Here is a 72,089-nt window from a genome sequence, read left to right as displayed (position 1 = left end):
TTTTCATGAGGTTGTCTACCAAACTTGGAGAAATTGAACTCATGTGACACACCTTCAAAGCCAACAGTGACAGTTTGCTTCTCACAATAATTATAAGCATTTACGGTATTGAGAAAAGGTCTACCAAATATGATGGGACAAAAGCTATCTTGTGCGGTAGCAATAACGAGGAAATCAGAAGGATACTTCGTTTTACCACACAAGACTTCAACATCCCTAACAATTCCCACAGGGCAGATAGTATCTCCATTGGCAAGTTGAATAGTGACATCAATAGGCTCTATCTCAATAGGTGCAATCTCATCTTTGATTTCATCGTATAAGGATTGAGGTATTGCACTAACACTAGCACCCACGTCACATAAACCATGATAACAATGATCTCGTATCTTAACAGAAACCACATGCATGCCAACAACAGGCCTTTGTTTGTCTCTAGCGTGAGGTTTAGCAATTCTAGCAGCATCTTAGCAGAAGTGAATATTATGTCCCTCAACATAGTCGAACATAAGATCTTTGATAATAGCAATGCTAGGTTCAACTCTAATTTGCTCAGGGGGTGTAGGTGTTCTAATATAGCCTCTATGTATCATAGTTGAAGCTTTAGAATGATCCTTTATCCTAATAGGGAAAGGTGGTTTCTCAATGTAAGCACTGGGAACAACAGGACCATTATACGCAATGACTTTCTCTTCAACTGGATTGGGTTTAACTACATTGACTTCTAAAGGAGGATGATATTTAAACCACTTCTCTTTGGGGAGATCAATATGAGCAGCAAATTATTCACACAATGAAGCTACTATCTCAGAGTCAAGTCTAGACTTAGCGCTAAAGTCACAAAAAGTGTTTGTCTCAACAAAGGATTTAACGCAATCAAACGTGAAATTCATACCTGACACCTTACCTTCTTCGAGCTCCCAATCTTGAGAGTTGCATTTAATTCTCTCCAATAAATTCCATTTGAAGTCAATATCTCTCTTCATAAAAGAACCGGTACAAGAAGTGTCAAGCATGGTGAGATCCTCATGAGAAAGCCGAGCATAGAAGTTCTGAATGATAATTTCTCTTGAGAGCTCATGATTGGGGCATGAATATAGCATTGATTTAAGCCTCCCCCAAGCTTGAGCGATGCCTTCTCTGTCACGAGGCCAAAAATTATAAATATAATTCCGATCACGATGTACTAAATGCATAGGATAAAACTTTTGATTAAATTCCAATTTCAACCGATTGTAGTCCCACGATCCAGTATCATCACATAGCCTATACCATGTCAACGCCTTATCCTTCAGCACAATAAATTTCATAGTGACAATAAATTTCAGCACACTATATGAATGTTTCCTTACCAAGTTCCACTTACCGAAGGCGCTTCACTACCCAGCAACGGCACCAGAAAAGAGTCTTGATGACCCACAAGTATAGGGGATCAATCGTAGTCCTTTCGATAAGTAAGAGTGTCGAACCCAATGAGGAGCAGAAGGATCTGACAAGTAGTTTTCAGCAAGGTAAATTCTGCAAGCACTGAAATTAGTGGTAACAAGTGATTGTGTGGTGAGATGATTCATAGCAAGCCACAAGTAACAAAAGTAGCAACGGTGCAGCAAAGTGGCCCAATCCCTTTTGTAGCAAGGGACAAGCTTATACAAAGTCTTATAGGAGGAAAAACGCTCCCGAGGACACACGGGAATTTCTGTCATGCTAGTTTTCATCATGTTCATATGATTCACGTTCGTTACTTTGATAGTTTGATATGTGGGTGGACCGACGCTTGGGTACTGCCCTTACATGGACAAGCATCCCACTTATGATTAACCCCTCTCGCAAGCAGCCGCAACTACGAAAGAAGAATTAAGACAAAGTCTAACCATAGCATTAAACTAGTGGATCCAAATCAACCCCTTACGAAGCAACACATAAACTAGGGTTTAAGATTCTGTCACTCTAGCAACCCATCATCTACTTACTACTTCCCAATAACTTCCTCTAGGCCCAAATAGTGGTGAAGTGTTATGTAGTCGACGTTCACATAACACCACTAGAGGAAAAACCACATACAACATATCAAATTACCGAACAAATACCAAATTCACATGACTACTATTAGCATGACTTATCCCATGTCCCCAGGAACAAAAGTAACTACTCACAAAGCATAATCATATTCATGAACAGAGAGGTAATGAGTAGCATCAAGGATCTGAACATAAACTCTTCCACCAAATAATCCAACTAGCATCAACTACAAAGAGTAATCAACACTACTAGCAACCTTACAAGTACCAATCAGAGTCGAGAGACGGAGATTGGTTACAAGTGATGAACTAGGGTTTGGAGATGAGATGGTGCTGATGAAGATGTTGATGGTGATGGTGATGAGTCCCCTCCGATGAGAGGAGTCTTGGTGATGACGATGGCGATGATTTCCCCCTCTGGGAGGGAAGTTTCCCCGGCAGGATCGTCCTGCCGGAGCTCTAGATTGGTTTTGCTGAAGTTCCGCCTCATGGAAGCGGCGAATCCACGAAAAAGCTCCTCCCTGATTTTTTTCCAAACGAAACCCTTCATATAGCAGAAGAGGGGGGCCAGTGGGCCAGCAGGCTGCCCACAAGCCCCCTTGGCGCGACCTGGGGAGTGGTCGTGCCGTACAGGCTTGTGGCCACCTGCTGGCGCCCCTCTGGCACTTCTTCGGCCCAATATTTTTTATAAATCCGGAAAAAATCCTCGTTGATTTTTACGGTATTTAGAGTTGCGCAGAATAAGCATCTCAAACTTGCTCCACTTTCAGGCCAGAATTCCAACTGCCGGCATTCTCCCTCTTCATGTAAACCTTGCAAAATAAGAGAGAAAAGGCATAAGAATTGTACCATGAAGTGAAATAACAACCCAAGAAGCGATAAATATCAACATGAAAACATGATGCAAAATGGACGTATCACCTTCCTGATCGGTTCCCCCTCCAAGAAGTCACCAAAAAAGGTCTCCATATGTGTTCACAACAGAACACAGACTAGCGGTTGTGAAAAAAGTGTTTCTAGCGACTTTGATGTTTTTGGAATATTTTGGGATTTACAGAAGTGGAATTAGGCTAGGGGCCTTCGCGAGGGTGTCATTGCCCTGTTGGGCGTGCCCTACACGCCATAGTGCGCCCGACCGGCTTGTCACCTCCTGGTGCGGTGTCTGGACTCCTCCCAAAAGTTTGTGGGATCCATAATCTGCTAGAAAATCACCAAAAAAGTTTCATCATGTTTGGAACCTATTTGGTATTGATTTTTTGTATAAGTCAAAAACACGCAAACAATAGGAACTGGAACTAGGCACTAGGTTAATAGCTTATTCCCAGAAAATGATATAAAATACCATATTTTTCATATAAAGTATCGAAGATTGATAATGTAATAGCAAGTAATAATAAAAAATTATATATATATTGGAGACATATCAACATCCCCAAGCAGTAATTTGTTTATCCACAACGATCCCATCAGGAGCTCCGTTCCGACAATCTGCCATAGGAGGGATGGATCACTGAGGGCTTCTTCATCAACCTCGTTACCCCCGTGATGATGTGTGAGTAGTTCACCTCTGACCTATGGTCTATAGTGAGTACCTAGATGGCAATCTCTCTCTCTCTCTCTTGATCTTCAATACAATGATCATCACATCTTCGCTTTGATCTATCCGATGTACTTGTTTTGTATGGTCTGTTTGTTGGGATCCGATGAATTGTGGGTTTATGTTCAGATTATTCATCAAAAGTACTTGAGTCTTCTCGGAATTATTATTGCTCTTATTTGCATGATCATCATAGCTTCGTAAATCTATCCGATCTATTGAATTTCTTTGGCTAAGTAGTTTCATCTTTCTTCAGTGTTAGACGTGCATTGTAGTGGGTTCAACCTCAAGAATTTCTATATCGCAGTCCAAGAAGGGGACAAGTTGCATCTTTGTGTTGCTACCACTAAGGATAAAATGATGGGGTTTATTCATATTGGTTGACTTTACTTTGTCTACATCATATGATCGTTCCCCAAGCATTACTCTGTTTTACTTAATACTTTAGATGCATGCTGGATAGCGGTCGGTGGGTGGAGTGATAGTAGTACGTGCATGAATGATTCAGCCTATTTTCTTATGGACGTGATGCCTATATAAACATGATCATTGACATGAAAATCTCATAACTATCCGCTATTCTATGAATTTCCCAATAGTAATTTGTTTATCCACCATATGTAGTTTTATGAGAGATGCCACTAGAGAACACTACGCCCCCCGTGTCTATTCACTTATACATTTAGAAAATTTATATTTTCCTTGCTTCCTTCTTTTATCTTTTATTTTCGTTACTATTCTCCAAAAATATCTACACAACTCACTTGCCTGCAAATAATAAGAACAAGGGGATTGACAACCTCTTGCCCGCGCTGGGTGCAAGTTGTTTGCTCTTTTGTGTGCAGCCGCTGAAGACGGTTGAGGATTGATATTGCTATTGGTTTTATTAACCTTGGTTTCTAAATCAAGGGAAATACCTACCCGCATTGTGTTCCGATAACCCGTTCTTCTTCATGGAAAATCCAACGCAAGTCACAAGCATCAGGAAGGATTTCTGGCGCTGTTGGAGGGGAATATCATCACCAACTATCAAGTAACTTCACACAAATTATTATTCACTTGTTCTTTTTATTTTCTGTTGTATCTTGCTTGCTTAAAAAAAATCAAAAATACAAAATATTTATATTTTCTAGGTTGCCTACCTTTTCTATATTTATCTTTGCCGTAGCAAGACAGAAAGTAAAATGCAAAGATTAAGATAAATGGATCCTCATCAACTTGCTAATGTTTTCAAAAGACCCGTTTACGTTGAAACAATTGCTAATGTCAATGCACTAGATTATCTTTATGAGTCTGTGCTTGAAAATCATGAATCTAAAAATTGTGAAATTTAAAAAGTGATTCATGACAATTCCTTGAATGAAAAGCACGATTGCCATGTTCCTATTATAAATTCTATGAATATCAATTGTGCTAATGGTCATGATTGGGGTGATAATCATGATGTTGCTTGTGATCTTGGTAATTCTAAGCTTCATGATGAATCCGTTATTGATCATCATACTTGCAACACTACTAAACGTGGGTTTGGAAGAGTGTCAACTTTATGTAATAATGATCCCACTACCTTGGAATATTATAATACTTGGCTGCATATGGATCATAACACTAATGGAGAAATTGCTAGACACAACTTACGTTGGTGTTGCCCAAATTTGACGCGACACCAACACTAATTTTTTCAAATAGCAATGGTGTTGGATGAATTGGTTCGCCAACTTTGCGTAGTTAGTGCTGGCGTGAACTAAGAGCGAACCCCACCGAAATGTGCCCCCTGCTTAGCTAAACAGTGAGAATATATTGTTGACGTCGATTATGCTGCGAGGCGACAAATATATTATATAGTGCGGCCGTTTGTTACTCGTGAACACCAGCACAAAGTATGTCCTATACACTACAGGGATCAGATACTTTGCCGTCTGCCATGGTATACGACAAAGGGGGACACCCCGGACGACAAAGCCCTTTGCCATCCGTCAGCGGACCGCAAACTGGATGGCAAACAAAAATCCGGTGAAGGGCCTCTTTGCCATCTGCATTGGTCCAGCTGACGGCAAATGATCTTTGCCGTGAGGGGGCAGACGACAAAGAATATGGGACGGCACATCTGCGGGCACATCCGTCAAGTGCTAACGGTAGCCTGCTGGGCCCACAGATAGTTTGCCGTCTTCCCTGCACCACTTTGCCGTCTACCAAGCTGGTGGGCTGACGACAAATGTGCCACCAAAGCCCCTCTTGTTTTCCCCTTTGCCGTCTGCCCCTTGCCCCTTTGTTGTCTCCCCACAAGCATGGCAGACGGCAAAGGGGGCACCCAGTTTGATTCAAAAGGCCAGTTTGGGCCATTTGCCGTCTGCTGTAGCTCCTTTGCCGTCGGTGGGCAAACGACAAATCGTCAAAACTGCCCCTATTTATTTTATTTTTAATAATATCCTGCAAGTTTCATAAAAATCAGGAACACATATATATATTTGACAGTTTCATCCATAGTACATAATATATATTTGACAGTTTCATCCATAATCCATAATACATAATATATTTCACACAAACTGCCCCATACTCATAACCATATTAAAATAAGTTTCATCCATAATACATACATATTATGCAAATTTCATCTGTACCAAACCATATATTACACTAGTTTCATCCATACATACAAAGTTTCGTACCCATTTACTACAATTGTCTCCTCCTTCTCCTTCTTCTTCTCCTTCTCCTTCTCTTCTTCTTCTCTTCTTCTTCTTATTCCTTCTTTTCGTTTCTCCTCTTCTTGGAGCTAAATTAGCTAAGTATGTCTTTTTGGAGCTAAATGGGCTAATTATGTCATTTTAGAGGAAAACATGCTAACTATATACTATTCATGAGCTAACCAAGGTTCTTATGCCATTTTGAGCTTATTATGTCATTTTGGAGCTAAATTAGTCATTTTAATGAGCTAACCAAGGTTCTTATGATGTTTTTACCTAACTAAGCTAAGGAGAAGAAGAAGGAGAAGAAGAAGGAGAAGGAGGGCTCCTTCTCCTTCTTCTCCTCCTTCTCCTTCTCCTTCTTCTTCTCTTCTTCTTCTTCTCTTCTTCTTCTTCTTCTTCTTCTTCGTTCTTTTCATTTTTACTCTTTCTTCTCTTCTTGTCCTCTTCTTCGAGCTAAATTAGCTAAGTATGCCTGTTTGGAGCTAATTATGTCATTTTGGAGGATAATTAGCTAAGTATAGGTCATTTTTTTATTAAATAGACCATTTTGGAGCTAATTAAGCTAATTATGTCATTTTGGAGAATAATTATCTAAGTATGTCTTTGTTGGGGCAAATAAGCTACGTAGAAGAAGAAAGAGAAGAAGGAACAAGAGAAGAAGAAGGAGAAGAAAAAGAAGAAGGAGGAGGAGGAAGAGGAGGGAAGGAGAAGGAGGAGGAGAAGAAGAAGAAAATAAGAAGACAAGAAGAAGGAGAAGAAGAAGGAGAAGAAGGAGAAGAGAAGAAGAAGGACAAGAAGAAGGAGAAGAAGGAGGTCTCCTTCTCCTTATTCTCCTCCTTCTATTTCCTCTTCTCTTCTTCTTCTTCTTCCTTCTTTTCTTTTTTCCTCTTTCTTCTCCTCTTGTCCTCTTCTTCGAGCTAAATTAGCTAAGAATGCTTTTTTGGAGCTAATTATGTCATTTTGGAGGATAATTAGCTAAGTATAGATCATTTTTTTATTAAATAGACCATTTTGGAGCTAACTAAGCTAATTATGTCATTTTGGAGGATAATTAGCTAAGTATGTCTTTGTTGGGGAAAATAAACTAGGTACAAGAAGAAAGAGAAGAAGCAAGAAGAGAAGAAGAAGGAGAAGAAAAAGAAGAAGAAGAAGGAGGAGGAGGAGGAGAAGGAGAAGAAGAAGGAGGAGGAGGAGAAGAAGAAAAGAATAAGAGAAGAAGAAGGAGAAGAAGAAGGAGAAGAAGAGAAGAAGAAGGAGAAGGAGGATAAGAAGGAGAAGGAGAAGAAGGAGGGCTCCTTCTCCTTCTTCTTCTCTTCTTCTTCTCTTCTTCTTCTTTTTCCTTCTTTTCATTTTTCCTATTTCTTCTCCTCTTGTCCTCTTCCTCGAGCTAAATTAGCTAAGTATGCCATTTTGGAGCTAATTATGTCATTTTGGAGGATAAATAGCTAAGTATAGGTAATTTTTTGTTAAATAGACCATTTTGGAGCTAACTAAGCTAATTATGTCATTTTGGAGGATAATTAACTAAGTATGTCTTTGTTGGGTAAAATAAGCTACGTAGAAGAAGAAAGAGAAGAAGCAAGACGAGAAGAAGAAGGAGAAGAAAAAGAAGAAGGAGGAGGAGGAGGAGGGTGAGGAGGAGGAGAAGGAGAAGGAGATGGAGGAGGAGAAGAATAAGAAAAGAAGAAGAGAAGAATAAGGAGAAGAAGAAGGAGAAGAAGTAGGAGAGAAGATGAAGGAGAAGAAGAAGGAGAAGAAGGAGGGCTCCTTCTCCTCCTTCTCCTTCTTCTTCTCTTCTTCTTCTCTTCTTCTTCTTCTTCTTCTTCCTTCTTTTCATTTTTTCTCTTTCTTCTCCTCTTGTCCTCTTCTTCGAGCTAAATTACCTAAGTATGCCTTTCTGGAGCTAATTATGTCATTTTGAAGGATAATTAGCTAAGTATAGGCCATTTGTTATTAAATAGACCATTTTGGAGCTAATTTAGCTAATTATGTCATTTTGGTGGAAGCCTACCTAACTATAGGTAATTTCGGAGCTAACTTGGGTAAAATAGGTTATTTTGGAGCTAACTATGCTTATTAAGCCATTTCGGAGCTAGCTAAGCTAATTATAGGCCATTTAATAGCTAAGTTAGGGGGAATAGGTCATCTTGGAGGTACGTAAGCCTTATTATGTCATTTAGGAGGGAACTTAGCTAAGTATAGGTCATTTTTTTAGTAAATTGACCATTTTGGAGCTAACTAAGCTAATTATGCCATTTAGGTCGAAGCCAAGCTAATTATATGTCGTTTTGGAGCTAACTTGGGTCTAATATATCATTTTGGAGCTAACTATGCTTATTAAGCCATATTGGGTAAGGTAAGTAAAGTCCATTATGCGGTTGTTAAGAAAAACACTAGAAATAACATACCATTATTGTCATCACGGCGGTGAAGCACGGTGGCTCTGGCTTGTTTCACCTGGAGAAGGCTGCCCTCGAGAAGGCTCCACTTTAGAAGGGTCGTGCGATGCGTTTTTGGAGATATTCTGCACCAAACATCGTATGTAATTTGTCATTACCATGATGACACTCTTGAGATCACTGCATTGAAATGAAACTCACCATCCCCGCCATGTTAATGACTGGCATCATCGGAGGGACGTGGCCGGTCCTCTCACACATTGGCTGTACATTTGGTTTCGGCAAGTCAAACTTTTTAGTTATTAATGAAACGGACATTAAAATGCAACATTTGAAATAATATGAAGAAGAAACTTACCACGAAGAGCTCGTACATGGCCCTGTTAGACGCATCATTCCGTGCCCTCTCTGCCTCCACCAACGCATCCATCCTCTCCTCCAGCTCCTTCATGTCCTTATCCTTCTCCGCCAAAAGCACCTGCGTTGCCTCTCTCTCTTTCAGAATAGCAGCCTGCAACACAACTCATTGTTAGCATTGTAATCATATTGGTTCCCACGCACAACATAATGCGGAAAGATAGTTGAGTCCATTAAAGTAACCTTGATGGTGAGCTCGCCTGGCCGTGGACGAGGTGTTATCTCAGGACAGGAGCTTCTTTGGCATGCCTTTATATGTCGGAGAGTTCTACGACAACGTATAAGGCTGTTTCCAATGGCGATCGAGCCATGGGGCCTCCCGTTGCCAGCTATCATCACCAGCTCTGGATCAATAGGCCCCTCTCTCGGGTTAAATTCCTCCCCTTTCCTCGCCTTCCCGTGATCTCTGTACTTCACGAGCTTGTGGTGGGAGGAGATGTTGATGAAGTTTTCTGGATGCTCGAGGTCAGACTCAGATAATGCCTTGACCTTCTTGTATGAGGCAGTATGGGCCACCGCATACAGGTCATACATCTGTGGCACCTCCGTCTTATTGTGATGCACCTAAAAGAGAGAGAGAGGAAAAATGTATTAGTAAAGGGCTCAAGATAGCATTAAGAATGAATTGTATGAGGCAAGAAGCAAACCACATATCCAGTTCCCGCCAAATCGGATTAAGTTGACGCTCCCTTGATTGTGTGACACACCAAACATTTTTCCACGCCTCTCCTTGGCATTGTTGTGGCTGGCCTCCCACGTTTCGGAGCACCACTGATCCACCAAGGCCTCCCAACAATCCATGTTATCCACACACTATCTCGGGGCACCTAAGTTAACAAAGAGAAATTTGAGCGCAATGTGTAAGAATCATATCAAGGAAACTAACTACAAGGCCTTAATAATATGTAATTACCTTCATGTAATTCTCCTTCTCCATCTTAGAATCACGACACTTCACCTTGTCCTTCCTAATACGCTGCAAGGCATAGTAGTCTCAAATAGCCTTCACCCGAGCCTCGTGCCGAAAGTTTTGAAGTAGGCGGTGACATTCGGTTTCGATAACCTTTGTCGCGTCCTCCTCCTATCCCTCCTCACACCTATAGTAGGTCTACAAATGAGGCAACACTAATTAGTACAATAACTAGCTATGGTTGATTTATAATTTTGTAAAGGACAAATTACACAGAACTGTCGGATCACCATGTCGGCCCACGTGTGGCACAAAACACCGTCGATCTCCACCTCCGGCGGGGGCGCGACACCCAAGTAGTGCTCCCAGGTCATTCCTACCTCTCGCTCCCGATCGGGCAACGTAACAAAACCACGGAAGTTTTGAGGGTAAAGCACACCAAGGACGTTGTTGGGCTTGCGGACACCCTTGGCAAAAATCCAACCCCTGTAGTATAACAAATTAAAGCCAAAACATTAGATATTTGAGAAAACGTGAAGGAAAAAGGTTAAATAAGAGTAAATTAACTTACTTGTGCTCATTTGGCTTAATCGACAACCTCTGCTCGCGGGTCGCCGGCAGGAGCGGGAAACCCTAGAACTACCACCCTGGTAGAAAATGTTCCCCTCACCCAGCTTCTCATCGCTATCAGCATAGCCACTTGGCTCAGGCTGACCCAGATCAGGCCAGGTATCCCAGTGCGTCTCTTGCGGCGTACCCTCATCCATGCTTTGCTCCGGAGGCGCCTGGAACGAAGCCGCTCGGACACAAGTCTCTGGGTCGAAGGCTCGTCGACCTGAGGCTCGTGAATCGGAGACCGTGTAGCCTTCACCTCAGACGAATCCACCCTAGCAGTCCTGTGCTCAGGTGAATCATCTTGGGGTGGCGGCGACGAAGGCGTGGCAGCCACCGCCCTACCTCTCCCGCGACCATGTGCACCTTTAGTACCTCTCAGCTTCGCGGCGGGTCGACCTCCTCTCATGGGAGCCACGAGAGTCGAAGAAGTGCCCACTCAATGCAAAGTGGATAACAACGCTCACCGAAGAGGCGAGCCAGGAATGGAAGTACCCATCCCACCACCCGTCAACGAAGAAGGAGCCGCGGAGTGTTTTTGACCCTTTCCCACCATCTTTCAACACGTGTCATGACAAAGAGTAAATGAAATTAGTACAACATAAATACGAACATGATTAATAAAATGTATATAATTTAAGTGTATCATCATCATAAATACCAACATGACTAATAAAAATTGAATACCTAACATGAACTCAAAATTTATATATAGTAATAGTTGAATACCTGACATGAACTAATAAAAATTGTGCTCATCTATGTATGCTTCGGGGTCAATAAATGCATCATGATCATCACTATCATCAATAGATGCATCATCATCATCACTATCAGGAAGAACATCTGGAAGGCCACCATTATGTAATCGGTCAAGAAGTGACGGGTCATCCACAGCAGTAACCTCTTCTTCTGGCTCTTCCTGTTCGGGCTCAGGGGTTAAGACGGATTCACTCTCACTGTCTACTTCAATGTTCTAAGGTGAAGTAGAGCGGTTCTTGAAATGTTTCTTGGACATACGTGTTTCTTGGAAGAATTCTCCTTCATATGTGTCTGGGTTAATGTGAGGTTCGTAATCCTCTTCATTGAGGGTAGGTGGTCTAAAATGTGGCGGCACTTCATAAACGACATCCCAACCTTTCAGATTTGGATCAGTTTGGCAGGCCCACGGTAGATTAAAAACTTGTGTCGCGTGTTGAGCCGTATAGACATCGGGAACATCTAAGTGGGTGTTTTGGTTGATTTCGACTAGTCCTATATGTTCATGAGTCCTTCTAGTCTCCCTTGGCTCAAACCAATAACATTTGAAGACGAGACGGTCGGTGGGTTTTCACCATATATAGAATAGAAGTTCATAAATTGCTTCAACTCTTCCATAATACTCGATATCTCCTTCGATGATAGCAGAGACAGAACAATTTTTAGTCTTTAGGTCGGGCATAGATAGCTCTTTGCCAAAGGTACGAAAGTGATACCCGTTGATGTTGTATTTGTCAAATGAACGGACCTTATTGTCAAAAACATTAGCGACTTGTCTCAACTCGGTGTCCATAGACTCTGCATCAGCCTACAACTTTAATACAAAATAATGGATGCATTAGCCGCAAATTGGACCAAGAAATCAAATGGTCCATTAATGGTAATTATTTACACTTTGTTTGAACCAAGAGATGAAACCGGGATAGTCGCCTCCATGCTTTGCGAGAAGCTCATACTCTTCGACGGAATCCTTTTTGATGACCGCTCCATCCGAGAATTCAGCGACGTATCGATTATATAAAATATCCGGGAGTAAGAGTAGTTCGAAGGAATTAGAAGTTGCGGACCAATAATTTACCGAGAACTTACTCGATGTACGGCCACACTTTTGTTAGGTTGGTGAAGATATACAATGAAATGGTCCGCCATTCTTCGACATCCAACGATTTCCCTTTCAAAGCACCGGATGGTGCAAGCTTCCCTTTGAATAGGCTGACGTTGGATTGACCCTTTTTAGGATCCCCATCATTGTACCGAGGCTTTGGGTTATGCAAATGAGGATTTTTGGCTTCGTAGTGTGCTGTCACGAAGTTTGCTGCCTCCTCAGTAATGAATGCCTCGGCCATCGATGCTTCAATTCTACGTTTATTTTTACATTTAGCTCGAAGCGTCTTAAGAATCCTCTCAGTTGAGTAGCACCATCAATTTTGAACGGCCCCCCCAATCTTGCCTCGGTCGGGAGGTGCAAAATCAAATGCTGCATTGGATTACAGAAGCCCGGTGGAAAGATCTTTTCTAATTGCAGATCAACTCCGCCGCCAACTCTTCCATTTCATCTGGCACGCCAGGCAATAGTTCTTTCGCACAAAGAGAACGGAATAAATAGCTCAGCTCTACCAGTACTGGCCATTCATCCTCAGGGATAAAGCCATGCAACATCAACGACATTACCCGCTCAATCCATATGTGCCAATCATGACTCTTGAGACCAAATATTTTCAATTTCTCAAGACTCGCTCCCCTCTTTAGATTTGCAGCATACCCATCGGGGAACATCAACCACATTTTCACCCACAATAGCATTTCCCTCATAGCTGGCCTTTCAAGATTGAACCATGCCTTTGGCTTCGCTATGCTTTGCTTTCTTTTCCGTTGTCGCAAGTTTTGTAACGGTCTATCACATAGAGCCTCCAGGTCGATTCTAGCCTTAGGATTATCTTTTGACTTTCCCTCTATGCCGAACATGGTGTGCATGACGTCGATGTTGTGTGGGCAAAGGAGGTCTTTGAAGTTAGGCAGATCCCATAAGCATGACTTGTGGGTCCAGGCGTGTTCTGTATTATACCCTTTGAAGTACCCTGGACGCAAAGGATCAGGCTCAAGAGCGTTTAACTGATCAAGGGTCTGTTGTCCTGTCAACGCAGCTGGTGCAGTTTTTTTGACAACTCTAACTTTGATGAAATTCTTCTTGTCTTTTCTGAACTTATGGTCAGGATCCAGGAACTTTCTATGCATGTCGAAGCAAGAAAACTTGCGACCAGCCTGCAGCCAACAGAACTGAAGAGCTGCCTTGCATGTGGTGCACGTGAACCTTCCATGCACACACCAGTCAGCGGATAGCGCAAATGCCGAATAATCATGCGTCGAGTACATGTACCACACATGCATTTTGAAATTTGTTTTGGTAGCGGTGTCGTATGTCTTGAAACCATTATCCCATGCTTCTTGCGACTCATCCTTAAGCGGCTGCATGTACACATTCATATTCTTCCCCGGATAGTTGGGCCGTGGAATTATCAATGTGAGGAAAATGTTCTTTCTTTTCATAATCTCTCTGGGTGGGAGATTGAGTGGAATGACAAATACATGCCAACAACTGAATTGTGCTACCATCATACCATACACATTGAACCCATCCATGCTGATGGCAACTCTAGCATGCCTTGGATCTTCCGATTTATCCTTATGTAATGCATCGAAGTGCTTCCACACAAAACCATCTAAAGTGTGTACCAGCATCTTGTTCCCATCCGCATCTTGTTCGGTTCTTTTACCCAGTTTGTGCCATCTCATCTGTCTGGCCGTCTCTTCAACCATGAAAAGACGTTGAAGTCGTGGTATGATTAGTATATATCGAAGGGATTTTGGTCTGTTTCTTCTCACCCATACCGTTGACTACCACAATATACCTGGAAGAATTGCAAATGGGGTAATAGTTCAAGACTGCATACTCAAGCCTAAATAAGGCACTCCCATTCTCAGAGGCATGTATCTTCTCATAGGGCATCTTAAGTACATGGAGGATTTTCTCTGACTCGTAAAGGTTTGCACGCAGTACATGGCCTTTGGGTAGAAAGCATACAAATATCACCATCATCGCGTCATAGCTTTCTCTGCCTAGGTTGAATTGAGCCTTCAGAGCCATTACTTGCGCGATGGCATCCAACTAACAAAGCTAAGTCTACTCGTGGAGAGGACGTTTTGAAGACTCCAACATTTCATAGAAGGCCTTTGCAGATTCCTCCATCTCATCGTCAGAATCCCGAGCATCATCAAAGTCTTCCACCATGTCTTCGATCCCGGTACCATGCTCGTCGGTGTGACGATGAATCACCTCAACTCTCGCACGTTGGTCAGACTCACCATGAAAAATTCACATCGTATAATTAGGCGTAAAACCCCAGATCTGCATGTGTTTACCCATTTCAAACTCTGTCTACTTTTTCCAGTTGTCGCAATTGGGACAGGGGCACCATGATTTTTTTTGGCCATTTGCAAATGCGGCTCTCACAAACCCTCTGGTTTTTGTTAACCATTCATGGGTCATGCGGCGGAATGGTGCCACTTTCTGAAGTTGCGGCGAAGCCGAAGTTGTTGGACAATGAATGCAATTGGCGATGTACAATGACGCCCCTCTTGCAGGTGGTGTGCTCTTATGTTTGGTTTGTGTTTCCTCATCCTATGGAATTTTTTATGTCTTGTGATGCTTTGACCTAGTTTAGCTAGGCGTGACATGCTTTTTATACATGTTTGTTTTCAGTTTTCCTTCATTAACACAAACTCTACACAAGTAGAAATAGGTCTTTCGGCCGGAGCACAAAAGACCATTAGCTCCGGTTCAAACTAAAACCGATACCAGTGTGAGGCATTGGTCCCGGTTCAGTTTGCCAGGGCATTCATCCCGGTTCGGTTCATGTCATTAGTCCCGGTTCAGAGCAAAAACTGGGTCTAAAGATCCAGCGAATGCCACGTGGCGTGCCGCGGAGCGTTAGTCCCGGGTTGTCGACAGAACCGGGACTAAATGGTAGGCTATTAGTCCTGGTTTTAGACAAAAACCGGGACTAAAGTGCTGCCTATATATACCCTCGCCCCTGCCACCCTCTCCTCTGTTTTTTGGCTGTTGAGGTGTGCATGCCATGCTCTTGCCACCCTTCTAGTTCATGCACATGAGTTGTTCGATGAAATGCCCAAGCCACACTACTTAAGCTTTCTCCTCTCCAAGCTTGACCTCCAAGCTCTGTTTTCCTCAATATTTGTCTAGGTTTGGCTATGCACCAACTACACAAGTGTTCTGAAAAAAGTTAGCTACTTCATCCTTTCATCTCTCAGTGCTAGTTTAGCTCATTACAAATGCTCTAGAAGTAGAGTGGTTTGTGGGTTTTAGTGTAGGAGTGTATGTGGTAGTTATTTTGTTTTAGATGCAAAATTTGAGCTCAAATTAACTTCTTGGAGTCTGCACATGTGTAGGGTGCCATCCCGTGCGTGTCCTCACCGTTGTCGATCGCCTGCGCCGATCTTGTCGCAAGCACCACCGTGGTGAGCGTCTTGTTCTTGTCTTCTTTTCAAAACAATTTTTTTCTTACTTGTATGATTTAGATAGATACTTGTATAAATTACTTACTTTCATTAATTTTTGTTATTATATAGTGTGATGGTTTTGGTATCCTCCTCCGTCGGCCCTCATCCTGTCTATGATTCGGATGTGGTATATATTATCTTTTATAACTATTTTTTTATTTAGTGTTTATGACAATTATGACGACCAACCTGACAAATATTTATTAATCTAGGAGGTATGTGAACCGGAAATTCCAACCCACATAGAAATTCTGGTCAGGAAGTTAAACTTGGTTGAAAAAGAAAACAATTACTTGAAGAAAAAATTGAAAATATTTGAGGATAAGAATATGGAACTGGAGTTGCATGTTGCCGATGTCATCGATGATCGCAAGATGAAGATGGATGCGATGCGGTTGAAGATGGATGCAATGCGCTTGAAGATGGATGAAATGCGCGTCAAGATTAGGAAGATTAGAAAATATGCCATTGATAAAGAGGCTTGGTATCATTATGCTGTTTGGTCAATTGTTACCTTCATTGCGATTTTGATCACATTTTTTGTTGCATTTAAATATTTTACATAGTTGTATGTTGTTTTATGAGAGAACTTTGTGTATTTATTTTTGCAATAATAACATTTGATCACTACTGTGCTTTGCTTTTAATGTGATGATGAACTTGTATTAATTTGGTCATTTCTCTATTCATGATGTTCTGCAATGGATTTTTGATATACTTAATTTCATAATACAGATAAACACCAATGGATGTACGGTGACTAATGCCCGAGTCACACTTAAGTTCACACAAAATGGTATCCTCGACCGAGTTTAGCAACCTTATCCTTTTCATCTGTAATTGATACAAAAATATTGCATGTGTTAATGTACGGTGGTCATTTCACTATTCATGTATGATGCCACATCGATGCACGAAAGCGATGGATGTACGGTGAACGACGCGGTGCCGGATTTATTGCAGGCCTGCATAAATTTATCGATGTGCCCGAGGCAAACAAAGTGGATAATTTTATGCCTTGTCCATGTGTTGGCTGTCGAAACGTGAAGGACTACTCTAGATCGAAAACCATTCATCTCCACTTGCTTCAGAGAGGTTTCATGCCCACATATTATTGTTGGAACATGCACGGAGAAAGAGGGGTTAGGATGGAAGACAATGAAGAATAAGATGATGATGACAACTATCCTATGTTCACTGAAGAATACGGTGATACTACAATGGAAGACAATGAAGAAGAAGAAGGTGAAGAACAACCGGCATCAGATGAGCCTGCTGATGGTCTTGGTTGGGTCATTTCTGATGCAAAGAGAGAATGTGATACATAAAAGGAGAAGCTGAAGTTGGAGGCCATGCTAAAGGATCATAAAAAGTTGTTGTACCCAAATTATGAAGATGGCAGCACAAATCTCGGTACCACACTGGAACTATTGAAATGGAAGGCAGAAACTGGTTTATCTTACAAGGGATTTGAGTAGTTACTGAAAATATTGAAGCCGAAGCTTCGAAAGGATAACGAATTGCTCGAGACTATGTACGAAGCAAAGAAGGCTATCTGCCCTCTTGGATTAGATGTGCAAAAGATACATGCATGCATTAATGACTGCATCCTGTAGCGCGGTGAGAAGTACGAGAATATGGATAAATGCCCGTTATGCATTGCATGTCGGTACAAGATTAGACAGGATGATCCTGGTGATGTCAAGGGCGATGAAGAGCCCCTAGGAAGAAGGTTCCTGCTAAGGTTATGTGGTATGCTCCTATAATACCAAAGTTGAAATGTCTATTCAGAAACAATGAGAATGCCAAGTTGATGCGATGGCACAAAGACGAGCGTAAGAAATACGGGACAAAGTTGAGACACCTCACAGATGGGTCGCAGTGAAGGAAAATCGAGAGGGAGTGGCCGGACTTTGCAGATGACCCAAGGAACTTATGTCTTGGTCTAAGTACATACGACATGAATCATTTTGGGGAGCAGAGCTGCACTCACAGCACCTGGCCCGTGACTCTATGTATCTACAACCTTCCTCCTTGGTTGTGCATGTAGCAGAAGTGCATTATGATGTGAGTGCTCATCCAAGGATCGAAGCAACCCGGCAACGGCATTGATGTCTACCTAAGGCCATTAGTTGATGAACTTTTGTAGTTGTGGGCCAAACCAGGTGTACTTGTGTGGGATCAGCACAAACAGCAGGAATTTGACCTACGAGCATTGTTGTTCGTAACCATCAATGATTGGCCTACTATTAGTAACATTTCAGTATAGTCAAACAAGGGATACAATGCATCCACGGACTATTTAGATAAGACTAAAGGTACATATTTGGAAAAATCTAAGAAGGGTGTCTACCTGGGGTGTCGTCCATTTCTTCCGACCAATCATCCCGTAAGAAAGAAAGGCAAGCATGTCAACGGTGAGGCAGATCACCGGAAGAAGCCTAACCTCCCTACTGGTGATGAGTTATTGGCTATGGTCAAGCATTTGGATCAAATAGTAATCTTTGGAAAGGGCCCTGGCGGTCAATCTGTTTCGAAAGACGACATTACCGGACACGTGCCCATGTGGAAAAAGAAATCTTTATTTTGGGAGCTACCCTATTGGAAACAGCTAGAGGCCCGGTCTTCAATGACGTGATGCATCTGACAAAGAATCTTTGCGTGAACCTTCTAGGCTTCCTGGGCGTGTATGGGAAGACAAACGATACAACAAAAGCACGGGAGGAGGAGCAACGTATGAAAGACCCATACGGCAAGAAGACTGATAAAGGGCGTCAATACTTAAGCAGCTACACTCTTACCAAAGCAGAGAAGGAAATCTTTTTTGAATGCCTCAGCACTATGAGGGTCCCCGCTGGCTTCTGGTCTAATCTAAAGGGAATAATAATATGGCACAGAAAAATTCCAGAACCTGAAGTCTCATGATTGCCACGTGATTATGACTCAGTTGCTTCCGGTTGCATTGAGGGGGCTTCTACCGGAAAATGTTCGATTACCCATTTGGAAGCTATGTGCATTCCTCAATGCAATATCTCAAAAGGTAATCGATCGAGAACATATGGAAAGGCTACATAAGAATGTGGTCCAATGTCTTGTCAGTTTTGAATTGGTGTTCCCCCCGTCCTTCTTCAATATTATGACGCATCTCCTGGTTCACCTATTCGAGGAGATTTCCATTCTCGGTCCTGTATTTCTACACAATATGTTCCCCTTAGAGAGGTTCATGGGAGTCTTAAAGAAATATGTTCATAACCGTGCTAGGCCAGAAGGAAGCATCTCCAAGTGCTATGGAACAGAGGAGGTCATTGGGTTCTGTGTAGACTTTCTTCGTGACCTTAAGCCGATTGGTGTTCCAGAATCGCGGCATGAGGGGAGACTGAGTGGAAAAGGCACACTAGAAAAGAAAGTAGTGATATGTAGGGACGAGCATTCTTTCACTCAAGCACACTACACAGGTTTTCTACGTGAAAGACATGTCCTCCAGAATTATGTACGCTCCGAGTTCTCGAGGAAGGGTATCTCCTGGATTGAAGAAAAAGACATGGATAATTTTGGCAGTTGGTTGCGAGCACGTCTCATGAATGACATCACTGTTGGAGATCAACTCTACTTGTTGGACGCGTCACCTTCTTTGACTGTATTAGATTTCCAAGGGTACGAGATAAACGGGAATACATTTTACACGACCGCCCAAGATAAAAAGAGCACCAACCAAAACAGTGGTGTCCGCTATGATGCGAGAGACGAGAATGGGAAAAAGGACACATACTATGGTTACATAGAGGAGATATGGGAACTTGACTACGGACCTACTTTCAAGGTCCCTTTGTTTCTGTGTAGTTAGGTGAACATGAATGGAGAAGGGGTAAAGGTAGACCAGTTGTACGTAATGAAAATAATTGATCTCAAGAATCTTGGTTACGGATACGAGCCATTTGTCCTAGCCAATGATGTGCCTCAGGTTTTCTACGTGAAAGACATGTCCTCCAGACCCAAAAAAGAAAAAAAATAAGCAAATGAATACATCGGACGATGAGCCAAAGCGTCACATAGTTCTTTCAGGGAAAAGAAACGTCATGGGGATCGAGGACAAGATAGGCATGTCAGCAGATTATAATAAGTTTGATGAAATTCCGCCCTTCATAGTGAGAATTGACCCGAGCATCCCGTTAAATAATGAAGATGCTCCATGGTTACGGCCAACTCGATCAAAGGCAAGGGAGTTCAAATTTGTGATGTGCCTTTGAATGGTGCATTTTGAACACAGAAAAAGTATGGAGTTCAAATAAGTTCAAAAAAATGAAATCCCTTTGTAACAGATGAGTTCCTATTCGAAACCGTGATACTTCGAAAGAGATTGTCCGTTTTGTACACGAAGTGCATCCAGTTTTTGTCGTAACCCTCTCTACTTTTAAGCACATGTTATGTGGGTGAAATGATGATACCATGCCAACTTGCAACATTTTCAGAGTTCATTTGTAGTGCTTTTCAATTTCAGGGTCAATTAGCTAAAAAAAAGTAAATGCACGAAAAATACCAAATGAAGTCAGAAATTGTTGAAAATTTGTGATGTGCCTTCGAATGGTGCATTTTTAACACACAAAAAGTATGGAGTTCAAATAAGTTCATAAAAATGAAATCCCTTTGTAACACACGAGTTCTCGTTCGAAACCATGATACTTCAAAAGAGAATGTCCGTTTTGTACACGAAGCGCATCCAGTTTTTGTCGTAACCCTCCCCACTTTTTAGCACATGCTATGTGGGTGAAATGATGATACCATGCCAACTTTCAAAATTTTCAGAGTTCATTTCTAGTGCTTTTCAATTTCAGGGTCAATTAACTGAAAATAATAATTAAATGCACGAAAAATACCAAATGAAGTCAAAAATTGTTGAAAATTGTTGATGTGCCTTTGAATGGTGCATTTTGAACACACAAAAAGTATGGAGTTCAAATAAGTTCAAAAAAATAAAACCCCTTTGTAACAGATGAGTACTTGTTCAAAACCCTAATACTATGAAAGGGATTGTCCGTTTTGTACGCGAAGTGCATCCAATTTTTGTCGTAATCCTCTCTACTTTCTAGCACATGCTATGTGGGTGAAATTATGATACCATGCCAACTTTCAACATTTTCAGAGTTCATTTGTAGTGCTTTTCAATTCCAGGGCAATTAGGTCAAAAAAAAGTAAATGCACGAAAAATACTAAATGAAGTCAAAAATTGTTGAAAATTTGTGATGTGCCTTTGAATGGTGCATTTTGAGCAAACAAAAAGTATGCAGTTCAAATAACTTCAAAAACATGAAATCCCTTTGTAATAGATGAGTTCTCGTTCTAAACCCTACTACTTCGGAAGGGATTGTACGTTTTGTACACGAAGTGCATCCAGTTTTTGTCGTAACCCTCTCAAATTTTTAGCACATTCTATGTGGGTGAAATGATGATACCATGCCAACTTTCAACATTTTCAGAGTTCATTTGTAGTGCTTTTCAATTTCAGTGTGAATTAGCTCAAAAAAAAAGTACATGCACGAAAAATACCAAATGAAGTCAGAAATTGTTAAAAATTTGTGATGTGCCTTTGAATGGTGCATTTTAAACACACAAAAAGTATGGATTTCAAATAAGTTCAAAAAATGAAATCCGTTTGTAACATATGAGTTCTCGTTCGAAACCCTGATACTTCGAAAGGGATTGTCCGTTTTGTACACGAAGTGCATCCAGTTTCTCTCGTAACCGTCTCTACTTTTTAGCACATGCTATGTGGGTGAAATGATGATAGCATGCCAACTTTCAACATTTTCACAGTTCATTTGTAGTGCTTTTCAATCTTAGGGTCAATTAGCTCAAAAAAAGTAAATGCACGAAAAATACCAAATGAAGTGAGAAATTGTTAAAAATTTGTGATGTGCCTTTTAATGGTGAATTTTGAACACAAAAAAAGTATGGAGTTCAAATAAGTTCAAAACAATGAAATCACTTTGTAACAGATGAGTTCTTGTTCGAATCCCTGATGCTTCGAAAGAGATTGTCCGGTTTGTACGCGAAGTGCATCCAATTTTTCTCGTAACCCTCTCAAATTTTTAACACATGCTATTTGGGTGAAATGATGATACCATGCCAACTTTCATCATTTTTAGAGTTCATTTGTAGTGCTTTTCAATTTCAGGGTCAATTAGCTCAAAAAAAAAGTAAATGCACGAAAAATACCAAATGAACGCAGATATTGTTCAAATGTTTTGATGTGTCTTTGAATGGTGCATGTTGAACACACAAAAAGGATGGAGTTCAAATAAGTTCAAAAAATGAAATCCCTTTGTAAAAGATGAGTTCTCGTTCGAATTCCTGATACTTCGAAAGAGATTATCCGTTTTGTACACGAAGTGCATCCAGTTTTTCTCGTAACCCTCTCAACTTTTTAGCACATGCTATGTGGGTGAAATTATGATACCATGCCAACTTTCAACATTTTTAGAGTTCATTTGTAGTGTATTTCAATTTCAGGGTCAATTACCTCAAAAAAAAGTAAATGCACGAAAAATACCAAATGAAGGCAGAAATTGTTGAAATTTTGTAATGTGCCTTTGAATGGTGCATTTTGATCAAAAAAAATGCATGGAGTTCAAATAAGTTCAAAAGCATGAAATCCCTTTGTAACAAATGAGTTCTCGTTCGAAACCCTACTACTTCGAAAGAGATTGTCCGTTTTGTACACGAAGTGCATCCAGTTTTTGTTGTAACCCTCTCAAATTTGTAACACATTCTATGTGGGTGAAATGATGATACCATGCCAACTTTCAACATTTTTAGAATTCACTTGTAGTGCTTTTGAATTTCAGGGTCAATTAGATCAAATAATAAGTAATTGCACGAAAAATACCAAATGAATTCAGAAATTGTTAAAAATTTGTGATGTGCCTTTGAATGGTGCATTTTTAACACATAAAAAGTATGGAGTTCAAATAAGTTAAAAAAATGAAATCCCTTTGTAACAGACGAGTTCTTGTTCGAAACACTAATACTTCGAAAGGGATTGTCCGTTTTGTACACGAAGTGCATCCAGTTTTTGTCGTAACCCTCTCTACTTTTTAGCACATGCTATTTGGGTGAAATGATGATAACATGCCAACTTTCAACATTTTCAGAGTTCATTTGTAGTGCTTTTCAATTTCAGGGTCAATTAGCTTAAAAAAAGTAAATGCACGAAGAATACCATATGAAGTCAGAAATTGTTGAAAATTGTGATGTGCCTTTGAATGGTGCATTTTTAACACACACAAAGTATGAAGTTCAAATAAGTTCAAAAAAAAGGAAATCCCATTGTAACAGAGGAGTTCTTGTTCGAAACCCTCATACTTCGAAAGAGATTGTCCATTTTGTACACGAAGTGCATCCATTTTTTGTCGTAACCCTCTCAAGTTTTTAGCACATGCTATGTGGGTGAAATACTGATACCATACCAACTTTCAACATTTATAGAGTTCATTTGTAGTGCTTTTCAATTTCAGGGTCAATTAACTCAAAAAATTTAGTAAATATACGAAAAACACCAAATAAAGTCAGAAATTGTCGAAAATTTGTGATGTGCCTTTGAAAGGTGCATTTTGAACACACAAAAAGTATGGAGTTCAAATAAGTTAAAAAAAATGAAATCTTTTTGTAACAGATGAGTTCTCGTTCGAATTCCTAATACTTCGCAAGAGATTGTCCGTTTTGTACTCGAAGTGCATCCAGTTTTTGTCATAACCCTCTCAACTTTTTAGCACATGCTATGTGGGTGAAATGATGATACCATGCCAACTTTCAACATTTTTAGAGTTCATTTTTAGTGCTTTTAAATTTCAGGGTCAATTAACTCAAAAAAAGTAAATGCATGAAAAATACCAAATGAAGGCAGAAATTGTTGCAATTTTGTGATGTGCCTTTGAATGGTGCATTTTGAGCAAAAAAAAGTATGGAGTTCAAATAAGTTCAAAAACATGAAATCCCTTTGAAACAGATGAGTTCTCATTCGAAACACTACTACTTCGAAAGAGATTGTCCGTTTTGTACATGAAGTGCATCCAGTTTTTGTCGTAACTCTCTCAAGTTTTTAGCACATGCTATGTGGGTGAAATGATGATACCATTCCAACTTCCAACATTTTGAGAGGTCATTTGTAGTGCTTTTCAATTTAAGGGTCAATTAGCTTAAAAATAAGTAAATGCACGAAAAATACCAAATGAAGTCAGAAATTGTTGAAAATTTGTGATGTGCCTTTGAATGGTGCATTTTGAACACACAAAAAGTATGGAGTTGAAATAATTTCAAAAAATGAAATCCCTTTGTAATAGACGAGTTCTCGTTCGAAACTATGATACTTCAAAAGAGATTGTATGTTTTGTACACGAAGTGCATCCAGTTTTTGTCGTAACCTCTCAACTTTTTAGCACATGCTATGTGGGTGAAATGATGATACCATGCCAACTTTCAACATTTTTAGAGTTCATTTGTATTGCATTTCAATTTCAGGGTCAATTAGCTCAAAAAATAAGTAAATGCACGAAAAATACTAAATGAAGTCAGAAATTGTTGAAAATTTGTGATGTCAACTAAAAAGAATCAACTAAAAAATCAACTAAAAAGAATGAACTAAAATTATCAAAGTGTTTTATTTGTTAAAAAGCATCAAGTAAAACATTAACTAAAAAGAAACAAAAAATATCAACTCAAAAGAATCGTCATAAAGTTTTTTTGTTAAAATCTTAAATAGAAAACGAAATAAAAGAGAAAAAAATTAATAGCCAAGAATTAAAATATATACTCGGACTAAAAAATATTAAAGTAAAAAAATGCTGCCTATTGGGCCATCACGGCGTGCATACGACTTCAAACCCTACCCCATAGGTGGGCCAGGATGCAGGCCCGTGGGCCTAGTAGGCCCAATAGGCAACGAGAAGAGAGTTAGGCCCATAGGCCTGCAATAGAGAGGAGCTCAAATGAGCTGGCGCGACAGTGCTTATAAAGCACTGCCAGCGCTCCTCGCTCGGCGAGGTGGGACTAAAGATTGCCCTGCGCCGCATTGGAGCCAGCCCAGGTCTTTAGTCCCGGGTCGGGGCTCGAACCGGGACTAAAGGCACCCTCTAGTCCCGGGTGGAGCCACGACCCGGGACTAAAGGCCCGTTTTCTCGCCTTTTGGGCTGCCGAAAAAGGATCTTTTGTCCCGGGTCGTGGCTCCACCCTGGACTAAAGGGGGTCTTTAGTCCCGGTTCGAGCCCCGACCCGAAACTAAAGCTCCTACTATATATACAACCCCAACGAAAATCCAAATCTAAATGCCCTTTTCGTTCTCTTCTTCCTCTCGCTCGGCTTCAACACCGGACGAACTGCTCGACGCCGCCAGGCTGCGCGCCATCGTTGTCGCCCTGCCGTCCTCCTTGCCGGCGCCGGACCTCCTCACGTGCCCTCCTTCTCGTCGCCGGCGCCAGACCTCCTCGCGTGCCCTCCACCCCGTCGCCTGTGCCGCGCTCTTCCCCGCCTCTTCCGTCCTCCTCGATCCAACATCCCCTTCCGCCCGTGAGCCTCTCTCCTCTCCTCTCGATCGATCGTCGACATGCTTATGCTTAATGTTTTTGTATATAGATGTTTAGTGTTTTGTAGATTATTGCTTAATTTTGCTTTTGTATATGCTTAAGTGTTATTTGTAGAATATTTGGTGAATTTAGGGTTAGGTAGGTTAGTGTTAAATAGGTTATTTGCGTTATTTGTAGGTCACAGTTAGTGTTAATTAATAGGTTATTGTTAGTTTAGAGTTAAGTATGCAGGTTTCTTTTATGTTAAGTAAGTTTGTTCAGGACCTTTTAGTTTAGGTCACAGTTAATGTTAAATATTGCAAAAGTTTGATGAATTTTGACATTTGCGAAAGTTTTATGTATTTGCAATTAATTAGTATATATATATGTAGACAATAGATTATCTTAGTCTTTAACAATTAATGGGTTTGTCAAGAATGCCACATTATGTATGTGCACAAGTTGATTCATTTTTTTTATCTCATCTATGTAACCTAGCGAGCTAGCTTGCTACTATATGTCACATATGTCACGTTGTCTGTCAATGTATTGAAAACAAATCCATGGCTTCATTATTACTTGGTAGTAACAGATGCATGGCGCTATGAAGCTCTCGAAAGTTGTTTTGGAACCGAGTTCCTGATAGAATAATTTGTTTTTTGGTACGAAGTTCAGCAGTCCTTCCAAATAGCGATATTCGGATGGCTCTTTTTGAACCGCGTACCCAAAAGCTAATTATCCTATTCGGGATTACGTTACAAAACAACTTTGTAAATCTTCATAGCATCATGCGCCTATTACTACTAGGTAATGATGAAGTCATGATTTTCTTGAATCCTTTGACAGTAGATAATGTGACAAATAGAAGGGTAGATGAGATCAGGAAAAATATGGATCTTTTTCTACACATCCAGAATGTTGCCATTTTGTTAAATCCCTTAAAGGTTAAGAGAATCCATTAGGATATTTTAGAGTATAGATTCACTCATTTTGCTCCGTATGTAAAGTTCAGAAAAGTTTATTAAATAGTAGGAATTTAAATAGATTCTCTTAGTTCTTTAGTAAGAATTGGATTTATAAAGAATGCCACATTATGTATGTGCACAAGTTGATTAATTTTTTTATCTCATTTATGTAACCTAGCTAGCTAGCTAGCATCTATATGTCACGTTGTGTGTCAGAGTATTGAAGAAATCCATGGCTTCATTATTACCTGGTAGTAACAGACGCATGACGCTATGAAGCTCTCGAAAGTTGTTTTGGAACGGAGTTCCTGATAGAACAATTCGTTTTTTGGTACGAAGTTCAGCAAAGTCCTTCCAAACAGTGATATTCGGATGGCTCTTTTTGAAGTGCGTACCAAAAAGCTAATTATCCTATTCGGGATTCTGTTATAAAACAAGTTTGTAAAGCTTTATAGCATCATGCGCCTATTACTACTAGGTAATGATGAAGTTATGGTTTTCTTGAATCCTTTGACAATAGACAATGTGACATATAGAAGGGTAGATGAGATCAGGAAAAATATGGATCATTTTCTACACATCCATAATGTCACCATTTTGTTAAATCCCTTAAAGATTAAGAGAATTTGTTAGACATATTTTAGAGTATAGATTCAATCTTTTTACTCCGTATGTAATGTTAAGAAAAATTTATTAAATAGTAGGAATTTAAATAGTAGGACATACGATGCCCGGCCTGCATCCTCGTCGTCGACTCGGTGGCGACCACCTACTTGATAGGCGCGAGCATGTGCGGGACTAGGCTCCACCAGGCTGGCACTAGGAGGAGTTACCTTCTGGGGCACGCAGCTTGGTGAGGAACCGGGCTCCCATCATCGACCCGGAGCTTCTTTGGTGGCGGTCGTGGGGTCCACTTTCGGTGCCTAGGTTGCCGGCCCCCGAGGAGGAGGTACTTCGCCTTGTCAGGGAGGAGGACGAGCACGTCTGTCGCTACATGGAGGCGTTGGATGCCAGGTTCTCCAATACCTGGCAGGTTCTTCAAGGATCTCACCCGAGCTATGATCCGGTGATGGTCCCTGCTCTTTGCGTGTCCACCACCCGCGCCTCCGTACAACGAGGGATCTTTGTTGGTTGATCAGTTATATATTATTCAATGTATTACTGTATTAGAGCAATGTATTATTTATGTATTCCAGATTATATATTCGATAATATGAAGTGGATTATTCGATGATGCATTAATTAAGTGGATTATTCGATGTATATAAGTGGGAGTTTTAGTTGTTTGTTAATTTAGTTTTTTATGCTTAATTAATTTGTAGATACTATGGATCTAATACACTACAGAGACGAATATCAGGAAGACGTGATGCATGGTGTCATCCGCGGGGATGATATTTTAGTTGGCGATGTCGATGTCACCAATCAATTTATGAACGAGTCCGACGAGGGAGATGAGTCTCTCAAAACACGAGGTAGAAGCTCCGATGAGGTAGACGCCCACGCCTCGGGCGAGGGAGGAATTGGCGGCTCCAATGAGGAAGAAGCCAACGAGGGAGAAGCTGACCGCTCCATTGAGGTGCATATATATATATATATTAATAAATTAATCATATGCTATATACATATATTAACGCTCTTTATTTTAGCCCTCCGGATCGAGCAATACTTTAGTACGGACGAAACGAGACCCAACCAAGAAGCTGGATGACGGTGAGAGACACAGGATCGAAACAGTCTCAAATGTCGGGCAACCAATTGCTCCCACAGATGTAAAGCAGACGTTTGTGAAGACATGCGGAGTTGTTGTTAGGGACCACATCCCTATGACAACTCGAGAATGAACTAAGCCAAGGGAGGAAGGAGTCTCATATGTCGGCACAACAGCCAAAGAAAACCATTGGAGAAAGCTCATGCTTCATTTCACCCTGGCGGCGCCGGAGGTGGATCCAGATGAGGAGGAGCGAAATGAGGAGGAAATGAAGAGGCCGTTCTATTCAGGGGCTGGAAAAAAAGATTGCACCATGAATTTATCTTGAATGATAAGACTCCAGATTTCGATCACGGCTATGAGAAGATAAAAGACTACTCGACCAAATTTGTGGCATACAAGAAATTGGAGGATGCCTTGAAAAAGTCTGCAACAAATAAGATGAATGCAGGTAAGAAGAAGTACCACCATATTATGGGGCTTGGTGGCTATAGCTGTAACATGGCTAAGTGGGAAGCACTTGAGGCATCATTTCTGGAAAAAATATCACTCGAGAGCCCTTAAGATGGCTCGAACGGGGAAGAAACTGGTTTTACGGGCATGGGGGATTGTTGGACGAAGAAGGGAAGGCAATATATAACCAAAGACACAAAGATAATCCCATACCCATCGAGGACATTAGACGTGCAGTATAGGATGTTGAAGAGGGACGGTTCGTTCCCGATAGAGAGAACGATGAGCTCACGCACGCCCTTGGGAATAAGGAACACAAAGGGCGAGTACGAGGCTTACCAGGCTCCCCGTCGTGGATGCTTGTGTTTTCTGAGGAAAGGAAGAGATTTCCCGATAGAAACCATCAGAGGAAAAAGGAAAAGGAGGCACGTCATAAAGCGACTGAGGCAGACCGGCTGCATAATCTAGAAGAAGCAGTAAAGCGGCTGCAGGAGGATCAAATCGACAGACACCAATGTAGCGGCTGATACATCTCCAACGTATCTATAATTTTTGATGGTTTCATGCTATTATCTTGTCAAACTTTGGATGTTTTGCATGCCTTTTATATATATTTTGGGACTAACTTATTAACTGAGTGCCAAGTGCCAGTTCCTGTTTTTTCCATGTTTTTGACCCCTTTCAGAGGAGATTTTGAAACAGAGTCCAAACGGAAGAAAATCCCCAAAAAGATTTTTTCGTAACGGAAGAAGATCGGGAAGCTTGAGAGCCAAGGCAGGGTAGCCTCAGGGCCCCACAAGCCCCCACCCCGTGGCCAGGGGGGAGGCTGTGGCGCACAGGCTTGTGGGTCCCCTGGGCGCCCTCTGCCCTAGGGGTTGCGCCTATATATTCCCTAAAAATTCCAAAAAAATCAGGAGATGATCGAAAGCACTTTTCCGCCGCCGCAAGCTTCTGTCTCCGCAAGATCCGATCTGGGGCACGTTCTGGTGCCCTGCCAGAGGGGTGATTCGGACACGGAGGGCTTCTTCATCAACACCATCACCTCTCCGATTATGCGTGAGTAGTTCACCATAGACCTATGGGTCCATAGCTAGTAACTAGATGGCTTCTTCTCTCTCTTGGTTCTTCAATACAAAGTTCTCCATGATCTTCATGGAGATCTATCCGATGTAATCTTCTTTTGCGGTGTGTTTGTCGAGATCCGATGAATTGTGGATTTATGATCAGATTATCTATGAATCTTATTTGAGTTTCTTCTGATCTCTCTTATGCATGATTTCATATCCTTGTAATTCTCTTCGAGTTGTGGGTTTTGTTTGGCCAACTAGATATATGATTCTTGCAATGGGAGAAGTGCTTGGTTTTGGGTTCATACCGTGCGGTGACCTTACCCAGTGACAGAAGGGGTAGCGAGGCACGTTGGACTCAATACACTAGATTCATGTTGGATAGCGGTCGATGTGTGGAGTAATAGTAGTACATGCAGAAAGTATCGGTCTACTTGTCTCGGACGTGATGCCTATATGTATGATCATTGCCTTAGATATCGTCATGACTTTGCGCAGTTCAATCAATTGGTCGACAGTACTTTGTTCACCCACCGTGATATTTGCTATTTTGAGAGAAGCCTCTAGTGAACACTATGGCCCTCGGGTCTACTCCACACCATATTTTCAGCCTTACACTTTTTACTTCGTTGCACTTTCCGCCTTTAGATCTCACTTTTGCAAACAATCTGGAAGGGATTAACAACCCCTTTGAAGTGTTGGGTGCAAGCTTGTTTGTGTTTGCGGAGGTACTCTGGACTTGACGAGACCCTCCTTCTGGATCAATACCTTGGTTCTCAAACTGAGGGAAATAGTTACTGCTCCTTTGCTGCATCACCCTTTCCTCTTCAAGGGAAAAACCGACGCAAACAAGAGAAGTAGCCAGAAGAATTCCTAGAGCCAAGGAAGGACTTTTGTTACCGTAGTAGCGGCCAATCTCAGCGGCTCATGATAGAAGCTTCGTCGAATCGGAAAAGCAGTGTCGCTTCCACGCAGCTCCAGGATGATGGTGATGATGCACAGACGACGGATCCTCCTTGTCGCTACCGAGTAGATGATATCACAGAGAGCACACCTTTTGAGCTAATGGTGAAAGTTGCTAACTTAAGGTTGATGGTGGCGGTCGGCATGGCCATACCAATTGGACATAATCCAACCTGGCATTGCTCTCCAGTTCCAGAAGGGTACGCTGTCGTCGCGGTGGATGAAGTGATGAAAGATTATGAGGAGTTGAAGCTCGACCACCCTGTAGGTGAAGATAGGGATTTGACTCAACTTGGAGAGGTCAAGAAACAAACCATTGTATGGCCAAAGGAGGACATCTTGCTTCCAAATTGGACGCCAAGGCCACTAACTCCTCATAGCAGCAATCCTTCTTCGCCTCCACCTCACCGGTCTCCAGCGCAACCGCCGTCTTCGCAGCCTCACCAGTCTCCAGCGCAGCCGTCTCCACCACCGCATTAGCCATCTCCACCGCCCGTCATCCGTCTCCGTCCACTGAGGATCAGAGAAAAAAGCGGAAACATACCACCGCTAATAGTGGCGGCAGAAAGGGGTTCCGATCATCGAAACATAAGTTGTCGCCCCTCCCAAAAGTACCTCATAAGGATATGGAGAAGTGGCCTTGGGACTATACTCGAGAGGACAATATTAAGAGGGAAGACGCCCAACATCAACAGTGGAAGATTGACACGGCTAACAAGAAGAAGCCGAAAGAGCCAGAGTTCCCGGTCACAACAGAAGATCACGCTGCGTGCGTGAAAATGTTGAAAAACTTTGCCGATCCCCTGCCACCGTTGCCAGCAGACTATGAACGCTCTATTCTCTTGTCGGCTCAGGCAAAAAAGCAGCGGTTGAAGAGTAATACGTCCAGCGGGAAATCAGTTGCCCAGCTCGGACAACAGAAAAACAATCGTGCCCCCCGCTCAAAGTGTATTCCGATACAAAGGTGTGCTCGAGCGGAGCTGCGGTCGAGCAGAGGAATGATGAAACAACTGGTATCGATCCGAACTTTGTTGCAATATACGGAGAAGCAGCCAAGGCTCAAGGCATGTCTATTGATGAGTACTTAAACCATTTGCAGGAATTCGCTGAGATAACATACGTGTACCGGTACGGGGCTCCTCTCGTCAAACCTGAGTTAGTCAACGAGCTACCAACAAAAATGCGAAGATTGCTTGACCGGTACATGCAAGCATGTGCTGAACAGCAAAACTGGATCTACCTTGCATATAAAGACGAACATTTCGGGACTGGACAAGGCGTACTAATGATTGAATTTGACGAATTATTTTAGTTATACAAACAAGACGCCCTCGACAAATTTGTCATCACTACCTATTGTTTGTAAGTATTATTAATTTATGTCATTAAGTCTTACTCAACTCGTTCTTGCATGTATAATCTTACTCATCACTATATTAATTTTGCAGAATGAAGATTCTTGAATGCAAAAGAGGAGAAATCTATGACATTGGGTTCATTGACCCATATTACATTCATCACCAAAGTCTCCCAACGAATCCCGCGAGACAGAGAATAACTTGGTACAAGGGTTAAGGTTTTCTGGTACCAAAAGGGAAATATTATTTCCTTACAACTTCAAGTAAGTGTTACTACACACATTCTATTTTCTCTTACTCGATGTTATTATAAGTGTATAATTGACTCGTTATGTGTGCGCAGGTTCCACTTTATTTTGTTAATCATTGTACCTGACGAGGGACAAGTAATAGTCATGGACCCGAAACACACACCCCTCGCTGAATGGGCGAACATGCAGGAATTTCAATCATTATGGCACTATATCGGCAACTTCTCGTTCATTTCCTCATAGCAATGAATTAATATAGAACAATTTATTCATTTCTTTTTCTTGGCAGACATTGGAAACGGTTCACCGTCAAGGCTCAGGGTGTTTGAAAGTCGGAGATTACATTTAAACAAATAGATGTAAGTAACTACTAGCTAGATCCGCGCATCTATTTATTCTAGTTTCAATACCATTATAATTCTTGATTATGTTTTTGATTGAACTCTGTTCTCGTAAAGTGTTTGAGGCAAGAACATGAGAACAATTTATGTGGATACTATGTTTGCGAGTTCATTCGACACACGACCCATGAGACGGGCAAAAACCGGGACATAAAAAAATTGAAGTACGATAAACAATACTCACAGCTTTATTTTATTACCGTGAATTCTGTTCGTTTTCATTGATATATATATATATATATATATATTGACCCGTTCTTTAAATTAGATCGAACGGTTGCGGGACGGTCTTCTATCACGGGAACGTGTACGAGCAATTCAAGAGGAAATTGCCGGATTCTTAGATGTAGAGGTCCTAGATGTCAAAGGAGAATACTATTGCCCGTCGATGCAATTGATATGAAATGATATAGTGTAAAAAAGATGCATATATGTACATATAACTCGTGTCTACATTTTGTAGTATGTTCGACAAAGCACGATGGATGAGATGGTGTAATATATTCATGATGATGATCTGCAATATAGTTGTTCCTTTATTGTTGTGTTTGTACCATCCAATTTAGTGCAAAACAAGAATTGAAAAGTGCCCAAAACAAATAAATGAAAAATAGGGGGCAGCAAAATAGCCCCATCCAATTTAGTGCAAAACTCTAAACCCTAAAAAGTGCTAAAAAAGCAGCGAATATATAGCTCCGGTTCGTAATACGAACCGCGACTAATACCCCTCCCCCTCGCTCCCAGCCCCGCCACGTGGATGGTCATTAGCCCCGGTTCGGGACCGAACCGGGGCTACCATTAGTCCCGGTTCGTGAACCGGGACTAATGGCCTAACCGAACCGGGGCTATAGACCCTTTCCTTTTTCTACTAGTGCTAGTTCTTCTTCGTAAGGCCTCGTTTGATTAAGGGGTATTGGGGAGGTTTTGAGAGGAAAATTCTCGGGAGAGCCAGAAACCCCACAGATCCTCGGGCGCCCAATTGGTAGGAGGGGTTTGCTTAGCCCAATCCTCACCGTTCCCCTTCAATCCCTTCCTATCCATGTGTTTCAAAATCCTCCTTGAAGGCCTAGTGGAAGCAAAGCCTCGGGGATTTGAGAGGATTGGGTGGAACAAAGGGATTCACCTAATCCCCTGAAATCCCTCCCTCTCAAAACCTCCCCAATCCCCCTTGACCAAACGAGGCCTAATGGAATTTCAGGAGCACTTCTAATCATTTCCAAAAGTAAAAAGTGCAGACCCAAAATGTGGCCAAAGTGTGAAAAATCTGCCATTTTCCCCCTTTGGCGAGCTTCTTATGACCTACTTCCGTGACGTATATTGTGTACTAGCTCGAGTTCCACACATTTCCCTGGGCGGTTGGGGGAGAAAGATCCATCACGACTTCAGCCGCATACGTCTGCATGTATGGGACTGTTTGAGCGAGCTCTGTCCGTATCTTTGTGTGAGTAATGTGTGCCATATGCAGACAAGGATTTAAAACATTTTCCTTAGCTACTCCCTACATGTAAACCATGTAGTATATTGATCCTTCTCAATTGGTTTATGGAATAAATGTAGTCAAGATCATATTTTACAACTGAAAGCACTCATGATATGAGATGGTGGTAGCTGAAAGTTGTTGTTATTTTCTGTCAAAGTACAATTATCCATCTTGACGGCAATAAGAGAAATGAGGGCTGTGACTGGACCCAGATGTCCATGTACTTTGAAATAACAGTGAATGAAATACACCCTTAATTAGCTCTAATGACGACCTTCAAAACAGACATCGTATATGTCTGCCGACCGGTGGATCGGGTATTCGGGTTCCACTATTTGCAAAATAACGGAACAAAACAGAATAACGAGCATCCCATGTATGCAAGAACAGAATGAAAAACCCTTGTTGCCGCGTAATGCCACGAGATACTGAGATGTCCTCAAAAGTAATTTTAAAGGTATAGACTTCTTCGATCAAAAGAATGTAGACTTCTTTGGTTACATATGAGCTCTCAATCTCCACAGCAGACCTCTAAATTTCCTCTCACTATGAGGGGGCCCAGTCCAGGGCCATTTATTGACAAAGGAAATACATTAATATTGGAGATACCAATTACACTGTCCTCTGTAACAACCCAATACCATATTGACATTACAGATGCACACATTAAAAATAATAATAAAAGAAGCTAAATAAAGAAAAGTCACGCTACATTGAGCTAGTCCTTGAAGCACTAGTACAAATACCACCAAGACAACACCTGAAGTCCAAATTCTTCAAAGCGACGCCTCCAAGAAGGAGATTCTGATTTCCAGTACGAATGCGAATCTTGAAAGCGTGGTGCACAAGCGCCGTCGTCGTCTGATCATAGATCATAGCTTTTCAATATGAAGAAAAACAACACTCTTAAAATAATGCCTTCAAAAAGGTCACTGCGAGGCACAACCGATTAAGCCATTAAGGCCACACCATTGATTTTCATCCTGAAAGATAAGACCTTGAACTTCTCATGTGTTGTCACCCCCACTTGCATGCCGCTCCTATGAGTCCCGAAACACCAAGCAAATTCCACATCACCGCAAGAACGTGAACCACCATACTAATCCCCGATCACAACTTCGATGACATTCTCTGCCTCTCACTTCACCATGAAACGAAAAAGACATGTGCCATCATGATAACAAATAGCAATTTTTCGCGTCGCACCCTCCAGAAACCAAACGGCCGGAAAATATGAGTGCACACGACTGAATCCCATTCGATCTAGCAATTTCACGGATATGGATGTGGTAGACGACATCCAATGCTATCCGCATATGTCTGGTTACATCTTTTTTAATTAAAAATAAACAAATTTGATCCATATTGAGTCATATTTGGATGATTTTTTTACAAAAAACCATATGCTTTTCATGGAAACCGAAGCAAAATCATTGTATTTAGACATATTTTCGACTAGACCGGACTCTAATCCTAGACTGAAATAACCTTTGGCGCCCATTCCACATAGTCGGCTAGCCATGAGCCCTCGAAAAAGAAGCCCTGCCTCCTCCGCGGCCGTCCGTAGCCATGAGCCCTGGGAACTGAAGGCATCCGCCTCCATATTACCTGACAATCGTCTAATCGTTTGACGATGTTGATTACACCAAGCTTGGCTTCAACAAGAAGGACGAGCGACAGAGTTGAATCTGCCAATTCTCTGGCAGGGGGTCTCAAGCTTGTGATCTTAGCACGATGGTAACATGACACAAGGGGGACACGATGTTTACCCTGACTCAGGCCTATCGAAGAGGTAAAATCCTATGTCCCATTTTGCTTATTAATTGTAGATGGGGTACCGAATAGAGCTTGATCTATCCCATGATCATGTATGAATGAGTTCGCTATAATATGAGATGGTCTATTAACTAGTCTAGCCCTGGTTTATATATGCACCGGAGGCCTAGATTAATAGGAGTCCTAGACGGGTACATCGTTAAAGAGGAGTCCTTATCTTGTATGTCAAGTCATGTGAAATCTCCCTTGTATGCGGCATGAGATGCCCGAAGTGGCCTCCTGATGAACAACAATGCGGGTCTTCGGCCCTGATCTCCTGGTCGAGAGATGGCATGGTGAGTACTCCCATGTTTGGGACTCCGTTAGTTGCCCCTGAAGCATTCTTCAAGTTAAGGATACTCCTTCATTGTTTTTAAGTGTTCTTGGTTGTCATTGTTGAAAACTGGTTCAACAAATCTCCCCCTCTCCGATCTCGAGGAACATTGAGGTTTATGCGAAGAGTTCACATGTCGGGCATCCAAGAAGCCCCTTCTAGGTAACCTTAGCCTTTAGTAGACCTCTTCTTATTTTCACACCATGCCTAGGGTTAAAAAACATTTCGTGCAGGGGTGTCTTCTTGCAGGCGGGGTCCAATAACGGATTGCATCCGAGGTGTAAAAGATCACCTTGGTCTTGAAAATGTTGAAGGAGTTTAGCCAATCTGTACGCATAAAAGTCTCTTGTGCAGCCAACAACTCGCCGCCGACTTCCACACGACAATTTTTCATGGAATATTCCTTATTGATGAAATGTATACTCTGTTGAGATGTATAGCTTGTAGACCTCAATGTTTGCTATGCACCCAAAGGATAGCACAAAAACGTTGACCCAAGTAGCCCCCGAGTCTCGCCAATTCACGAAATTGGTTTGCAATCAAGCCTTACTCGACACCATACTTTAGGAATAGAAATGTGTTGTGCAGTAGCCCCAGATACTCAAGTTGGGTGCGGCCGAGTGACCTGACAATCATAATCTCCTGGGAAATCATATTGCGCTTTGAATTAATTTTTCTTCATTGAATCATCAATGCATTAGCCCCTGACACTTAGGTTAATTGATAGGGCCGACCCTAGGATCGCATCTCCTCACGAACAGTCAGCGTTTGTATTTTGCCATCACCGAGGTATAACTCGTCAAGTAAGATGATGAACTGTGGGTCCGAAAAAATATTTCCCAAGCAGAATAACACGCAATGCACCTTGGCCAAATGGATATCCTGCCTCCTAAAAACATACAAATAGTTTAAAAGTGTCATAAGCTCAGAAAACTAAAAAAATTATGAATTTTGTTTACATGTAAATTAAATGAAGGTTTTTTGGTGTTAATCCAAAATTGGTCTTAAAATGAATTTGCTCTTCAGTTGTGCTTTAACATGATACATCCGATCACCGAGATTTGAGTGGCTCACAGTTCGGCTTCAACCTCCTTTTACCAAAGGTGGAGTGCTTCTGAGTCCAATTTGCCAAACTAAATTCGAGAGGCATATAGAGAATCCTAGCTATCCGACTATTTGAGAGTGATCTTGAGCAGGAAAAAGGAGTAGTAGAAAAAGACTTTGCAATAACTTTTAAGAAAATATTTATTATAAAAATGTGACATATATATTTAAGAGCCCCTAGTTAACTTGGGTAAAGTAAGTTGTTTTTAACACACAAAATTTCCATTTAATACAAATATAATGTCGGATTGACCTAGACAAGATTTGAAATTTCAATTTTTTGAGCGTGAAAGGGACTTAAATGGTTAACGTGCTTAGTGATGATAACGTGGTCCGAGCTTGTGGGAGGACGAGGTCACCCATTAAACTTTGATAGATTCAAGATTGTGCATTGTACTCGGCTTAACTGATCCCAATCCCATCCCTAGGTGACCGTGCGAGGAGCTCAATATGACAGCACAACCGTCATGGTGAGGTGAAGCCCCCGGTCCAGCCGAGGTGATAGAGCAGGCCGACAGGGTGATACAGAAGTCCATGGAGTAGGCTGATGAAGTGATGATGAATCCCCTGGTCCAACCGAGGTGGTAGGGCAAGTCGACGAGGTGATGTCGGAGCCCCCATGTCAGCCGACGTGATGGAACATGTCTATGTTGTGGACGCCATCTTGATGAAGCAATGGCATGAGACGTCTCCACCGTATCTATATATTTTTATTGTTTCATGCCAATATTCTAAAAAATTACTCCCTCCATCCCAAAATAATTGTCTGAAGCTTATATTATTTTGGGAGGGGGAGTATATACTTTTGGCAACATTTTATATTATTTTGGGGACTAACTAACTTATTGTCTGATTTTGTTTCACAGAAATTCCATTTCAAACAAAGTCCAAACGTGATAAAAATTAATGGAGATTTTTAGGAATACATGTGAATTTGGGGGAGTATCATCAACAGTACACGTTGCCAGAGGGAGGAACAAGCCAACAGGGTGTGGCTAGCGGGGTTGGTCGCGCCCTGGTGGTTTGTGGTTCCCCCTTAAGTCGGTTGGGCCATACTTTTGCCGCGAGAAATATAATTTTCCTATAAAAATCACCTCAAAATTTCAGCCCGATCGGATTTATGGATCTCCAGATATTTTAAGAAATGGGGAAGGGCTAGAAAACAGATGCAAAAAAGGGAATACAGAGAGAGAGAGAGAGAGAGAGATCCAATCTCGGAAGGTTTGCTGCCCGCCGGGAGCCATGACAGCCATGGACCAGAGGGAAAACTCTCCTCCCACCCAGGTAGGAGGAGAAGGAAGAAGCGAAAAATAGGGGAGAGAGAGAAGGGAGAGAGAGAGAGAGAGTGAGAGAGAGAGAGATACAATCTTAGAGGGGTTGCTGCCCTCCGGGAGGCATGTTAGCCATGGACGAGAGGTGAAAGTCTCCTCCCACCCAAGGAGGAGGCCAAGGAAGAATAAAGAAGGAGAGGGGGTCTCCCCCTCCCTTCTGGTGCCACTGGGGAAATCATCATGACGGTGATCTACACAAACAGCTTCGCTGCCGTCACCACCAACTCTCCCCCCTCTATGCAGCGGTGTAAACCCTATTCTCCCTATTATAATCTCTACTTAAACATGGTGACTAATGCTATACATTATTATCCAATTATGTGTGGATATCCTATGATGTTTGAGTAGATGTATTTTGTCTTACGTGTTAATTATGGAATTATGGTATTGATATGAGTTGTATGTTGATATGGTGATGTCCTAAGGTGCCTTTCGTGAGGTGCACATGTGAAGGATTCACGCTGGACGGTTTGCAATATGTTCATGATTTGCTTATAGTGGTTGTCTAGAGTGACAGAAGTTTACACCCTAGTAAGGGGGTTGTTTGCATATGGGAGTAAAGAGGACTTGATATTGAATTCTATGGTTGGGTTTACCTTAATGATTTCTAGTAGTTGTGGATGGTTGCTAGAGGTCCAATCATAAATGCATATGATCCAAGTACGGAAAGTGTGTTAGTGCATGCCTCTCCCTCATTGCATATAATAAGTATCTATCATGCTATATTCAATTGCCTATGGAGAATCTTTCTCTTGCGTTACAAAAAGATGTCTACTAAACAACTAACTAAATTAATAATTGTCTAAAATAGTACCAAACGTTTATTTTCGTGTTCTTTGTTACCTTGCAAACCTCTTTGTTACACTTACTAAGTTCTTCTAGTTTCCTTCCCGCAAAATAGTTTCATACTTGTTCTAGGTAAAGTTGGCATTGGTGTGTTTACAGTTGTATTGGTGGTTGATAGAATTTGAGAGAATATTAATTCTACCTTTAGCTCCTCGTTGGATTTGTCACTCTTACTTATTGAAAAACGCTACTAACAATCCCCTACACTTGTGGGTTATCATGGCGCACAAGTGCCGAGCACAAGTGTCAACACATGTCAAAATAAGTGTCGCAGCCGACATCAGGTTCATGAAGTGGTTGGCGTGGCGATGCCGGCAAGCCTGTCATGCACACTCCATGGGATGACGACTTGATATTCACGATGTTGAACTCCTGGTCATCTATCCTAAGTGGAGATGTGAAGTGGTTGATGTCAGCCTGATGGAGTGATGACATGTTCGACGCTAACGTAGGTCGACAACCACGAAGCAACAAGGTGAGACTGGTTTGACACCGACAAGACAGTGAGAGCACCTCGTAAAGGGCTCAAACTAATAAAGGCACATGTTTGATAAGAAAACAAAAAAACCTAGAAAAAAACCTCTAGAAAGGACGTCTGATAACCTGTTTATGAAAAAATATGAACTTTCGTCAGATTTGTTTTCACCTAGAAAACATATTGGAAAATTAATGCACTCCTTGGGCTTTCCCGGAGTTTGCATCGTTGGATGGGCCTCAATTTAAATGTATTATTAGTATAAAATTCTGCGAGAAATGAATGGTTGAATCTTACAAAGGATGTTCGGGCTATCCGCTCGAATCCTCCTCCCAATCTCTCATGGATTTCTGCCCAAATATGACAAGGCCGCAATATGTCATTGTTTCCACGAGAATCCTCCATCACAACACTGTAAACTTTAATGGGGTCATTGAAGAGTCAATGATAGCCAGCCTACTGAAGGATTCATCGACATGATGCTCGAGGAGGCGGGGACGACCATTTTGAACCTCTTGCCTAGAAAATTTGTACGGATGCACGAGAATAATCTTGGATGTGTCCTCAAGCTCTGGCTCCCCGCTAAATTGCCTTGGTTTCCCTCCAAGCATAAAGGGAGATGTAGCACAACGACAACAAGTACTTCCCTCAATTATGAAACCAAGGTATGAATCCAATAGGAAGATCCACAAGACTATGTAAGCGGGACATGCACACAAATAACAAATCCTCACAACCCAACGCGTGTAGGGGTTGTCAATGCCTCGTGGGTAAAGTGAAAAGATAAATTGATAGATGCAAATAAAGTGATGGGAAATAAAATGCAGCAAGGTATTTTTGGGTTTTTTGATAGTATGGATTTTAAAATAAAAGAGCAAATAAAATGGAAATGCGAATAACAAAGTAGAGATTGCAAGTAGATGATGTAGAATAGACCTGGGGGCTATAGGTTTCACTAGTGTCTTCTACGGAGAAAATAGCAAATGGTGAGTAGAAAAATTACTGTTGGGCAATTGATAGAAGAGCAAATAATTATGACGACATCCAATACAATGATCATGTATATAGGCATCACGTCCAAGACAAGTAGACCGACTTCTGCCTGCATCTACTTCTATTGCTCCACACAATGACCACTATCCAGCATGCATCTAGTGTATTATGTTTATGGAGAAACAGAGTAATGCTTTAAGAACGATGACATGATGTAGACAAAATCTATTCATGTAGGAATAGGCCCTGTTTATTTTATAGTAATGATACATGCGTGTCATGTCTCTTTCTGTCATTGAGATTGAGCACCGCAAGATCGAACCCATCACAAAGCACTTCTTCCAATTGCAAAATAAAAAGATCAAGTTGGCCACACAAAACCCAAATACCGGAGAAGAAATACGAGGCTATAATAATCAAGAATGGATATGATTTCATATATCTGATCATAAACTCACAATTCATCGTGTCAGTGCACTAGTAATGGGGTACCTAGTGCCCCTGACTTTTGGGGCGAAGGCACAAGCATCCTCACCAAGATCCAGCAAGGCGCCTCCCCGGCAAGTGCGAGCCAACCTGCCACAGCTCCACCTCATCGCTACACGAGTCACTTGTCGATGAGGTGTCGAGCTCCCAGATGGCTAGGTGGCTATCGCTGGCTATGTGATGGCACACCGGAAGACAGGTTACGACCTGTTGACACCCGTCCAGAGGCGTGTCAAGACCCCAACCCACGGCCAGCTCATAGGTGGCGGAAGCCTGCCGGGAACGTACACTCGCTTGCCACTTAAGTCTACATTTATGATGCTTTGTCTTAAGTGCGCGAGTTAGGTATGATAGCACTGTTAGCTATGTGATCATGACTATTTTCCACTTTGGACACCCCCTTGAGCTATAAAAGGAGGCCCGAGGCAACCTAGCATAGGATTCAGACACTTGGAGACTCGACACTTGGTAGATTAGGTACCCAAGGGATTAGAACGAAATGTAAGTGTACGTACGTGATAGCTCTCCCTGGCAACCTACTATAGGAATCAACTTCTTTGTCATCTGCCATGGCGGACGGCAAAGGGCCGTTCCACGGACGGCAAAGACCTTTGTCGTCCATCGGCGAACGGCAAAATATCCACGATAGCTGGTGCCGGTGAAGAGGTCCTTTGCCATATGCCGCGTGACAGCGGCCGACAAAGACCTTTGCCATCTGTCTTCCATAGCAAGTAGACGGCAAAGGAAGTGAGATGGTAGCTCATAGGGGCGACTCCGTTACATAGCTAACAGAGCTTTTGCCGTCTGCAAGGGGTTGCTCTTTGTCGTCTGCCCCGGGAGGCCCTTTGTTGTGTGTCGGTGGTCGACCCTTTGCCGTCTGCCGGGGGAGGCCCTTTGGCGTCTGCCCGGGGGCGACCCATTGACGTCTGCCGTGGGCATTAGTACACAACAAAGTGTCATATTTGCCATCTGCTCGCTGATGGCAAACGGCTTTGCCATGAGCTGCCTTATGGCAAAGAGCCTGTATTGCTCCTTTTTTTGTCCATTTTCTTTTATTTCCCTGCATTTTCATAGCATATATATAGTTTCAGACATCTTCAACACATACATTTCACAGCATATATATTTCCAACAACATGAAATTTTTAACAAGTTAGAGAACACATAGGCTAGCACAATACATAATTTCACATAGTTCATCCATATATACATACATAAGTTTTAGATTGTTTGTCAATACAAATGAAAAAAAACTAAACACTAGCAGTCCATCAATCCCAGCTTCCAGGAAATGAATCAAATGTGCAAAAATGGGAGTAATTAAGAAGTTAGAAGAAGAAGAAGAAAAAAAAAGACAAAGAATAAGAAGTAGTAGAAAAAGAAATAGAAGGTGCCAGAATTTTCTTTTGTTATTCCGAATTGGACGCTTCATTTTTTCTTTTTTGGTTGACACTTACCTTCTCCTATATATTGGACACTTTCCTTAGTTGGTTGCAAAAAAATTTCCAGCACGTTCCCAAGTAATTTAAGACAGAGATCATACCTCCCATGAAGCGAAGGTCTTCATGTAAGGAGGACGTTTATTGTACTCCTCCTTTGATGATCTTATCATTCTTTAGAAAGCATGGCATTCATAGATTCAACAAAATGTCAATCATGAAAAGCAAGCATTTAATATATCTTTGAAATGGAAAAATTATACTATGCTAACCATCTTGCTCATGTGTTTCAATTTGGGGAGGTGTGGGTTCTTCAGCTTTCTCCCAGATCTCTTGGTCATCAACACTGACGACTATAAACACATAATTCCAACAACAGTTAATCAAATCTACAATCCAACAGATAATGTGTATGTGGTTAAAAATAATATCCTTCATATGATTATTTTTTTCTGAAGGTGCTTTGATAGTAACTAATACTCCCTCCATTCACAAATATAAGATCTTCTAGATGTTTCAGTATGGACTACATACATATTGAAATGAGTGAACACACACATTAAAACATGTGTATATACATCCGATTGTGAATGGAGGGAGCAGCACATAAGCCCAATACTAAAATGAAAACTGTAATTTAGTGGATGGCCCAATACTTCCCTTTAAATTGTAACGTTTTTCATAAACCGGCCATCAGCCTCTACCTCCCATGTTTAAAGAACCCGGGAGTGTTTTGTACTTTATACCCGATGATAGCGGGAATCAATTTCCGAGAACAAGGCAATCTGGCCATGTGGTACAAACAGACAATGACGTTATCAGGGGATTATGTTATATTACGATCAAGCGTCAAAAACATCTTCCAGAAAATAATAATTCCTTTATGGGTTCCTTTTTTCGGGTTCCTACATAATCTGTAGTTGTTGAGAACGTATTTACGATTAACACTAATGTGCAATGGCGAGGACTGCCGATTAAATTGACCTCGTTCGCTGGCCATCAAGTTGTATATTAAGAACGCTAGCTTTCGGCTTCACCCGTGTGAGGTACGACTCCACGGAAACTAGTCGTATCAATGACACAGGTGCTCCCTTTACTCTCTAGATGAATAGATCGGGACCGTAGAGAGTAAGCACATGAGCGAGGCAACTAAGCTTTGCAAAGATCTTAAGTCAAATTGATGCATACCATGGTACACATTTCTTTGAGTCAAGGTTTATACGAGATGGGTATGTTTAAACATACCCGATTGCTTCGTTACGGAGCGCCCGAGAGTTATATTTGAATATTCAAATTTACATGAGTATTTAGGAAAAACAAAGTGTTCGGTTAAGCCGAACTCACCTGGAGATAATTGCTACCTCTTGAGCTTGTGTTGGTTTTTCCCTTGAAGAGGAAAGGGCGATGCAGCACAGTAGCGATAAGTATTTCCCTGAGTTCGAGAACCAAGGTATCGATCCAGTAGGAGTATCAAGATGAGGCACCAATGTACCTGCGCAAAAAGAAACAAACTTGCACCCAACTCTATAAAGGGGTTGTCAATCCCTTCACGATTATTTGCAAGGTGAGAACTGAAGGTGGAAAGTGCAACAAAGTAAAAGTGTAGATCTGAAAATATGATGTGAAGTAGACTCGGGGGCCATAGTGTTGACTAGAGGCTTCTCTCATGATAGCAAGTATTACAGTGGGTGAACGAATTACTGTCGAGCAATTGATAGAATCACGCAAAGTCATGATGATATCTATGGCAATGATCATACGTATAGGCATCACGTCTGAGACAACTAGACCGATACTGTCTGCATCTACTACTATTACTCCACACATCGACCGCTATCCAGCATGCATATAGTGTATTGAGTTCATAACAAATAGAGTAACCCTTTAAGCAAGATGACATCATGTAGAGGGATAAATTCATGCAATATGATATAAACCCCATCTTTTTACCCTTGATGGCAACAACAGGATGCGTGCCTCGCTACCCCTTCTGTCACTAGGTGAGGACACCGCACGGTATGAACGCAGAACCAAGCACTTCTTCCATTGCAAGAATTATAGATCAAGTTGGCCAAAAGAAACCCACAACTCGAAGAGAATTACATGGATACGAAATCGTGCATATAAGAGATCACAGAAGACTCAAATAATATTCATAGATAATCTGATCATAAATCTCCAATTCATCGGATCTCGACAAACACACCGCAAAAGAAAGTTACATCGGATAGATCTCCATGAAGATCATGGAGAACTTTGTATTGAAGATCCAAGAGAGAGAAGAAGCCATCTAGCTACTAGCTATGGACCTTAAGGTATGTGGTGAACTACTCACGTATCATCGGAGAGGCAATGGTGTTGATGAAGAAGCCCTCCGTGTCCGAATCCACCTCCGGCGGGGCACCAGAATGGTCCCCAGATGGGATCTTGCGGAGACACAAGCTTGCGGCGATGGAAAATTATTTTCATGGCTCTCTCTGGTGGTTTGGATATTTAGAGAATTTATAGGCGAAAGAGGTAGGGCAGAGGAGCCACGGGGGGCCCACAAGCCTGCTAGGCCTACCCCCCCCCCGGCAGGGCTAGGGGGCTTGTGAGCTCCCCCAAGGTCCCCGTCCTTGGTTCTCAAGTCTCATGCGTATCTTCTGTTATGGAAAAAATCATTCCGCAGGTTTTATTCCATTTGGACTCCGTTTAATATTCTCCTCTGAAAAAGGTCAAAAACACGGAAAAAACAGAAACATGCACTTGGCAATGAATTAATAGGTTAGTCCCAAAAATATATAAAATAGCATATTCATTCATACAAAGCATCCAAAGTTGACAAGATAATAGCATGGAACCATCAAAAATTATAGATACATTGGAGACGTATCAAGCATCCCCAAGCTTAACTCATGGTTGTCCTTGAGTAGGGAATTCATTAAGACTGAATTTTTGATGTGGAATGCTACCTAACATATTTGTCCTTTGTAACTTCTTTCTTGTGGCATGATTGTTCAAATCTGTAAGATTCAAAACAATAGTTTACTATTGACATGAAAACAATAATACTTCAAGCAAACTAGCAAAGTAATCATGAAGTTTTGAAATAACAAGGCCAAAGAAAGTTATCCCTAAAAATCATATAGTCTCGCCATGCTCCATCAGCCCCACACAACTAATTTAAATCATGCACAACCCCGGTATTGGCCAAGTAATTGTTTTCGCACTCTTACTTTCTCAAACTTTTTCAACTCTCACGCAATACATGAGCGTGAGCCATGGATATAGCACTATAGGTGGAATAGAGTGTGGTTGAGGTTGTGAGACAAAAAGGAGGAGATGGTCACATCGACTCGGCGTATCAATGGGCTATGGAGATGCCCATCAATAGATATCAATGTGAATGCATAGGGATTACCATGCAACGGATGCACTTAGAGCTATAAGTGTGTGAAAGCTCAAAAGGAGAACTAGTGGGTGTGCACCCAACTTGCTTTCTCACGAAGACCTAGGGCAATTTTGAGGAAGCCCATCATTGGAACATACAAGCCAAGTTATATAATGAAAATTCCCACTAGTATATTGAAGTGTCAAAGCAAGAGACTCTCTATCATGAAGAACATGGTGCTATTTTGAAGCACAAGTGTGGAATAAAGATAGTAGCATTGTCCCTTCCCTATTTTTCTCTCTCTTTGTTTGGGCTCTTTGGCCTCTTTTCATTTTTTTGGTGGGCATCTTTGGCCTCTTTTTTATTTATTTCCTCACATGGGACAATGCTCTAATAATGATGATCATCACACTTTTATTTACTCACAACTCAATACTTAGAACAATGATGACTCTACAGGAAATGCCTCCGGCAGTGTACCGGGATGTGCAACGATCTAGTTTAGCGTATAACTCGCTAGCTATCTTACGATCATGCTATGGCAATACGAAAGTGACGGCACAAGTCATGATACGGAACGGTGGGAGTTCCATGGCAATATATCTCGGAATGGCTATGAAAATGCCATAATAGGTAGGTATGGTGGCTGTTTTGAGGAAGGTATATGGTGGGTTTGTGCACCAGTGAAATTTGCACGGCACTAGAGAGGCTAGCAATGGTGGAAGATGAAAGTGCATCTATACCATGGACTCACATTAGTCATGAAGAACTCATATACTTATTGCGAAAGTATTATTAGTAATTGAAACGAAGTGCGAAACGCATACTCCTAGGGGAAGGGTTGGTAGGTGTTAACCGTCGCGCGATCCCGACCGCCACACAAATGATGACAATCAATAAATCAATTATGCTCCGACTTCCTAACATAGCGGTTCACCATACGTGCATGCTACGGGAATCACTAACTTCAACACAAGTATTTCTAGATTCACAACACCCTACTAACGTAGCTCTAATATTACCAAATCCATATCTCAAAACTTAATAGTTAGGAATCAAACTTCTCTTACTAATCAATGCACTTGAATATGGAAGTTTTTATTATATCCTTTTTGGATGCCTATCATCTTTAGGACTACTTTCATAGCACACGCCAATTACCAAGTTACTTAGAGAGAGCACTCTAAAAAAGATATAAGTGAAGATCGAGAGTTTTTATTTCTACAAAATATGACACCGCCATTCTCTACAAAGATTTAATTGAAGCACTAGAGCAAAATTATCTAGCTCAAAAGATATAAGTGAAGCTCAAAGAGTATTCTAGAAATATCATGATGAGTGAATGTCCCTCTCAAAAAGTGTTAAGCAAGGATGATTGTGACAGAACAAAAAGAAAAGACTCCTATAATACACGACGCTCCAAGCAAAACACATATCATGTGGTGAATAAAAATATAGCTCCAAGTAACATTTCCGATGGATTGAAGACGAAAGAGGGGATGCCTTCCAGGGGCATCCCCAAGCTTAGGATTTTTGGTGTCCTTGAATGTGTCTTGGGATTCCTTGGGCATCCCCAAGCTTAAGCTCTTTCCACTCTTTATCCCGTTGTCCATGAGAACATCAACCAAAACTTGAAAACTTCACAACACAAAACTTAAACAGAAACTCGTGATATCATTAGTATAAGAAAACAAGCTACCAACTCTTTAGGTACTGTAGTAAACTTGATTTCTATTTAGATTTATGTTATATTACTGTATTCTCACTTTTCCATGGCTAGTCCCCCCGATACTATCCATAGTTTCATCGAAATAAGCAATCAACACAACAAAAACAGAATCTGTCAAAAACAGACCCGTCTGTAGCAATCTGTATACTTCGTATACTTATGGTATCCCAAAATTTTGAAAACATATGACACTTAGGAAAAGTTTCATATAAACAAACAGCAAAAATAATCAACTCAAAATCTCTTTCTGGATAGGAATTAAAAATAATTTCGTGAGCACAAAGTTTCTGTGTTTTTCAGCATGATCAAACAACCATCACCCAAACTGATCATAAAGGTTCTACTTGGCGCAAACACTAAAAGAAACATAAAAAACAAAATCATAACATAATTATTATGGTGTGGACACAACAAAACAGAAAGCAAAAAACAAAGATAAATTCATTGGGTTGCCTCCCAACAAGCGCTATTGTTTAACGCCCTTAGCTAGGCATAAGGCGATAGAATCAAGTATCGTCGTCTTTGGTGCTGAAACCATAAGTAGCCCTCATCATGGATTCATAAGGCAATCTTATTTTATTTCTAGAAAAGTGTTCCATGCCCTTATTTAATGGAAATTGAAGTCTAATATTCCCTTCCTTCATATCGATGACATCACCAATAGTCCTAAGGAAAGGTCTACCAAGAATGATGGGACATGTCAGATTGCAATCAATATCAAGCACAATGAAATCTACCGGTACCTAGTTCCTATTTGAAATAATACGACATCATTGATCCTTCCCATAGGTTTCTTAACAGTAGAATCCACAAGATGCAAATTAAGAGAGCACTCATCAATCTCATTGAAGCCTAGAACATCACATAAAGACTTTGGAGTAGCGGAAACACTAGAACCCAAATCACACAAATCATTGCATTCATACTTTTTAATCTTGATTTTGATAGTAGGTTCCCACTCATCATGAAGTGTTCTAGGAATAGATATCTCCAACTCAAGTTTCTCTTCAAGAGATTTCATCATAGCATTAACGATATGATCGTAAAGGCATTATTTTGGCTGTAAGCATGTGGAGAGTTTAGCTTGGATTGCATCAAGGAAATACATTCAATCAAAGAGCAACTATCATAATTGAATTCCTTGAAATCCAAGGTATTAATTTCATAACTACTCAAAGTTTTGATATCCTCTACTCCATTTTTAGTGCTTTTAGCATCAAGATATATAGACTCCGAATCATTGGGGCATTTCTCAACCAAAGTGGAATCATATCCAGCCCCATCATCATTAGGATTGACATTAGAAAACAAGGATTCAATAGGAGTCACACCAAGCATTCATGGCTAACACAAATTTGGGCGGTTCTTTCTTTACTCTCATTCATGGAAACACGCATAGTTTTCAAAGTTTCATCCATATTAATCTTGGGAGGAGCACATCTCAATTTCAAAGCATCAATATCAAGAGACATTCTATCAACGTCCCTAGCCAAGTCATCAATTTTGAGTAGTTTTTCTTCTATGGACGCATTGAAAATCTTTGGCGACTTGATAAACTCTTAAATATTACTCTCAAGATCAGAGGGTAATTTATTGTAATTTCCATGAGGATTGTTGTAGGAATTTCCAAAGTTATTAGAGGGATTACTAGCAAAAGGTCTAGGAATAAAGTTACCTCTATAAGCATCATTATAAGTTACCTCTATAAGCATCATTGTTGCCAAAATTATTCCTACCAACAAAATTAACATCCAATCTTTCATTGCTATTCTCAATAAAGGAAGACAAAGGCATATCATTTGGGTCTAGAGGAGCACCTTTACTAGCAAATAATTTCATTAACTCATCCATCTTAGCACTCAAAGAGTTAATTTCTTCTATAGCATGCACTTTTTTACTAGTAGGTGACCTTTCAGTGTGCCATTGAGAATAGTTTGCCATGATATTGTCTAGGAGTTTTGTGGCTTCTCCTAGTGTGATTTCCATGAAAGTTCCACCGGAAGAGGAATCCAAGATATTTCTAGAAGCAAAATTCAAACCAGCATAGAAGATTTGTATAATCATCCAAAGACTCATGCCATGAGCGGGACAATTTCTAATCATCAATTTCATTCTCTCCCAAGATTGTGCAACATGTTCATGATCTAGTTGCTTAAAATTCATGATATCATTACGGAGAGAGATAATCTTAGACGGTGGAAAATACTTGGAAATATAAGCATCATTACACCTGTTTCAAGAATCAATATTATTTTTGGGTAAATATGAAAACCAAGTTTTTGCTCGATCTCGTATTGAGAACGAAAATAGCTTCAATTTAATCACATCATTATCCACATATTTCTTCTTTTGCATATCACATAACTCGATGAAGGTATTAAGATGGGATGCGACATCTTCACTACGAAGGTTGGAAAATTGCTCTTTCATAAGAAGATTCAGCAAGGCAGCATTGATTTCATATGATTCCGCACTAGTGGCGGGAGCAATCGGACTGCTAATAAAATCGTTATTATTAGTATTCGAGAAGTCACAAAATTTGGTGTTTTCAGTCATGGTGACTCAGCAAGGAGACAAGCACACAAGCGAACAGAAAGCAAGCGAAAGAAAAGGGCGAACGAAAAAGGCAAATATTTTTGTAAATTTTGTTGTTTTCTCAGAAGTGGGGGAGCGGAAAACGAGAGGCAAAAGGCAAATAAAGTAAATGCAAGAGATGAGTTTGCGATAGTTACTTGGATATGCTTCACTTTGAATACTCCCCGGCAACGGCGCCAGAAATTGGCATGTTGACGGGAGACTATTCTTGACTTGATCCTCCCCGGCAACGGCGCCAGAAATTGGCACGTTGACGGGAGACTATTCTTTACTTGATCCTCCTCCCCGGCAACGGTGCCAGAAATTGACACGTTGAAGGGAGACTATTCTTGACTTGATCGTCCTCCCCGGCAACGGCGCCAGAAATTCTTCTTGCTACCTCTTCAGCTTGCGTTGGTTTTTCCCTTGAAGAGGAAAGGGTGATGCAAAACAGTAGCGGTAAGTATTTCCCTCAGGTTCAGAACCAAGGTATCGTTCCAGTAGGAGTATCAAGATGAGGCACCAATGTACCTGCGCAAAAACAAACAAACTTGCACCCAACGCTATAAAGGGGTTGTCAGTCCCTTCACGATTATTTGCAAGGTGAGAACTGAAGGTGGAAAGTGCAACATAGTAAAAGTGTAGATCTGAAAATATGATGTGAAGTAGACCCGGGGGCCATAGTGTTCACTAGAGGCTTCTCTCATGATAGAAAGTATTACAGTGGGTGAACGAATTACTGTCGGGCAATTGACAGAATCGCGCAAAGTCATGATGATATGTAAGGCCACGATCATACATATAGGCATCACGTCCGAGACAAGTAGACCGATACTCTCTGCCTCTACTACTATTACTCCACACATCAGCCGCTATCCAGCATGCATCTAGTGTATTGAGTTCATAACAAACACAGTAATGCTTTAAGCAAGATGACATGATGTAGAGGGATAAATTCATGCAATATGATATAAACCCCATATTTTTACCCTTGATGGCAACAACACGATGCGTGCCTCGCTACCCCTTCTGTCATTAGGTGAGGACACCACACGGTATGAACCCAAAACCAAGCACTTCTCCCATTGCAAGAATTATAGATCAAGTTGGCCAAACGAAACCCACAACTCGAAGAGAATTACAAGGATACGAAATCATGCATATAAGAGATCAGAGGACACTCAAATAATATTCATAGATAATCTGATCATAAATCCACAATTCATCGCATCTCGGCAAACACACCGCAAAAGAAAGTTACATCGGATAGATCTCCATGAAGATCAGGGAGAACTTTGTATTGAAGATCCAAGAGAGAGAAGAAGCCATCTAGTTACTAGCTATGGACCCGTAGGTCTATGGTGAACTACTCACGCATCATCGGAGAGGCAATGGTGTTGATGAAGAAGCCCTCCGTGTCCGAATCCCCCCTCCGGAAGGGCACCAGAACGATCCCCAGATGGGATCTTGCGGAGAAAGAAGCTTGCGGCGGCGGAAAAGTATTTTCGTGGCTCTCTCTGGTGGTTTTGGATTTTTAGAGAATTTATAGGCGGAAGAGGTAGGGTAGAGTAGCCACGGGGGGCCAACAAGCCTGCTAGCCCCCCCCCCCCCCCCAAGCCGGGTCTAGGCGGCTTGTGACCTCCCCCGAGGTTTTATTCCGTTTGGCTAGGGGGCTGGTTCTCAAGTCTCTTGCATATCTTCTGTTATGGAAAAAAATCATTCCGCAGGTCTTATTCCGTTTGGACTCTATTTAATATTCTCCTCTGAAAAAGTTTAAAAACACAGAAAAAATAGAAACTGGCACTTGGCACTGAGTTAATAGGTTAGTCCCAAAAAAGATATAAAATAGCATATTGATGCGTACAAAACATCCAAAGTTGACAAGATAATAGCATGGAACCATCAAAAATTATAGATACGTTGGAGACGTATCAATAATCTAGTAAGATCCTACAAAGATAGAAGAAACGACAAATGTTTGAAAAAGAAAGAAAAAAAGTAAAAAAATACAAAGGCAACGATGCCGGTCTAGCCATAGAAACGCCGAAGGCGAGCCACGTTCCATGGGTTTGGCTCCAGGTGATTGTCTCCTAGATTGTGCAGACGATAAGCTCCTCCTGTTAGAACTGTGTAAAATATAAAGGGGTCTTCCCATTTTCGGTGAAGTATATCCTTCTGCTTTTCTGGGAGGCAAAGCACTAGTTCGCCCGCATTATATGTCTTGGCCTGAACTTCCCTGCTTTGATAGCGCCAAGCTTGCTGCTGGTCAAATGCTGATCGGGCCCGAGCTATGTCACGCCCGCCTTCTAAGGCGTCCAAGTCGTCCCGCCAATCTAGCTCGGCTTCCTTTTCCTCGTACATACACACAAGGGGTGCGTCGTGGATGATATCACTGGGAAGGACCGCTTGGGCCCCGTATACTATAAAAAATGGCGTGTATCTTGTGAAACGATTCAAGGTGGTACGCGAGCCCCATAGTACAGAATCGAGTTCCTCCACCCAATGACAGTTGGACTTTGTAAGAGAGCGTACCATACATGGTTTAATATCTCTCATGATGAGCCCATTAGCTTGTTCGACCTATCCGTTGGTTTGTGGATGGTAGATTTAGGCGTAATCGAGCTTTATGTCCAGATTTCCACACCAATCCTTCACCTCCTGGGCGGTGAACTTGGATCCATTGTCGGTTATTATGTTGTGAGGGATGCCATAATGGTGCATGATGCCAGATATGAAATCGATGACAGGTTTGGCTTTGGCAGAACTGACCGGCTTTGCCTCGATCCACTTGTTGAATTTATCGACCATCACCAGGAGATATTTCTTTTTCTTGGCCCCCTTTAGGTGGGATGACCATGTCCGTACCCTAGACCACAAAGGGACAAGTGATCGGAATCGTCCGAAGACTAGGGGAGGGGTATATGCCTTCGATTCGCGAAGAGTTGGCATAATGTGCAGCGCTGAACAAGTGTGTGGGCGTCTACTCGAGGTGTTGGCCAGAAGAAACATGCTTGGAAAGCCTTGCTGACAAAGGCCCGGGCTGCTACGTGATGGCCGCCCATGCCCGAGTGTACTTTAGCCAACAATTGCTTCCCTTCGTCTTGAGATATGCACCGTTGAAGTATTCCGGTGCTGCTCTTTTTGTATAGCTCACCCTCATGGACCTTATAGGCCTTAGATCGGCGGATAATGCACCGTGCCTCAGTTTTGTCCTCGGGGGGCTCCTTGCATAATAGATAGGCAAGGAATGGTTCAGTCCATGTAGCGATTACTGCCGTGACCTCCTGTGCTCAGGGTGTTTCCTCAATGGAAGGCATGTCAATGACTTGATCGTCTTGTTGGGCTATGGCGGGGGGTATGTTTTCCTCCACACCATCAGCTATTCTGCTCCTAGACTCGGCTGGCCATTCCACAGATGTCTTAAAGAGCCTTTCCAGGTATATGTTATTCTGGACGGGGTCGCGTCCCATGCCTATGTGGGAGAGAACGTCCGCAGCTTGATTGTTGTCTCTTAAGACGTGATGGAATTCCACTCCATTCAACCATGTCGATATCTTGAGTATGACGTCTGTGTATGCTGCCATATTCCGGTTTTTGGCATCGAATTCGATGTTAATTTGTGCTATGGCGAGGTTGGAGTCTCCTCGTACCTCAAGCTATTGTATACCCATTGAGACTACCATCCAAAGACCATGCAACAATGCTTCGTAGTCGGCTGCGTTGTTAGAGACGACATACATACTCTGTACCACGTATCGGGCATTGTCCCCGGTAGGAGATGTGAGGATTACCCTAGATCCTAGACCGGCAAGGGTTTTGGATCCATCAAACTACATGATACAATGAGCATAGGTGCTATACTCTTTGGGCAGTTTGGCCTCCGTCCATTCCGCAACGTTATCGGCCATCACTTGAGATTTGTTAGCTCTACATGGCTTATAGGTGATCTCAAACCGCAGGAGCTTGATGGCCCACTTGGCAATCCGGCCGGTGGCATCCTTGTTGTTAATTATATCATTCTAGGGTACTTCCGATGTCAGCGTGACTGCGCATTCCTAAAAATAGTGCCTGAGTTTGCGTGACGCCATGAACACTGTGTAAGCAATTTTTGGTAGTGTGAGTATCTGGTCTTGCATCGGGTAAGTACCTCGAATACATAGTAGACAAGTCTTTGTATCCGTAACTGGTGACCCTCAGCTTCTCATTCTACGATGAGGACCGCGCTAACCACTTGATTAGTGGCTGTGATGTATAGAAGCATCGGTTCCCCTCGGTAAGGTGCAGTGAGTATAGGGTTACTGGCCAGTAGCATTTTGATTTTCTCCAGGGCCGTCATGGCCTCCTCGGTCCATTTGAAGTTTGTTGTCTTCCTCAGCAACCTGTAGAGCCGGAGGGCCTTATCGCCGAGGCTAGAGATGAACCGGCTTAAAGCCGCCATGCAGCCTATCAACTTTTGGACGTGTGGTAGCTCTGTTGGGATAGCAAGTTCGGACAGAGCTTGAATTTTGGCCGGATTGGCCCCGATTCCATGTTGTGACACTATAAACCCGAGGAGTTTGCCGGCTGGGACTCTGAAGACACATTTGTCCAACCTAAGCCGTATGTCGTATCCCCGTAGGCAGGCAAACATTTCTCTAAGATCGTCTACAAGTTGGATGAAGTGACGGGTCTTGACGACTACATCGTCCATGTATGCCTCCATGGTTTTGCTGATTTGTTTTCCAGACATACGTGGATCATGCGTTGGAAAGTGGCGCGTGCATTTTTTAACCCGAAAGGTACCGTGTTTAAGCAGAATGGCGCATATGGGGTTATGAAGGCAATTGCTGCCTAATCGGATTCCTTCATTTTGATCTGATGGTATCGAAACTAGGCATCGAGGAAGCTTATTGAGTCGTGCCCGGCTGTTGCATCGATGATCTGATCTTTTTGGTGTATGGGAAAAGGGTTGTTTGGGCATGCTTTGTTGAGGTCTTTAAAATCGACGCATAACCACCTGGATTTATCCTTCTTTGGTACCATGACCAAATTTGCCAGCCAGTCAGGGTGTTTGATGTCCCTAATGAACCCAGCCTCTAGTAACTTGGCCAGCTCTTCTCCCATGGTTTGACGCTTAGGTTCAAAAAATCGTCGCAGGGTTTGTTTAATCGGCTTAAAATCTGCTATTATGTTCAGGCTGTGCTCGGCCAGCCCCCTGGGAATCCGTGGCATATCTAAGAGAGTCCACGCAAATACATCCCAGTTCACACATAGGAAGGAGTGTAGTGATTCGTCTACTACCACTAGTAGAAACGAGGGATTTTGTCCACTTGATGAAACCCCATTAGTCCCGGTTCACTTACGAACTAGGACCCATGGGGGCATCGGTCTCGGTTCGTGAGGCTAGGGCGTCGGCCGGGCCTCGTGGGCCATTGGTCCCGGTTCGTCTGGCCCCTTTGGTCCCGGTTCCAGACACGAACCGGGATGAATGTGCCTCGCTCCTGGCCCACAACCATTAGTGCCGGTTTTTGCTGGAACTGGGACCCTATGTTGAACTTTAATATCAGTTCCGTCCACAAACCGGGACCAATGCTTGGCCTATATATACCCCCCTGCCCACGAGCAGAGGAGTGCACTCCTCATTGTTTTGGCCGGCCGTGTGAGAGCTTTGTGCCGCTCTACCTCACCTCCTATGAACATGAGGTGTTCGATGAAATGCCCAAGCCACACTTAAGCTTTCTCCTCTCGAAGCTCCTTGTCCAAGCTCCATTTTCCTCTAGTTTTGTGTAGCTTTGGCGGTCCATCCATGTCCCTTCCCCGTCCTCACCACCGTCGATCGCCCGCGCCCATCTCGGCATCGGCACCACCGTGGTTAGTCTCTTGTTCTTATCTTCTTTCTAAAACAAAAAGTTCTTACTTGTATGATTTAGATAGATACTTGTGTAATTTTCTTACTTCTATTATTGTTTGTTAATATATAGTGCGATGGTTTTGGTATCCGCCTCCATTGGCCCTTGTCCTGTCTATGATTCAGATGTTGTATATATTATCTTTTATAACTATTTGTTTTATCTAGTGTTTATGACAATTATGCCTACCAACGTGACATAGATTTTTTAATCTAGGAGGTATGTGAACCAGAAATTCGAACCGACATACAAATTCTTGCCGAGAAGTTAAATTTGGTTGAAAAAGAAAACATTTACTTGAAAGAAAAATTACAAAGAGATGAAGAGGAGAAGATGATATTGGAGTTGGATGTTGCCAATGTGCGTGACGATCACAATATCAAGATAAATGCAATGCGCTTGAAGATTAGAAACATTAGAAAATATGCCATTCATTCTCAGTCTTGGTATCATTATGCCGTTGGATCAATTTGTACCTTAGTTGCGGTTATGATCGCATTTGTTATTGCATTTATATTTAATAATTTCAATCTATGTTCTAATTAGATGCTCTAGAGAGCTATATGTTGTTCAATAATTAGAACTATGTAAGAAAGTTATGTATTTACTTTGGTCACTACTGTACTTTGGCTTTAATGTGATGATGAATTTCTATTAAATTGGTCACTTCTCTATTCATGATATGTTGTAATGGTTTTTAATACAATTTATTATATAAGTAACGCAGATGAACCAACAATGGATGTACGGTGACCAACGCACCTCCGAGTATATTAAGGGCATGCATAATTTTCTCGAAGCGGCTGATGCAAACAAGCAGAATGGTTTTATTCATTGTCCATGTACTGTCTGTGGGAATACGAAGGAATTCTCCGACTATTAAACCCTTCACTTCCACCTGCTTCAGAAGGGTTTTATGCCACACTATAATGTTTGGACCAAGCACGGAGAAAGAGGAGTTATGATGGAAGACAACGTAGAAGAAGAGGATGATGACAATTAACCGCCCCCTGAAAACGGTGATGCTACAATGGGGACAGCTGAAGATCAAGAGGAACCAGACGATGTGCCCGATGATGATCTTCATCGGGTCATTGTTGATGCACATATAGAATGCAAAAGTGACCGGGAGAAGTTAAAGTTCGATCGCATGTTAGAGGATCACAAAAAAGGGTTGTACCCAAATTGCAAAGATGACAACACAAAGCTCGGTACCACATTGGAATTGCTGGAATGGAAGGCAGTACGTATGTAGCAAGGAAGGTTCTATGCCCTCTAGGATTGGAGGTGCAGAATATACATGCATGCCATAATGACTGCATCCTCTACCACGTTGTGTACGAGGATTTGACCGCACGACCGGTATGCGGCGCATTGTGGTATAAGATCAGAAGACATGACCCTGGTGATGTTGAGGGCGAGCGCATCGGGAAGATGGTTCCTGCCAAGGTGATGTGGTATGCTCCTATAATACCACGGTTGAAACGTCTGTTCAGAAACAAAAAGCATGCCGAGTTGATGCAATGGCTTATAAAAGACCGTAAGAAAGACGGGAAGTTCACAGCACCCGCTGATGGGTCGCTGTGGAGAAAGATCGAGAGAAAGTGGAGCGACTTTACACATGACCTAAGGCACATATGGTTTGGTTTAAGTGCAGATGGCGTTAATCCTTTTGGGGAGCAGAGCAGCAAGCATAGCACATGGCCTGTGACTCTATGTATGTGTAACCTTCCTCCTTGGTTGTGCATGAAGTGGAAGTTCATTATGATGCGAGTGCTCATCCAAGGCCCTAGGCAACCCGGCAATGACATTGATGTGTAACTAAGGCCATTTGTTGATGAACTTTTACAGCTATGGAATGGAAATGGTGTACGTGTGTGGGATGAGAACGAACAGGAGGAATTTGACCTACATGCTTTGTTGTTTGTAACCATAAATGATTAGCCTGCACTGAGTAACCTTTCAGGACAGACAAACAAGGGATACAATGCATGCACACACTATTTAGATGACAACGACAGTATATATTTGGAAAAATGCAGAAAGAATGTGTACGTGGGCCATCGTTGATTTTTCCGACCAACCATCAATGTCGAAAGAAAGGAAATCATTCCAAAGGCGAGGCAGATCACTGGAAGAAGCCCGCCCTCCGTACTGGTGATCACAAACTTGATATGGTCAATGATTTACAAGTAATCTTTGGAAACGGTCCTGGCGGACTATCTGTTCCAACTGATGATGCGGGACACGCACCTATGTGGAAGAAGAAATCTATATTTTGTGACCTACCCTATTGGAAAGACCTAGAGGTCCGCTCTGCAATCGACGTGATGCACGTGACAAAGAATTTTTGCATGAACCTGCTAGGCTTCTTGCGAGTGTATGGGAATACAAAAGATACACCAGAGTCACGGGAGGAACATAACGTGTGCATGAAAAAGACGGCATGCATCCAAAGCAGTATGAAGGTCGTGCCAGCTACGCTCTTACCAAAGAAGAGAAGGAAATCTTCTTAAGAATGCCTTCATAGTATGTACGTCCCGTCTGGCTTCTCGTCGAATATAAAGTGAATAATAAATATGGTAGAGAAAAAGTTCTAGACCTAAAGTCTCATCACTGCCACATGATTATGACCCAACTGTTTCTGGTTGCACTGAGGGGGCTTCTACCGGAAAACGTTCGATTAGCCATTGTGAAGCTATGTGCATTCCTCAATGCAATCTCTCAGAAGGTGATCAATCCACTAATCCTGCCAAGGTTAAGGAGTGATTTGGTGCAATGTCTTGTTAGTTTCAAGCTGGTGTTCCCACCATCCTTCTTCAATATCATGACGCACATCCTAGTTCATCTAGTCGACGAGATTGTCGTTTTGGGCCCTGTATTTCTACACAATATGTTTCCCTTTGAGAGGTTCATGGGAGTCTTAAAGAAATATGTTTGTAACCGTGCTAGGCCAGAAGGAAGCATCTCCGTGGGCGATCAAACAAAGGATGTCATTGGTTTTTTGTTGACTTCATTCCTGACCTTAAGAAGATTGGTCTCCCTCAATCACGGTATGAGGGGAGACTGACTGGAAAAGGCACGCTAGGAGTGGACTCAATAATATGTACTGATGGGCATTCTTGGTCTCAATCACACTACACAGTTCTACATAATTCTACCTTGGTGACCCCGTATGTCAATGAATGTAAGAATAGTCTGAACTCCAAACACCCGGAGCAGTGTGACGACTGGATTACATTTTAACACATCAGGACTTCTGGTAGTTGGTTGCAAAAACATCTCATGTGTGACAACACTGTTTCTGATGAGTTGTACTCATTGGCCAGGGCACCATCTTCGACTGTATTGACTTACCAAGGGTACGATATAAATGGGAATACATTTTACATGATCACCGAAGATCAAAAGAGTACCAACCAAAACAGCGGTGTTCGCTTTGATGTAGCAACCGAGAGGGGAAAGGACACAAATTATGGTTACATAGTAGACATATGGGAACTTGACTATGGACATGATTTCAAGTTCCCTTTGTTTCAGTGCAAATGGTTCAATGTATAAGGAGGCGGGGTACAGATAGACCCACAGTAGAGAATGACAAAAGCGGATCTGAACAATCTTGGGCACGCAGAGGAACGATTCGTCCTAGCCAATGATGTGGCGCAGGTTTTCTATGTGAAGGACATGTCTACCAAACCGAAAAAAATAAAATATAATTAAGCAAATACATCATACGATGAGCCAAAGCGCCAAATAGTTCTTTCAGAAAAAAGAGACATCGTGGGATTGGAGGGCAAGACAGACATATCTAAAGATTATGAAAAGTTTCAAGAAATTCCTCCGTTCAAAGTCAAGGCTGACCCAAGCATCCTGTTAAACGATGAAGATTATCCATGGCTACGGCTCAATAAGCAAAGAACACAAGAGAAGAAAAAGTGAAGAAATGAAATGCCCTTTGTAAGAGGTGAGTTTTCGTATGAAACCGTGATACTTTGAAAAAGATTGTCCGTTTTGTACACGAAGTGCATCCAGTTTTTGCCGCAACCCTGTAAATTTTTAGCACATGCTATCTGGGTGAAATAATGATACCATGCCAACTTTCAACATTTTCAGAGCTCATTTGTAGAGCTTTTCAATTTAAGGGACTTTTAGCTCAACAAAATCAGTAAATGCATGAAAATACCAAATGAAGTTAGAAATAGTTGAAAATTGATGATGTGGCTTTGCATGGTGCATTATGAACACACAAAAAGTCTTGAGTTCAAATAAGTTCAGAAAAATGAAATCCCTTTGTAACAGATGAGTTTTCGTATAAAACTCTCATACTTCGAAAGATATTGACCGTTTTGTACACGATGTGCATCCAGTTTTTGCCGCAAACCTCTCAACTTTTGAGCACATGCTATGTGGGTGAAATGATCATATCATGCCAACTTTCAACATTTTCAGAGTTCACTTGTAGTGCTTTTCAATTTAAGTGTCATTTAGCTAAAAAAAATCAGTAAATGAATGAAAAATACCAAATGAAGTCACAAATAGTTGAAAATTGATGATGTGGCTTTGAATGGTGCATTTTGAAAACACACAAAGTATTGAGTTCAAATAAGTTCAAAAAAATGAAATACCTTTGTAACAGATGAGTTTTCATATGAAACCCTGATACTTCGAAAGAGATTGTCTGTTTTGTACACGAAGTGCGTCTAGTTTTTGCCGCAAACAACTCACCTTTTTAGCACATGCTATGTGGGTGAAATGATGATACCATGCCAACTTTCGACATTATGAAAGTTCACTTGTAGTACTTTTCAATTTAAGGGTCATTTAGCTAAAAAAATAGTAAATGCATGAAAAATACCAAATGAAGTCAGAAATAGTTGAAAATTAATGATGTATCTTTGCATGGTGCATTTTGAACACACAAAAAGTCTTGAGTTGAAATAAATTCAAAAAAATGAAATCCCTTTGTAACACATAAGTTTTCGTATGAAACCCTGATACTTTGAAAGAGATTGTCCGTTTTGTACACGAAGTGCATCCAGTTTTTGCTGCAACCCTCTCAACTTTTTAGCACATGCTATGTGTGTGAAATGATGATACCATGCCAACTTTCAACATTTTCAGAGTTCATTTGTAGTGCATTTCAATTTAAGGGTCATTTAGCTCAAAAAATCAGTAAATGCATGAAAAATACCAAATGAAGTCAAAAATAGTTGAAAATTGATGATGTGGCTTTGAATGGTGCATTTTGAACACACAAAAACTCTTGAGTTCAAAAAATGAAATCCCTTAGTAACAAATGAGTATTCGTATGAAACTCTCATACTTCGAAAGAGATTGTCCATTTTGTACACGAAGTGGATCCAGTTTATGCCGCAACCCTCTCAACTTTTGAGCACATGCTATGTGGGTGAAATGATGACACCATGCCAACTTTCAACCTTTTTAGAGTTTACTTGTAGTGATTTTCAATTTAAGTGTCATTTAGCTCAAAACAAAATTAGTAAATGAATGAAAAATACCAAATGAAGTCACAAATAGTTGAAAATTTATGATGTGGCTTCGAATGGTGAATTTTGAACACACAAAAAGTATTGAGTTCAAATAAGTTCAAAAAAATGAAATACCTTTGTAACAGATGAGTTTTCAAATGAAACCATGATACTTCGAAAGAGATTGTCCGTTTTGTACACGAAGTGCGTCCTGTTTTTGCCGCAACCCTCTCAACTTTTTAGCACATGCTATGTGGGTGAAATGATGATACCATGCCAACTTTCAACATTTTGAGAGTTCACTTGTAGTGCTTTTCAATTTAAGGGTCATTTAGCTAAAAAAAATAGTAAATGCATGAAAAATACCAAATGAAGTCAGAAATAGTTGAAAATTAAAGATGTAGCTTTGAATGGTGCGTTTTGAACACACAAAAAGTCTTGAGTTGAAATAAGTTCAAAAAATTGAAATCCCTTTTGTAACAGATGAGTTTTCGTATGAAACCCTGATACTTCGAAAGAGATTGTCCGTTTTGTACACGAAGTGCATCCAGTTTTTGCCGCAACCCTCTCAACTTTTTAGCAGATGCTATGTGCGTGAAATGATGATACCATGCCAACTTTCAACATTTTTAGAGTTCAGTTGTAGTGCTTTTCAATTTAAGGGTCATTTATCTAAAAAAATCAGTAAATGCATGAAAAATACCAAATGAAGTCACAAATAGTTGAAAATTGATGATGTGGCTTTGCATCGTGCATTTTGAACACACAAAAAGTCTTGAGTTCAAATAAGTTCAAAAAATGAAATCCCTTTCTAACAGATGTGTTTTCATATGAAACCCTGATACTTCAAAAGTGATTGTCTGCTTTGTAGACGAAGTGCGTCCAGTTTTTGCCGCAACCCTCTCAACTTTTTAGCACATGCTATGTGGGTGAAATGATGATACCATGCCAACTTTCAACATTTTGAGAGTTCACTTGTAGTGCTTTTCAATTTAAGGGTCATTTAGCTTAAAAAATTAGTAAATGCATGAAAATAACCAAATGAAGTTAGAAATAGTTGAAAATTAATGACGTAGCTTTGAATGGTGCATTTTGAACACACAAAAATTCTTGAGTTGAAATAAGTTCAAAGAAATGAAATCCCTTTGTAACAGATGAGTTTTCGTATGAAACCCTGATACTTCGAATGAGATTGTCCGTTTTGTACACGAAGTGCATCCAGTTTTTGCTGCAACCCTCTCAACTTTTTAGCACATGCTATGTGGGTGACATGATGATACCATGCCAACTTTCAACATTCTCAGAGTTCATTTATACTGCTTTTCAATTTAAGGGTCATTTAGCTAAAAAAATCAGTAAATGCATGAAAAATACCAAATGAAGTCAGAAATAGTTGAAAATTGATGATGTGGCTTTGAATGGTGCATTTTGAACACACAAAAAGTCTTGATTTCAAATAAGTTAAAAAAATGAAATCACTTTGTAACAGATGAGTTTTCGTATGAAACCCTCATACTTCGAAAGATATTGTCCGTTTTGTACACAAAGTGCATCCAGTTTTTGCCATAACCCTCTCAACTTTTTAGCACATGCTATGTGGGAGAAATGATGATACCGTGCGAACTTTCAACATTTTCAGAGTTCATTTGTAGTGCTTTTCAATTTAAGGGTCATTTAGCTCAAATAAATCAGTAAATGCATGAAAAATACCAAATGAAGTCAAAAATAGTTGAAAATTGATGATGTGGCATTGAATGGTGCATTTTGAACACACAAAAACTCTTGATTTCAAATAAGTTCAAAAAAATGAAATCCCTTTGTAACTAATGAGTTTTCGCATGAAACTCTCATACTTCGAAAGAGATTGTCCGTTTAGTACACGAAGTGCATGCAGTTTATGCCACAACCCTCTCAACTTTTTAGCTCGTGCTATGTGGGTGAAATGATGATACCATGCCAACTTAAAACATTTTCAGAGTTCACTTGTAGTGGTTTTCAATTGAAGTGTCATTTAGCTCAAAAAAATCAGTAAATGAATGAAAAATACCAAATGAAGTCACCAATAGTTGAAAATTGATGATGTGGCTTTGAATGGTGCAATTTTAACACACAAAAAGTATTGAGTTCAAATAAGTTCAAGAAATGAAATACCTTTGTAACAGATGAGTTTTCATATGAAACCGTGTTATTTCGAAAGAGATTGTCCGTTTTGTACACGAAGTGCGTCCAGTTTTTGCCGCAACCCTCTCAGCTTTTTAGGACATTCTATGTGGGTGAAATGATGATACCATGCCAACTTTCAACATTTTCAGAGTTTATTTGTAGTTCTTTTCAATTTAAGGGTCATTTAGCTAAAAAAATCAGTAAATGCATGAAAAATACAAAATGAAATCAGAAATAGTTGAAAATTGATTGTGTGGCTTTGAAAGGTGCATTTTGAACACACAAAAAGTCTTGAGTTTAAATAAGTTAAAAAAATGAAATCACTTTGTAACAGATGAGTTTTTGTATGAAACCGTGATACTTCGAAAGTTATTGTCCGTTTTGTACACAAAGTGCATCCAGTTTTTGCCGTAACCCTCTCAACATTTTAGCACATGCTATGTGGGTAAAATGATGATACCATGCCAACTTTCAACATTTTAGAGTTCATTTATAGTGCTTTTGAGTTTAAGGGTCATTTAGCTAAAAAAAAATCAGTAAATGCATGAGAAATACCAAATGTAGTCAGAAATAGTTGAAAATGGATGATGTGGCTTTGAATGGTGCATTTTGAACACAGAAAAAGTCTTGAGTTCAAATAAGTTCAAAAAATGAAATCACTTTGTAACAGATGAGTTTTCTTATGAAACCCTCATATTTCGAAAGCTATTGTCCGTTTTGTACACAAAGTGCATCCAGTTTTTGCCGTAACCCTCTCAACTTTTTAGCACATGCTATGTTGGTAAAATGATGATAGCATGCCAACTTTCAACATTTTGAGAGTTCATTTGTAGTGCTTTTCAATTTAAGGGTCATGTAGCTCAAAAAAAATTCAGTAAATGCATGAAAAATACCAAATGAAGTCATAATTAGTTGAAAATTGATGATGTGGCTTTGAATGGTGCATTTTGAACAAACAAAAAGTCTTGAGTTCAAATAAGTTCAAAAAATGAAATCACTTTGTAACAGATGAGTTTTCGTATGAAACCGTGATACTTCGAAAGATATTGTCCGTTTTGTACACAAAGTGCATCCAGTTTTTGCCGTAACCCTCTCAACCTTTTAGCACATGCTATGTGGGTAAAATGATGATACCATGCCAACTTTCAACATTTTAGAGTTCATTTGTAGTACTTTTCAATTTAAATGTCATTTAGCTCAAAAAAATTAGTAAATGCATGAAGAATACCAAATGAAGTTAGAAATAGTTGAATTTTGTGACCTAAAAGCAAAAAGAATCACTGAATAACAGTAAGTAGGAACAAAAAAAAGTAAAAAACAAAAATAAAGTTTAAAAAAAAAATGCCACCTACTCGGCGACCACGACCTGAATACGACTAGAAACCCAACCAGCCTATTGGGCCAGGATTTAGGCCCGCAGTAGGCCTAATAGGCAGACATGCAGTGATAGATTAGGCTTGGAAGAGTGCAATTGAGAGGACCTCGAGAGGTTGTGCGCAACGGCGCTTATAAACCAGTTGCTACCTCTCTCGGCTAGCGATGTGGGACTAAACTTTTGTCCCCAGGCAGCACCACACTTTGGTCCCGGTTGGTGGTTCCAACCGGGACCAATACGAACCTTTGGTCCCGGTTGTAGCCACCAACCGGTACGACATGTCTCTTCTTCCCGCCCTTTTGAGCCGAGGAAATTGACCTTTAGTCCCGGTTGGTGTACCAAACTGGGACTAAGGTATTCGTATATTGCGGGAGTTGTCGAAATTTCCACCAACTTCCATTTCCCGCCGTTCTCTCTTCGTCATCGTCGTCGCACCCGATCCCGTCGCCGCCGGCCTGGGCCTCCTCCACGAGCCTGTCGTCGCCTTCGCCGTCGCTCCAGAGCCCGTCGTGGCCCCGAGCCCATCGCCATTGCCGTCGCTCCCGAGCCCGTCGTCGCTCGAGTCAATCACACGCCATCGTCCCCGAGCCCGTCGCTCGCCGTCGTCCCCGAGCCCGTCGTCGCCCTAGCCCATCGCGCGCTGTCGTCCCCGAGCCCATCATCATCGTCGTCGTCCCCGAGCCCATCGTCGTCATTGTCGTCGTCCGTCGCCGTCATCGCCATCGCCGTCGCCGTTGCCGTCGTCGCCGTAGCCCTGAGCCCATCGCCGTCGTCGTCATCGCCCGTCGCCCGTCGTCGTTCCAAAGCCCGCCAACGCTGCCCGTCGACGCACCGGTAGCACATCCATCTCCATCTTCCTATTTCTGAATCCATGTGTGAGGAGACGTAGTATAATTGCAAATCCATGTGTGTATTTCAGTCTTATTAGAATATGTTGGGTACATTTTTTAACTCCCCAATGTGACACAAGTTATAAAAATTATAAAAACATTTAGATTAGATTAAGTTACAATAGCAAATAAAGTTATAAAAATTATAAGAATATTTAGATTAGATTAAGTTACAAATTAAGTTTTTATGTTAATATTTGGGATTATGTATAAAAGTTAGTTTTTACCTTATTTTTATTTTAGTTTTAGTAAAAAGTATTTTACCGAAAAAGGGCTTCCCCCACTTTGTAATATTTCCACAAACAATGGATATTCCAAGAGACATGGACTAACAAGAAATTTTGGGGGATATAATCCACGGCGACGGTAATGTCAATTTTTTTCTAAACGACACCGATGGTCTGGAAGGAGAGGATTACGACTTCGGTGATCGAACAATGGAGAAGGAAGGACATTATCATGATGGCTTCGGTGACTACCGAATCCCGGAGGAAGGAAACCATGATGACGGCTCCGGTGACTGAACAGAGGAGGGAGCTATTGAAAAGTTCGGATCGAGCCAAACTTCGGTAACGAGACGAGGCCCGAAGAGAAGGTTGGGCAAGGATCAAAAGTTCACGATCACATCACTCGCGGACGATGGCCTACCGATTGAACCCAAGCAGACCAAGGACACATTTTCTACTCACTGGAGAGCTATTATGAGGGACAACATCCAGATAAGCATCAAGCAATGGAATAAGCCTAAGGGGCGACGACGTCCCTGAAAGTGATTATGTCTTTGGACCGTGCTGAAGGAAAATTTCAGCCTACCGCCATAGGAGGATCCAACTAAGCCAGTTATAGAGCCACTGGTCAAGGCGTGTGCTCTCAAGAAGATGGCAGATCTATTTAGGAGGTGGAAGGATGAGTTGAAATAAAAGTTTGTCGACAAAGAGAAGACTCCAGAATTCGTCGGCCGATTTGAGAAGATGAGAGATTACTGGCCCGCATTTGTGGCCTACAAGACATTGGACAAGAGTAAGAAAATGTCAGAGAGAAACAAGAACAATGCTGCAAAGAATAAGTATCACCATCACACGGGGTCAGGTGGCTACCTAGAAGGCCGTCCGTTGTGGGACAAAGATGAGAATGACCTGATTGCTAAAGGGATCGAACCACGGACATGGAACTGGCTCGATCGTTCAAGGAATTGGTTCTTCAGGGTTAGGGGAACTTTGGACCCTGAAACATGGAAGTGTCCTTGGATGGATGAGCAACTTGCAACACCCATCAACAAGCTTCAGAAGTGTATCACCGCAGCGCAGGAAGGGACGTTCTTTCCCGAAAGAGAAAAGGACGAGCTGACTCAGGTCGTAGGGAATGCTGAGCACCCTGGACGAACACGAGGCACACCAGGATCTGTTACGTGGAAGGTTGGGTTTCCCGACGCAACCGGTTACAAAAGCCGAGAGAGAAAGAGGAAAGAGGAGCTGAGCGACATGCAGAAGATCAATGCAAGACTACAAATTCTAGAGGAACTTGAGAGCGAGCGAGCTGCCGACCAGCCATCTCAGCGGCAAGAAACTACCCCAGAAGTTACCCCGCCATCTCAGCCGAGAAGCGGCGTGGCTTCCATGGAGTTCGTTCAGCCTGACTTCACGACTCCTAGCTACCCCGTGGATACTATCACGGAGTCTCAACCTTGCGATATTTTGACAAAATGCCGGAACCTCACTTTCAAGGCTGCTATCGGCATTGTTGCACCTCATGAACCCAACGAAACTTTTCACTGCCTTCCGATTCCACGTGGCTTTGCTATTGTGATGGTGGATGATGTAAAGGAGTGATTTGAGCAGCTTCAGCTTGACCACCCTACAGGTGGAGGGGAGAATAAGCTGGTTCATGCTGTGAGAAGTACATGTCTATGGCCGAAGGAGTACATCAAGCTTCCAAACTGGCCGCGTCCTCCTCCTCCTCCTCGGCGAGTGATCGGGGCACTCCTCATCCTCCTCCGACGAGTGACTAGGGCACTCCTCATCCTCCTCCGGCGAGGGATCAGGGCACTCCGGCTCCTCCAACGCGTGAGGGCACTCTGCCTCCTTCTTCGGCTCCTCCTCCGACGCATGAGGGCACTTCGCCTCCTTCTTCGACTCCTCCTCCGATGTGTCGGAGTAGTCCGCCTCCTTCTTCGGCTCCTCCTCCGGCGCGTCGGAGCACTGCGCCTCCTTCTTCGGCTCCTCCTCCAGCGCGTCAGAGCAGTCCTCCTCCTTCGGCTCCTCCTTAGGTGCGTCATAGCAGTCCTGCGCCTTCGGCTCCTCCTCAGGCGCGACGGAGCAGTCCTCCTCCTTTGGCTCCTCCTTAGGCACATCAGAGCAGTCCGCCTCCTCCGCAACAGTGGAAGACATACGTTGTCGCCGCTCGACCAAAAAGTACACAATTAAGAAAGATGTCCCCTCCTCGTCCTTATCTCAAGCGGAAGACAGACCCCGCCGCCACTCTGGCGGCTAGTAGTGATGCAAGGTTAGCAAAATGAAGAAGTGGGAAAACAATTCTCTAGCTCGGCCTACAGAAGAAGCAATCGTGCCCCCCGCTCAAGGTGTCTAGAGATATCATCGTCGCTAATGATCCGAGGTTGCTGCCCGGTACCAATCCTCGTGATTACATGAAGGATTCAGTAATTTTTGATATAACTGAGGTAACAAATAAAGAAAAATATGAATACGTACACTCGAAGCCTCTCGTCAAACCTGGTCATCCTCCTCTAACACCGAGGATGCACAAATTGCATGAGTGGTACATGAACATCTATAGGGAGGAAGGGAAAGACGATATCTATATGAGAGTGAAAAAAGATCACGATTTCATTGGAACTTCAGTGATGCTTGTTCAATTTGAGGACTTATTTTAGTTATACAATCAACTGGCCCTCGACAAACAACTCTTGACTTCCTACTGTTTGTAAGTATTACTTCTATAGTTAAGTCTCTAGCTCAACTCGTTCATTGCATGTATATATAATTATCCTCACTATATATATTATGCAGATTGAAGATCTTCGAATTGAAGAAAGCAGGAATCTTTGACGTTGGGTTCATTACCTCAGAAGCCGTAAATGTATCGTCGGTACGAAATGAAACCAAAGAGACCGAGCTTAGCGCGACCTTGGAGGCATAGCAGGAGATAAATGAGGATGCAGCTGCCGTGATAGGTGCTGTCGGTGATGAAGCCAAAGCATCCGCGGGAACGCCCAATACAGACCCAGAAGAAACCCCGTAGGCTAGAATGGAGAGCTCCAAGGAGTAGGCGAAGAATAAGGTGGTGCAGCAGCCAGTGTACTTTGTCAGCTCCTTGTTACAGTGGGCTAGATCAAGGTACTCTGGAGTACAAAAGCTTATCTTCGGCCTCATCATGGCCTCGAGGAAGTTGTGCCACTACTTCCAATCCCATGAGATCACAGTTGTCACCAGTTTCCCAATATAGTGCATCCCGAGGGACCCTAAAGCCACAAAAATGATAGTCAAGTGGGCATTGGAGTTGTCAAGTTTTGAGTTGAAGTATGAAAGCACTTCCACCATCTAGAGCAGAGCACTGGCGGAATTCTTTGCGGAATGGATGCCCAAACCAAATGAAGAAGTCCAAGAAACCATTCTTCCCGGTAGGGATATATCCAAGGAATGGGTCATTGGTAACCCACAAGTATAGGGGATCGCAACAGTTTTCGAGGGTAGAGTATTCAACCCAAATTTATTGATTCGACTCAAGGGGAAGCCAAAGAATATTATCAACTGAAAGACTTAGTATCTGCAGGATAGTATCAGTAGAAAAGTAGGGTGATAGCAGAAGTAGCAACAATAACGAGTAGCAGCAAAGTGACAGTAGTAGCAGCAAAGTAACAACAGTAGCGGCAAAGAAACGTAGCAAGGACCAGTAGTAAAAGACTCATAGGCATTGGATCGGTGATGGATGATTATGCCGGATGTGATTCATCATGTAACAGTTATAACACGGAGAGATAAGTAACTAGCTCCAGTTCGTCAATCTAATGTAGGCATTTATTCCGTATGTAGTCATACGTGCTTAGGGAAAAGAACTTGCATGCCATCTATTGTTCATCCCTCCCGTGGCAGCGGGGTCCTAATGGAAACTACGGGATATTAAGGTTCTCCTTTTAATAAAGAACCGGAACAATGCATTAACACTTGGTGAATACATGAACTCCTCATACTATGGTCATCTCCGGGAGAGGTTCCGGCTATTGTCACTCCGGGGTTGCCGGGTCATAACCCATAGTAGGTGACTACAACTTGCAAGATAGGATCTAAAACATACATATATCGGCGACAACATAATAGGTTCAGATAATAATATGTAGCATAAAGCACCATGTTCAAGTAGAGGGTACAGCGGGTTGCGGGAGAGTGAACCGCTGAATATAGATGGGGGAAGATGATGGAGATGTTGGTGAAGATGATGGAGGTGTTGGTGTAGATCGCCGTCACACGATGATGTCCCGCGCGGCGTTCCGGCGCCGCCGGGAGAGAGGGGAGAGAGGCCCCCTCCTTCTTCTTCTTCCTTGACCTCCTCCCAAGATGGGAGAAGGGTTTCCCCTCTGGTCCATGGTCTCCATGGCGGCAGAGGGGCGAGAGCCCCTCCGAGATTGGATCTCTCTCTCTATGTCCTTCTGTTTCCGCGCTCCCAGATTCTGCGTTTCACAGTTTCTTAAATTCCTGGAGATCCGTAACTCCTAGTGGCCACAAGCCTGCTAACCGCCGCCGTACCTCCTAGTGGCGGCTACAGGGTTTGTGGGCCCTCAGTGCATCGCCTCGCGTTGATTCTTCTTCCCAAAAATCATAAATATTCCAAAAAAATTCCACGTAATTTTTTATTACGTTTGGACTTCGTTTGGTATGGATATTCTGCGAAACAAAAAACATGCAACAAAGAGGAACTCGCACTGGGCACTGGATCAATATGTTAGTCCCAAAAATAGTATAAAAAGTTGGCAAAAGTTTATGAAAGTTGTAGAATATTGGCATGAAACAATCAAAAATTATAGATACGACGGAGACGTATCACTCCCCTCTCCAGAGCCCAGAACAGACTCCAGATCTGCCCTCCAGATGAAGAACAGGAGGTGGCAGCGCCTCCGTATCGTAAAATGCGATGAACTCTTCTCCTTGATTTTTTTCCATGCGAGACAGACTAAATAGAGCTGAGATTGGAGGCGGTGGAGCAACGTGGGCCCCACAAGCCTGCCAGGTGCGGCTAGGGGGGCCCGCGCCTGGTGGGCTTGTGGGCTCAGAGCTCCACCCCTCCGGTTGATTCTTGCGCGAGTATTTTTCATTAATTCGATAAAAATTCTCCGTAAATTTCAGGTCATTCCGAGAACTTTTATTTCTGCGCAAAAACAACACCATGGTAATTTTGCTGAAAACAGTGTTAGTCCGGGTTAGTTCCATTCAAATCATGCAAATTAGAGTCCAAAACAAGGGCAAAAGAGTTCAGAAAAGTAGATACGACGGAGACGTATCAACTCCACCAATCTTAAAGCCTTGCTTGTCCTCAAGCAATCCAGTTGACAAACTGAAAGAGACAAAAGAAAAACTTTGATGAACTCTGT

The sequence above is a fragment of the Hordeum vulgare genome, chromosome 1H, assembly GCF_904849725.1.
Source record: "Hordeum vulgare subsp. vulgare chromosome 1H, MorexV3_pseudomolecules_assembly, whole genome shotgun sequence".
Classification (NCBI taxonomy): domain Eukaryota; kingdom Viridiplantae; phylum Streptophyta; class Magnoliopsida; order Poales; family Poaceae; genus Hordeum; species Hordeum vulgare.
This window is presented reverse-complemented; position numbering follows the sequence as displayed.